Raw genomic sequence first — 65,652 nt, 5'->3', positions numbered from 1 at the left:
GGGGTGGGGGCCACAAGAAACAGAACTCATGAGGGGCCGCAGTGGCTCGTGGGTCTGCTGCCTCCCTCATGACAGCAAAGAGAACATTTAAGTTTAAAGTAAATTTTCTGCAATTCTGCACATTTTGCTATGGGGCGGAGAGAAATTAGCATTTCTATAGCTAATTTCCTGCATTTCTACACATTTTGCCATAGGGTGGAGGCAAACGTTTGCAGTTTTTAATATGATAACCGATGATCAATGGACCCCACCCTGGTTGGTAATTCAACAATGTTTACAAGGTTAGATAGCTGGCCGCTAGACTAACTTACCCATCTAAAAACATTTAGCTGACATGGGCTAATTGACTGACTGCTGAGACAACCACATTTCGAAATTCTATTATTCTAACTCTCAAAAGGGAGGCCACAAGTTGCCCATTTCTGCCCTATATTAACATAAGGTGTGTTGCAGACAGCATTGAGGTGACTTGACATTCCACATCAGCCTCCTACAAAGAAGCAAAACGTGTTTCATAAAATAAAGTGGGATAGTGATGCGAGGCATGATTTGAAAGACAGTAGAAGGGAGGGGAGATTTGATGGCATGTAAGGTCGGTAAAGTTGTGTGGTACAAGTTGTGATAAAATGTGGTTCCGGAGGATACAAAATGGGAGCTACAACATACATGACTGACCAGTGCCATAACTAACATGATAATATAAAAAGGTAGCCTATACAATATACATAAACAAGCTAAAATAAACAAGGATATGGAACATGCTGCACTGCAGGAAATATACTAGGCCTGAGCAGACGTCAGGTCAAACTATGGGCTTGCAAACAATCTATATATAGGTTCTACATTACTATTAAACATTATACGCCACTTACTTTTAGTAAGGCCACGCTCACCAACCCAATGGCCCCAATAAAGGAATTGTCTGCCACCACAAACACTGAGGTACAAACAAGCTGCTTATATACCAGAGGAATGGTGATTAGCAGAGTGAGTTCAGGTGTGGTGAATTGGAAGAAGAGGGGGCATGTCCAGATGGTAATTTAATGGTTGGAGAGATGGTGTGATCCTTCAGAACAGTTATTATTATGAATCATATAATAACTGCTCATTTACAGAGTATCTTATCGCTTTCTCACTTTTGGCAAGGTCTCCGTATCATGAGCAATCTATGTAATATCTAAATAGACTAACACATTTATGTCAATTATAGCCTATGTTATGTTTTATATCAGTTTTGGAGCAAAATAGTAGAATCACAAGAGAGAAGATGCAGTGGTGAATACATGGACACAGCTGACCTCTAGTGTCCATTTATGGTAACTACAGAACAAATTACTAAAGCTGACTGACTGACAATTATGAATACCTTCAATAGATTAGATTCATAAACAGGGAATTAAGACCCAAGTTAATGGCGAGTAAATGGAACTGAATTCCATTTTGATGCATTTTTCTCTTTACTCATATTCTGACCTTGAACTAATGCTGCATTCGTAACCAAGTTGGAATTGGGAATTTACCAGAAACGACTGGGAAAAATCCACTTGAATGCCAACCGGTAATTAATTACTAGTGGGAAACTCATCTATCATTCTGAGTTCCCACTTCTCCCACATGCTGACCTCTGACGTCACCTGCTAAGTCTGGCAGCACAACCGATTGGCAAACGTACTGCAAATTGAGAAATCATAGACTAAACTTAATAAAAATAAGAAACTATACTATGAAACAAAGATAAATGATATAAAGAATGATATAAAAAATCTTTGGAGCACCTTAAATGACATTTTGGGCAAATTTCAGCTCCATTATTTATTGAATCAGATGGTTCTTTCATCACAAAACCCACTGATATTGCCAACTACTTCAATTAGTTATTTTTTCATTGGCAAGATTAGCAAACTTAGGCATGACATGCCAGCAACAAACGCCGACACTACACATCCAAGTATAATTGACCAAATTATTAAAGACAAGCATTGTAACTTTGAATTCCGTAAAGTGAGTGTGGAAGGGGTGAAAAAAGTATTGTTGTCTATCAACAATGACAAGCTACTGGGGTCTGACAACTTGGATGGAAATTTACTGAGGATAATAGCGTACGATATTGCCACTCCTATTTGCCATATCTTCAGGCCTGGAGGGAAGTAAAAGTAATTCAGCTACCTAAGAATAGTAACGCACCCTTTATTGTCTCAAATAGCTGACCAATCAGCCTGTTACCAACCCTTAGTAAACCTTTGGAAAAAATGGTGTTTGACCAGATACAATGCTATTTTACAGTAAACAAATTGACAACAGACTTTCAACACGCTTATAGGGAAGGACATTCAACAAGCTCAGCACTTCCACAAATTACTGATGATTGGCTGTGAGAAATTGATGATAAAAAGATTGTGGGGGCTGTTTTGTTAGACTTCAGTGCAGCTTTTGACATTATCGATCATAGTCTGCTGCTGGAAAAACGGATGTGTTATAGCTTTAGAAAGAGTTACCTGTCTAACAGAAAACAGAGGGTGTTCTTTAATGGAAGCCTCTCCAACATAATCCAGGTAGAATCAGGCATTCCCCAGGGCAGCTGTCTAGGCCCCTTACTTTTTAAAATCTTTACTAAGGACTTTGAGTTAAGCCAGTGTGTCTATGTATGCGGATGACTCAACACTATGCACGTCAGCTACTACAGTGACTGAAATGACTGAAACACTCAACAAAGAGCTGCAGTTAGTTTCAGAATGGATGGCAAGGAATAAGATAGGCCTAAATATTTCAAAAACTAAAAGCATTGTATTTGGGACAAATCATTCACTAAACCCTAAACCTCAACTAAATATTGTAATGAATAATATGGAAATTGAGCAAGTTGAGGTGACTAAACTGCTTGGAGTAACCCTGGATTGTAAACTGTCATGGTCAAAACATGTAGATACAACAGTAGCTAAGATGGGGAGAAGTCTGTCAATAATAAAGCGCTGCTCTGCCTTCTTAACAACACTATCAACAAGGCATGTCCTACAGGCCCTAATTTTGTCTCACCTGGACTACTGTTCAGTCATGTGGTCAGGTGCCACAAAGAGGGACTTAGGAAAATTACAATTGGCTCAGAACAGGGCAGCACGGCTGGCCCTTAAATGTACACAGAGAGCTAACATTAATAATATGCATGTAAATGGCTCAAAGTGGAGGAGAGATTTACTTCTTCACTACTTGTTTTTCTAAGAAGCGTTGACAAGCTGAATGCACCGAGCTGTCTGTTTAAACTACTAGCACACAGCTCGGGCAGCCATGCATACCCCACAAGACATGCCACCAGAGGTCTCTTCACAATCCCCAAGTCCAGAACAGATTATGGGAGGCGCACAGTACTACATATAGCCATCACTACATGGAACTCTATTCCACATCAGGTAACTGATGCAAGCAGTAGAATCAGATTTAAAAAACAGATAAAAATACACCTTATGGAACAGCGGGGACTGTGAAGAGACACACACACACAGGTACAGACACACACAAACGCTAGTACATGCACTCTACACACACATACACTACCGGTCAAAAGTTTTAGAACACCTACTCATTCAAGGTTTTTTCTTTGTTTTTACTATTTTCTACATTGTAACTACATCAAAACTATGATATAACACATATGGAATCATCTAGTAACCAAAAAAGTGTTAAACAAATCAAAATATATTTTATATTTGAGATTCTTCAAATAGCCACCCTTTGCCTTGATGACAGCTTTGCACACTCTTGGCATTCTCTCAACCAGCTTCAGGAGGAAGTCACCTGGATTGCATTTCAATTAACAGGTGTGCCTTCTTAAAAGTTAATTTGTGGAATTTATTTCCTTAATGCGTTTGAGCCAATCAGTTGTGTTGTGACAAGTTAGGGGGGTATACAGAAGATAGCCCTATTTGGTAAAATACCAAGTTCATATTATGGCAAGAACAGCTCAAATAAGCAAAGAGAAACGACAGTCCATCATTACTTTAAGACTTGAAGGTCAGTCACCAGAGGAGACTGTGTGAATCAGGCCTTCATGGTCGAATTGCTGCAAAGAAACCACTACTAAAGGACACCAATAAGAAGAAGAGACTTGCTTGGGCCAAGAAACACGAGCAATGGACATTAGACCGGTGGAAATCTGTCCTTTGGTTTGGAGTCCAAATTTGAGATTTTTGGTTCCAACCGCTGTGTCTTTGTGAGACGCGATGTGGGTGAACGGATGATCTCCACATGTGTATTTCCCACCGTAAAGCATGGAGGAGGAGGTGTTATGGTGTGGGGGTGCTTTGCTGGTGACAATGTATGTGATTTATTTAGAATTCAAGGCACACTTAACCAGCATGGCTACCACAGCATTCTGCAGCGATACACCATCCCATCTGGTTTGGGCTTAGTGGGACTATCATTTGTTTTTAAACAGGACAATGACCCAACACACCTCCAGGCTGTGTAAGGGCTATTTTACCAAGAAGGAGAGTGATGGAATGCTGCATCAGATGACCTGGCCTCCACAATCCCCCGACCTCATCCAAATTGAGGTGGTGTGGGATGAGACAGACCACAGAGTGAAGGAAAAGCAGCCAACAAGTGCTCAGCATATGTGGGAACTTCTTCAAGACTGTTGGAAAAGCATTCCAGGTGAAGCTGGTTGAGAGAATGCCAAGAGTGTGCAAAATTGTCATCAAGGGTGGCTATTTGAAGAATCTCAAATATATTTGGATTTGTTTAAAACTTTTTTGGTTACTACATGATTCCATATGTGTTATTTCATAGTTTTGATGTCTTCACTATTATTCTACAATGTAAAAATAGTAAAAATAAAGAAAAACCCTTGAATGAGTAGGTGTTCTAAAACTTTTGACCGGTAGTGTACATTGTAATATTGTTGTATGGTGGTATTATACATTTTGTATTGTAGATACAGTGGGGAAAAAAAGTATTTAGTCAGCCACCAATTGTGCAAGTTCTCCCACTTAAAAAGATGAGAGAGGCCTGTAATTTTCATCATAGGTACACGTCAACTATGACAGACAAAATGAGGAAACAAATTCCAGAAAATCACATTGTAGGATTTTTAATGAATTTATTTGCAAATTATGGTGGAAAATAAGTATTTGGTCAATAACAAAAGTTTCTCAATACTTTGTTATATACCCTTTGTAGGCAATGACACAGGTCAAACGTTTTCTGTAAGTCTTCACAAGGTTTTCACACACTGTTGATGGTATTTTGGCCCATTCCTCCATGCAGATCTCCTCTAGAGCAGTGATGTTTTGGGGCTGTCGCTGGGCAACACGGACTTTCAACTCCCTCCAAAGATTTTCTATGGGGTTGAGATCTGGAGACTGGCTAGGCCACTCCAGGACCTTGAAATGCTTCTTACGAAGCCACTCCTTCGTTGCCCGGGGCGGTGTGTTTGGGATCATTGTCATGCTGAAAGACCCAGCCACATTTCATCTTCAATGCCCTTGCTGATGGAAGGAGGTTTTCACTCAAAATCTCACGATACATGGCCCCATTCATTCTTTCCTTTACACGGATCAGTCGTCCTGGTCCCTTTGCAGAAAAACAGCCCCAAAGCATGATGTTTCCACCCCCATGCTTCACAGTAGGTATGGTGTTCTTTGGATGCAACTCAGCATTCTTTGTCCTCCAAACACGACGAGTTGAGTTTTTACCAAAAAGTTATATTTTGGTTTCATCTGACCATATGACATTCTCCCAATCCTCTTCTGGATCATCCAAATGCACTCTAGCAAACTTCAGACGGGCCTGGACATGTACTGGCTTAAGCAGGGGGACACGTCTGGCACTGCAGGATTTGAGTCCCTGGCGGCGTAGTGTGTTACTGATGGTAGGCTTTGTTACTTTGGTCCCAGCTCTCTGCAGGTCATTCACTAGGTCCCCCCGTGTGGTTCTGGGATTTTTGCTCACCGTTCTTGTGATCATTTTGACCCCACGGGGTGAGATCTTGCGTGGAGCCCCAGATCGAGGGAGATTATCAGTGGTCTTGTATGTCTTCCATTTCCTAATAATTGCTCCCACAGTTGATTTCTTCAAACCAAGCTGCTTACCTATTGCAGATTCAGTCTTCCCAGCCTGGTGCAGGTCTACAATTTTGTTTCTGGTGTCCTTTGACAGCTCTTTGGTCTTGGCCATAGTGGAGTTTGGAGTGTGACTGTTTGAGGTTGTGGACAGGTGTCTTTTATACTGATAACAAGTTCAAACATGTGCCATTAATACAGGTAACGAGTGGAGGACAGAGGAGCCTCTTAAAGAAGAAGTTACAGGTCTGTGAGAGCCAGAAATCTTGCTTGTTTGTAGGTGACCAAATACTTATTTTCCACCATAATTTGCAAATAAATTCATTAAAAATCCTACAATGTGATTTTCTGGAGAAAAAAATCTCAATTTGTCTGTCATAGTTGACGTGTACCTATGATGAAAATTACAGGCCTCTCTCATCTTTTTAAGTGGGAGAACTTGCACAATTGGTGGCTGACTAAATACTTTTTTCCCCCACTGTATGTAGTGGTGTAATAATGTTATATGATGTACTGTTTTATATTTTGTTTTATGTGTAATGTAAGTGCCTTAATGTGTTTGGACCCCAGAAAGAGTAGCTGCTGCCTTGGCAGCAGCTAATTGGGATCCCTAATAAATACAAATACAAATACCTACTAAGGAAATTACCTCGATAACAGCATTTCCGGCAGTTAAATGCAACAACAAAAACCTTATTTATAAAAAGCAATCTATTAGTATGTTTTTGGAACACTATAATTTGTTTACAGGCATGATAGCTGTACTTCTAGTTTATGGTTTATGCAGCTTGTTTGTCATTAGCCAAGCTGCGTTTATCAACGAGTTCAAAGCACGTGAACGCATCCAACTGGTATTTATGACTTCACAACTGGTACATTTCCACCTCCCACTTGGTTACGAACGCAGCATTAAGCATGGGGAAACGCATGAGCCAGCCAAGTATTTATTTGGGGTGGAGATCACAGAAATAGAGGTGTGTCTACAGATACACGTATTCTGACTTTGACTTAATTCCCTCATAACTCCATCACCTTTGCGCGCGAAGAAACCATGAATAAGGTTGAGCAAACCTTTCGTTTCCAAGTGAAAAACATATACTTTCTCTTTTCCGATAGAAATAACACCATTCTCCATGCACAGTAATTTAGAAATTGCTAAGAGCTATTGATAATAGCTAGGTAAATTAGTAATCTGTTTGGAGAAGGGGATTGTAAATCATAATTGCAATTGTTTTAGATTATTTTTCCTTCTGATCACTGGAGATAAATGTGATACCAGTCATGGAAGCAAACTATAAAGCATACAGAAAAATAATAATGACAGATTAACTCATTATCCATATCACAGTTTACTCACGTATTTATGGCGCTGCCTACTATTGATGAATCATTCTTCATATCACATGAGCAAAAAACATTTCGCCTTATCTGGGACGCTAAACTAGGTAGCCTAGCGATTAAGAGCGTTGGGCTAGTAACCGAAAGGTCGCTGATTTGTATCACCGAGCCGACTAGGTGAAATATCTGTAGATGTGCCCATGAGCAAGGCACTTAACCCTAATTGCTCCTTTAAGAGCGTCTGCTAAATTACTAAAGGTATAAAGCGTGCGTATCTATATAATTAATATGAATTTGGTGGGCGGAGATGATTAAATATTAAAGCACTAAACCTCTCACTAAAAGCTTCACTTATACAACATTTTTACTTAAACCAAAAATGGTTCTCAAGTAGATTACTAAGAAAAGCCCTGTTAAAGACTAAGAAAAGCCCTGTTAAAAAAAGCCCATTTTGCCTTTATGCAGATTGCCACATTTTCGGATAATTGAAAATGAAACCTTGTTCAAAATATCTCTCGTTCTCAAACAGGCAATACAAAGCTGTTTACAATTTCAATTTCATCCTCAAGAAAAGACAGAACAAATATTACAACAAATATTATGGTTGAACTCAAATCTACTGGTTGATAAAATACCTGTATTTATGGGAAATATGTTTGAGAAGGTACTGTATTATGCTTTTAAATGATATTGTAAATTGGAAGGGTAGAGCTATGTCTTACATGGAGCTATCGGAAATGTATGGCAAGGTCTGCTCAATCCAAGATCACAACCAATTGATTACAGCACTACCCCAAAAATGGAAGAGGCAAGTGGCAGTGGGAGGAGGCAGGGAACTGGTCTGTCTGCCCAATATAAAGGATGAAAACTGGCAGAGGAATAAAAATGACATAAATAGGAAAGTATACCAGTTTCATTTGAGGACCAGGATGTTGACAGCTGCGCCATACAGATTGCAAAATAGCTGGGAAGAGATTTTGATGTACCGATTCCATGGCATAGGGTGTATGAGCTGATATATAAAACGCAAGATTCAACACTTCCTGCTTTTCAGATGAAATTATTGTACAGAATTCTTGCCACCAACAAAATGTTGAACATTTGGATATACAACCATCGCGGCTGCAGATTTTGTTTTGCGAGGATACAGAATCAATAGACCATTTGTTCTGGTATTGTCCTCAGGTAGCCTGCTTCTGATCTCAGGTTCAGGAATGGCTGAAAAAGCATACAATTAATCTAAAATTAACCCTAGAAATAGCATTGTTGGGAGATTTGGAGAGACCTGTTCAGTCAGTCACTCGATAATATATTAATACTCTTAGCAAAAGTATTTATCTTCCAACTCGCAATCCGTTGATTTGATTAGATAGATTCAAAATGTATGTTAAACATCACAGCATAGTTGAAAGATACACTGCTCAAAAAAATAAAGGGAACACTTAAACAACACAACGTAACTCCAAGTCAATCACACTTCTGTGAAATCAAACTGTCCACTTAGGAAGCAACACTGATTGACAATACATTTCACATGCTGTTGCGCAAATGGAATAGACAACAGGTGGAAATTATAGGCAATTAGCAAGACACCCCCAATAAAGGACTGGTTTTGCAGGTGGTGACCACAGACCACTTCTCAGTTCCTATGCTTCCTGGCTGATGTTTTGGTCACTTTTGAATGCTGGCGGTGCTTTCACTCTATTGGTAGCATGAGACGGAGTCTACAACCCACACAAGTGGCTCAGGTAGTGCAGCTCATCCAGGATGGCACATCAATGCGAGCTGTGGCAAGAAGGTTTGCTGTGTCTGTCAGCGTAGTGTCCAGAGCATGGAGGCGCTACCAGGAGACAGGCCAGTACATCAGGAGACGTGGAGGAGGCCGTAGGAGGGCAACAACCCAGCAGCAGGACTGCTACCTCCGCCTTTGTGCAAGTAGGAGCAGGAGGAGCACTGCCAGAGCCCTGCAAAATGACCTCCAGCAGGCCACAAATGTGCATGTGTCTGCTCAAACGGTCAGAAACAGACTCCATGAGGGTGGTATGAGGGCCCGACGTCCACAGGTGGGGGTTGTGCTTACAGCCCAACACCGTGCAGGACGTTTGGCATTTGCCAGAGAACACCAAGATTGGCAAATTCGCCACTGGCACCCTGTGCTCTTCACAGATGAAAACAGGTTCACACTGAGCACATGTGACAGACGTGACAGAGTCTGGAGACGCTGTGGAGAACGTTCTGCTGCCTGCAACATCCTCCAGCATGACCGGTTTGGCGGTGGGTCAGTCATGGTGTGGTGTGGCATTTCTTTGGGGGGCCGCACAGCCCTCCATGTGCTCGCCAGAGGTAGCCTGACTGCCATTAGGTACCGAGATGAGATCCTCAGACCCCTTGTGAGACCATATGCTGGTGCGGTTGGCCCTGGGTTCCTCCTAATGCAAGACAATGCTAGACCTCATGTGGCTGGAGTGTGTCAGCAGTTCCTGCAAGAGGAAGGCATTGACGCTATGGACTGGCCCGCCCCTTCCCCAGACCTGAATCCAATTGAGCACATCTGGGACATCATGTCTCGCTCGATCCACCAACGCCACGTTGCACCACAGACTGTCCAGGAGTTGGTGGATGCTTTAGTCCAGGTCTGGGAGGAGATCCCTCAGGAGACCATCCGCCACCTCATCAGGAGCATGCCCAGGCGTTGTAGGGAGGTCATACAGGCACGTGGAGGCCACACACACTACTGAGCCTCATTTTGACTTGTTTTAAGGACATTACATCAAAGTTGGATCAGCCTGTAGTGTGGTTTTCCACTTTAATTTTGAGGGTGACTCCAAATCCAGACCTCCATGGGTTGATACATTTGATTTCCATTGATAATTTTTGTGTGATTTTGTTGTCAGCACATTCAACTATGTAAAGTAAAAAGTATTTAATAAGATTATTTCATTCATTCAGATCTAGGATGATAGGCTACAATGACTTTGCTCATGCACGCCACATGACATAACATGACTATACATTTCTTGAATTTTCTTTCGCAGGTGTCACACTCTGGCCTTAGTTATCTTTGTTTTCATTAATATTTTAGTTAGGTCAGGGTGTGACATGGTGAAGTATGTGTTTTGGTTTGTCTAGGGGTTTGTAGGTTTAATGGGGTAATGTCTTGTCTAGGTGTTTGTATGTTGATGGCTGCCTAGATTGGTTCTCAATTGGAGACAGCTGTGGTTTATTGTCTCTAATTGGGAGCCATATTTAAGGCAGCCATGGGCATCATGTGTTTGTGGGTAATTGTCTAAGTTGAACGTTTGTTGCTTGTCTGTGCACTTACGTTATTTAGCTTCACGGTCGTTTGTTGTTTTGTAAGTTTGGATAGTGTTCGGTTTCGTGTTTTTCTCTCTTCCATAATAAAGAGATGTATTTTGCACACGCTGCGCCTTGGTCCAATATCTCACAAGAAGACGATCGTGACAGCAGGTGCCTTTTCATTATCTGAATAGACACTTGTGGTTTCTAGCTAACGTTACACCAATCAAAGCAATGGAGCGTGTAGTGAAGCAAAACTTTAGTGGTCAAAAACATTCATCTTGGGGCGACGGGGGGAGCGGGTTTGCAAAATGCTATCATATGACGCAATTATACAATTTATTAAATATATATATATATTTTAATACAGACTAGATAAAAAATCTGTGAAAATGTACAAATTATCCAATGGATAATGATCATTTTCTGGTAAGAAAAAAGGAGGTGCAAAAACCTTTTAATTTGCTCCTATTTTAATTTGCTCCTATTTTAATTTGCTCCATGGCTCAAGTGGAACAAAGGCTGTCATCTCAGTAGCGAAGAGGAATAACATTGCAACTGTTTCTGATTAATAAACAATGCCATGCTGGTGGGTGGTAACATTAAAATAAAACCCAGCGAAACGTAGGCTGAAAATAATCTGTATATCATATCATAAGAAATGACACTGCATTCACAAGGATTTGCACAAAGTGGGCAGTTCTGATTTTTTCACTTCAAGCCCAAATATATCATACTTTAATAATAATAATAATATGCCATTTAGCAGACGCTTTTATCCAAAGCGACTTACAGTCATGTGTGCAGACTAGATAAACTTTGACTAAAACAATGATTTATTGAATTAAATCGTTGTGCAACATCATGGGTAAGCTCTGGCCATCATCATCTTTCAGCTCGAAAAAGTGGATTTCTACTGGTGTGGGCGATTACAGGGATTGCTTTAGATAAATGAACAGAAAAACGATTTGGAGAAAAACTCCCTGATCAAATTAGTAGGCCACCCAGTGGGTGTGCTTTCTGGAATTTTATAAAATGTATACATTGTGCGCAAGGGAGCCACAACCGCAAACCTCGTTACGCACGTGCATAGGGTAAGTCTGAATAGCAAATACTGAGAAGTGCTTGAATCAAAACGTGTAAAAAAGGCATACATTTCCTAAGTCTGAATTGTTCCATTAGTGCACATGTACATGAGTTATGAAAACTCTTCAAAAGAGGGCACACAATCATCACTTTTGAACGAGCACCCACAGCCATAACCATAAGTCCATGGGCATCTTCTTGGCTGCTATCTACATGTAATATCATTGTGAGATGTTTCATCATATAAATGCTCACACAGTCCATACAATTGCAATACCTCATGTACTTTTTTCAAATTTTATTCATGTTTACTTACTTTTATTGAAATAAAAAAAAGACTGAACAAAACTAGATTCCAAAGTTGACAGCTACATAATTTTCATTGGCTGAACTTCACAACTTCAAATTGTACAATCACGGGGACCAGAAATCTGAAAAACCCATTCAAGTATACGCTTAATAAGTTACTATTCTTCAAAAATAATACCAAATAAATAAATACAAAATAAATACTAATAAAACAATCATGGAAAATAAATAGTCATACAAAAATGAGAAAAATCATTTAATGAGCCTCCGATATAGTACAAATCCACCATGCGATCTTGAGAGAGTGACAGTTGGAACATTCCTTTTTCAACCTGATACAAACAAATCCAGTCTACTGAACCTGCTGTTTTCGACCTTTGACCCATAGAGGAGCTAGAGGAGAGTGTTCGGGAGGTTTCTGTGTCCTCGACCAGCAAGGTGCCCCTGTGTGGTGGCTTAGTTAGGGTCTAGTCTAGTCTGGTTGCTTCTCTAAGGATGGGCGACCTTGAACGTCCCATCAGCCCATTGGGCAGAACCAGGCAGAATCCCAGAAATACTTTGAGCCAGGAAGGGCAGAGGATCTGTCAGACAGAACAGAAACGTAGCCCCAGCGCCCCCTCCCCCACCCCCTTCTCTTCCCCTTTGTAGCCCCCACGTTGATGAGCTGGGGGTTCTGGGAGACAGGACCGCTAGCTAACTGGCTGGCTGCTTGCTGCTGCATTGCACACATGTTTGGGGGGTTGTTGTTGTCGTGGGGGTTGGCGCCTGGTTCCTAGGAGCTGGCAGCCGCAGCGCTGTTGAATTTGTCTAGGACGGTGGCGTTGACTCTCTGGAACAGCCACTGCTGCGTCTCGGACCCAGGGTCGCACTTGTTCATGAAAATCCTCTTATCACCGGGATTGCAGTCCATGCAACCGCTGCTCACCAGGTGGTACAACGATTTATCCTGTATGTGTTGGCCCAGGGAGAGAGAGAGAGAGAGCGTGCGAGAAAGACACAGAGCGAGAAAGAAAAAGCAAGAGAGACAGCGAGAAAGAAGAGACACAGAGAGAGAGCGCATGAGGTAGAGAGAGAGAGAGAGAGAGCAGGAGGCAGAGAGAGAAGAGAGGGAGGAAAAGAAGGATTGAGATAAATTAATCAAATTAAGTAGAGAGACAGGCTGCTGTTTAATCCTGCTCTCTCATCTCCCACTCCCTTCAGACAGATTACAGACGAGGAGCTGAGCAACTGACTGCAACAAGGTTTTTCCTCCCTCCGTTCTAATCTGAGTTTACTTCATTTCATGGAGAGATGGGCCTGAATTTGAGAGTTAAACTAGGCTGAGAAATATGAGTTAAACACACAATAGTTTTTAAACCCAGAGTTCCAACGCACCATTACATTACTTTTCTGAATGTATATTCTTTGGGTTCATCCTCCCTCGCATGACAGAAAGGGGAAAGTAACAAATTCAGCTGTAAAAGAAAGAGGAATTGAAGGAAGTACGAATCATTGAAAACTGACAACACAAAATAAAAATACGTCCCTGGCTTCCCATGAAAGATTATCTATGGTGATTGCAAACTATTAAATAGAGCCAGTGATGGATTCAAACTGAAGAAAGGATTCCGTGGGGAGGGATAAAGTTGTGGAGGAGTGGAGAAAGATGAGGAGGGGGAAGAACGCCTCAGAGGTACTTGGCAGTCATTTTGTTCGTCTCATGTGTCCGCCTTCCTGATTTACAATGTTCACACAGCTTCAAGGCCACCGTGCACTGTGCAAGCCCACCTCAGCCCTTTAATAAGTGGCTATTGCATCTGTGTAGCCTGAGTTCCAGACCTGACTGTGTTGTCTTGCCACAGTAATGGAGGTGGCAAACAGCACAAACAGATCTGGGACTCAGGCTAGCATATGTGCAACTCTGAACCTAATTGAGTCATTCTAGGCAGAACCTTAGAGAGATGGGACTGTAATGACATACTGATTTTGTACTGAGTAAACATGAATCTCTCCTCCCTAAACGATGTGGAGGAAATGGGAGTGGTGTGACGATAAAATAAGTCCCCTATCACTTTCCTCTACCCGGAACGCAGCAGTAAAAACCAACAGTGTACATCTTTTCTATCTGATGACTTTAATATTGTGTTGTGACTGAATACATCAGGCCTACTTTCCTTGACTACAGTGTTTATGTGGGTACGTATGGACATTTCCCTGGTCTGTAGGACTGATATCAAAGCAATTTAGTTAGATTGCCTTGCTGTGGCAGTGAAATGACCAAACAACTTGTGTGTATTAGCTACTGTCCTGTGGCTGTGGTAGTAATTTGAATGATGAGGTGTTTGATGTGGTGTTATAACAATAATTATACGGTATGTAAGTTACCAGGCTTTCTGTTACCTTACCTTCCATCTGAGATGTAAGGTTTATCGATTATTTATGTTCCACAAGTAATACAAAGCCAATACAGAAGTAAAGTAAGTAAGTAAGTACCATACAGATACAATATAATCATTTTGTATTTAATTCTGTGTTAAGTTACCTTCCTATAGCTCCAGTGCTGGTTGCCCTTCATGCCGTGGCAGTCGTACAGTGTGACAGGGGAACTCTGGGAGATGGAGTCAAAGCAGAACTTCCTGGTATGGAGAGGATCCCCTGGCCTGATGTCCTCTCTCCAGCCAAATGTAAAGATCTGAGTACAAACATGTAGATAGTACAAACACACAGGCACAACATGGTATCCAAGTTCAATTATGAGATTAACAGTATGAATACCCTAAATGTCATTTTAGAGGGGAATGAACATGGGGACACGAATGCAGTGATGATCTATTCATATGTAACAGTAAACAGCAGGAAAATGTGTTGCATATGGAGCAATCGCCAGCTGCAGTATCCTAAACTTGTTTTGTATTAAAGGAAAACTCCACCCAAAAATGATATTTTGGTATTTAATTCATTAGTCCATTGTTGATATAGTCCCAAAATGTTTTGCATTTCAGCAATCACGTTTTCAAGATACATATATATCTTGAAAACTTGATTGCTGACAAGCAAACCTTTTAGGGACTATATCAACAATGGACTAATGAAACAAATACCAAAATATAGTTTTTGGGTGGAATGTTCCTTTTAGTGTAGTTCTGTGTATTTCATATGTTATGGTTCTTTTGAGAGACTAATTCAAGTCCCAAAATGGATGTAGCAATCGCAGATTGCCACTTTAATGGGACTCCCTGCCTAAATAAAGATTAAATAAATAAAACATACAGCTACAGTATGACTCATGGAAGGGTCATTCTTGACTATTAGTTACTGACTGACTGACTGAATGAATGATTAACAGGCCGGACTCATGGAGGGGTCATTCCTGACTATTACTGACTGACTGACTGGCTGAATGATTAACAGGCCGGTGATGTGCTGTACCAAGAGCCATACAGTATAATATAGTATAGACTACACCGTACTATACAGTATAATATAGTACAGACTACACCCTACTATACAGTATAATATAGTATAGACTACACCGTACTATACAGTATAATATAGTATAGACTACCCCCTACTATACAGTATAATATAGTATAGACTACACCCTACTATACAGTATAATATAGTATAGACTACACCGTACTATACAGTATAATATAGTATAGACTACCCCCTACTATACAGTATAATATAGTATAGACTACACCCTACTATACAGTATAATATAGTATAGACTACACCCTACTATACAGTACAATATAGTATAGACTACACCCTACTATACAGTACAATATAGTATAGACTACACCGTACTATACAGTATAATATAGTATAGACTACCCCCTACTATACAGTATAATATAGTATAGACTACACCCTACTATACAGTATAATATAGTATAGACTACACCCTACTATACAGTATAATATAGTATAGACTACACCCTACTATACAGTACAATATAGTATAGACTACACCGTACTATACCGTATAATATAGTATAGACTACACCCTACTATACAGTATAATATAGTATAGACTACACCGTACTATACAGTATAATATAGTATAGACTACACCCTACTATACAGTATAATATAGTATAGACTACACCCTACTATACAGTATAATATAGTATAGACTACACCCTACTATACAGTACAATATAGTATAGACTACACCCTACTATACAGTATAATATAGTACAGACTACACCCTACTATACAGTATAATATAGTATAGACTACACCCTACTATATAGTACAATATAGTATAGACTACACCCTACTATACAGTATAATATAGTATAGACTACACCCTACTATACAGTATAATATAGTATAGACTACACCCTACTATACAGTACAATATAGTATAGACTACACCCTACTATACAGTATAATATAGTACAGACTACACCCTACTATACAGTATAATATAGTATAGACTACACCCTACTATATAGTACAATATAGTATAGACTACACCCTACTATACAGTATAATATAGTATAGACTACACCCTACTATACAGTACAATATAGTAGACTACACCCTACTGTACAGTATAATATAGTATAGACTACACCCTACTATACAGTATAATATAGTATAGACTACACCCTACTATACAGTACAATATAGTAGACTACACCCTACTATACAGTATAATATAGTATAGACTACACCCTACTATACAGTATAATATAGTACAGACTACACCCTACTATACAGTACAATATAGTATAGACTACACCCTACTATACAGTACAATATAGTATAGACTACACCCTACTATACAGTATAATATAGTACAGACTACACCCTACTATACAGTATAATATAGTACAGACTACACCCTACTATATAGTACAATATAGTATAGACTACACCCTACTATACAGTACAATATAGTATAGACTACACCCTACTATACAGTATAATATAGTACAGACTACACCCTACTATACAGTATAATATAGTACAGACTACACCCTACTATATAGTACAATATAGTATAGACTACACCCTACTATACAGTATAATATAGTATAGACTACACCCTACTATACAGTACAATATAGTATAGACTACACCCTACTATACAGTACAATATAGTATAGACTATAGCTCAGCTGGTAGAGCACGGCGCTTGTAACGCCAAGGTAGTGGGTTCGATCCCCGGGACCACCCATACACAAAAATGTATGCACGCATGACTGTAAGTCGCTTTGGATAAAAGCGTCTGCTAAATGGCATATTATTATTATTATTACACCGTACTATACAGTATAATATAGTATAGACTACCCCCTACTATACAGTACAATATAGTATAGACTACACCCTACTATACAGTATAATATAGTATAGACTACACCCTACTATACAGTACAATATAGTATAGACTACACCCTACTATACAGTATAATATAGTACAGACTACACCCTACTATACAGTATAATATAGTATAGGTCCTGTGTAGCTCAGTTGGTAGAGCATGGCGCTTGCAACGCCAGGGTTGTGGGTTCAATTCCCATGGGGGGCCAGTATGAAAATGTATGCACTAACTGTAAGTCGCTCTGGATAAGAGCGTCTGCTAAATGACTAAAATGTAAATGTATAGACTACATCCTACTATACAGTATATGGCTCTGGTTGTACCTACCTGTTCGTGTGCCCAGGTGCGTTCAGCCCCCTCCTTCAGACAGGCGTCCAGTCGCAGCTCTGTCCCTGTGGGGCCGTGCTTGGAGTCTATGCACAGACCTGATGCAGCGTTACGAATCTACAAGGACACAAAGAGAGAGAGAGAGCTCAGTTAAAACCAAACACACACACACACTTCGAAGCCTCCCAAAAACAGCAAAAGGGAGGTTCGGTGAAGACTTGCACGCACACACACACGCACCATGCATTATAGATCTATAGATATAGAGACCACAGGATGAGATATCAACATCAGCTTCTCTCTGAGGCTCGACGCTCTGATCACAGGACTCCAGAGTATAGTGAGTGGAATCCATGGCAACCTTCCAAACAGACAGTACACAGTAACTTAGTACAAGCAGCCAACTTTTTATACACAGTATGTGGTTTTAAGTAACAGCATATGATCTGACATGGTATCAAAGCTCTCACAGTTTGCTGACAAGATCTACTCTCACCAGTGACTGTAAGAGATAAGCTAATTCGTTCCTGGAGCATCTTTCTCCCTCAAAGCCTGAGTTAATAGGCGCCCCTACTGTGAAAACTTTTAAAGTTTCAGAGTTACTTTGCTCTCACACACATTTGATTGACTGTCTCATTTGCCTAATTCTCTTTATAGCATTCCGGTGAGCTTGGCTGGTTTCACAGTATGGCTCAATAATGCATGAGTCCAGCAGCACTGCATCTAAAGTAGCCTGGTCTCTGTCTGTCTCTGTGGCCCTCACTAACACATTCAGAGGAGAGAGAGAGGCGAGGGCAGAGGAGAGGAGAGAGGCGAGGGCAGAGGAGAGGAGAGAGAGAGAGGCGAGGGCAGAGGAGAGGAGAGAGGAGGAGGAGGAAGACAGAGGGCAGAGGAGGAGAGAGGGGGGAGAGTGAGTTAGAGTGTGTGAGAGATATAGAGATGGATAGAGCGGGAGAGAGAGAAAGATAGTGAGGGAGCGCGAGAGAGAGAAAGAGAGAGAGAGAGAGATTGAGAGAGAGAGAGAGAGAGAGAGAGAGAGAGAGAGAGAGAGAGAGAGAGAGAGAGAGAGAGAGAGAGAGAGAGAGAGAGAAATGGTTGGAGAGAGCAGGTCCTACAGGGTCAGAGTGAGACACTTTATTTGACAGGAGGGAGACCAGGGATGGAATACTCAGAGGGAGGTGTTTTGCATAGGGTTGATTCTCTTTTAAAAGTTGTTACCTCTGCTCGCCACTAGATGGGGCCAAAGTCATTAGCTAGGACTGTAGCAAATAATGGTGATTGTTTGACTGTTAGTGTGGAGAATGTCTGACAACAACGCTATGGTTGGCTCTGAAAATGTTGATTATAAAAATGTATACCAACTCAATGTCAGCTCTCCTCAATGTTGTGCATGTTTTTCTAATAAAAGAGTACAGATTACGGCTTTTTCTTTTATGGAGTTATGCACTTGAGATAAAAACTCTTGAGCTATGAAAAATGGAGCAACAAAAACTAAACTAAAGGAATGAGAGAAAAATTCTCTATAAAATGGCGGCACATTTCTTGCCTCAGTGCTTGGTGTCCCTTTGGCTGGTCCTGCATCTAAACTAGAGAGGCTCTCCCCTTTTCCCATCATGAATGAGTGACATTTCAGGACAAGTGATTTCAACAACAGGAACATCCATTAGGTACAGGTCAGATGTCACCAATTTTCCACAGGCAGCCCCATCTCTGGAAGGTCACATTGTCACCCACACATAGTTCTACTCTGAGATAAGATGACTTATAATCTCTAGGATGCAGCCAACGGGAAAATACAGGGAAAACACAGTTTTCCTGACATAGACCTAATTCAATCGGACTCTATTCCAAAAGGATAATATATACCAATAATACAAATCTTTGTTGCGAAGTTCTACAGTAATTTACATGGCAAACAATATTAAGAGTTTAGTCCTTTAAATGCTGCAAACAAACTTTGCACTTTTGTGCCCATCAGGCACCCGTGGAGCTGCATTACCGTGTAATAAAGTAAAAGGCTTTGGCAGAAGTGGAGTCGGAAATGCAAAATAATACCCACCTGCATTGCAATTCAGAAACTTCAAATAATCAAACTCCCTCAGCCTGCCGCCCGCATCGACAAAGTGCATTTAACCACACGGTCATTAGGAGTAAACTGCTGATCGCTCTGAAAGACCAATAATGGAGCCAGAATTGTACTGTATAATGGGCCTTCACTCTCCACTTTTCCCAAGCCTCATCTGTCTGAAATGGGCCCAGGAGCAAAGTGCTTATGCCTGATGCCATGCCCATCAACATGCCAGTGCTGATGTGGAGACACAGTTAGAGACGAATCAAAAGGCCTGATGATTGCATCACTTAAAGTGATTTAGACCTATTGAAGGAGCCGTGATGTGGAGTTGTGGGGAGGGAGGGAGATTGGATGTTGGGGAGGGGGGCATAGCGACAGCCCCCTATTTACCCAGTCTGCACAGCTCCGAGGCTGAGGTGTCGAGAAGGCTGACCCCCTGATTGTCATCTTCCATAGATGTAGAGGAAGTTTAATCTGAGCTCTCTCGCCTTCTCTCTGTCTGTCTCACAATCTCACTCTCTCTTTGTCCCTCTGATCTTATCCCCTTCTCTCTCTCTCTCTCTCTCTCTCTCACTCTCTCTCTCTCTCTCTCTCTCTCTCTCTCTCTCTCTCTCTCTCTCTCTCTCTCTCTCTCTCCTCTCTCTCTTTCTGTCGGTCTCCCCCCTCTCTCTTCTCTCACCCTCTCCTCCCTTGTCTTTCTGTTTTGCAATCTGGGCTTGAATACCCAATGAGAGATCTTTATAGTTCCATAGATCAGGCGGGGTGACAGCGGGGTGACAGGCGGGGTGACAGGCAGGGTGAGAGCCAGAGAAGAGACGGCACATGAAGCTGTCAGCCTGACGGTAAAATGACTATCATCCTCACACGGGGGAGGAAAGAGGAGATATTGACCTACCGTGCAAACATTTTCTCATCAAGATATACACCGCTTCATTTCTTATTTACTATCCATGTTCACCTCTGGCTTATACGGAAGGAGTGGTTAATCAGCAGGGACGGTAATAAGCTGGGACTTGTGTCGTGTGTGTGTGTGTGTGTGTGCGTGTGTGTGTGTGTGTGTGTGTGTGTGTGTGTGTGTGTGTGTGTGTGTGCTTGTACAATTTGTGCTAATGGCCTTGTAGACGTGAACAGCAGAGAGCAGGAAAGGTGGGTCACCGTGGAGACGGTCTTCCATTCTACCTATTATAATTAGTACCCTGACCTAGGAGCCAGGACGTCAGAAAAACACAGAAAATGAGATTTTCTAAAAGAAGGCAGAGCAAGGAATCCAATTATGTCGAACGCAAAATTAATTACATTTGTCATATTAACGTGCAAAGTGTTCGCCGTGAGCGTTCTGAAATGTTTCAGGGGCTTGAGAGGAGGATGTGGTTTCCTTCCGGCATATAGGATGAATTAATTAGTGAATGATATATTCCAGGTCCATCTAACCATCTATCAGTGATGATTAAAAACACTCCTGCCCCCAACCTCCTTATGGAAAAACACTGGTTGGGAAACAATCTCCATGAATACCTGATTCTTAGCCTGGAATCCCCACTGTTTAAATGGTCAACTGAGCATACGAGTGTGGATTCCAGGCTACCTGATTCCAGCTCCTGCATTTACGGGCATGATTGCCTGAGGCTAGATCTCATCCTCACAGAGCGCAGATAGATAGAGTGAGATAGTGTGTGTGTGTGTGTGTGTGTGTGTGTGTGTGTCAGAGAACAGATAAGAGTGTGATAGTAATAAAATACCAAGGCCATCTCCAGCCCCATCCCTTCACAGGTAACACAGAGAGGCCTTATATATATATCTCAGGATACGACGCAGAAAACTGCATGTCATGTTTATGGACAATGTATAGTAGTAGAGACAAACTACAACGCAGAGCTGCTACTTATGGTTTGTGGGGGGAGTGATGCATGTCCAGCTGTGTCCGTTTTGTGACATTGTCTACTCTAAAACATTTCATTACCAGGCTGCTGGCTGCCTGTTCGATATGAGAAACGCATTACGTTTCAGCGAGCACCAGACATTCATAAATCAATGAACATAGTATGAGTTCCAAATGGCACCCTATTCCCTATATAGCGCACTATTTTGGACCAGAACCCTCTGGCCAAAAGCAGTGCACTATAAAGGGAATAGGGTGCCATTTTGGACACAGTATGGTAGAATAATAGCCTTTTGTGACACACCTGTGGAGGCATTTAGGGACCGTCTCTTAGCTGATGTATTGGTGTCTGGAAATAGATTCATTCATTACAATACCAGCTAAAAATACACAAGAAACCAAATCAGCCTGTGGATACTGCTCAGCCTTAGCTGTTATTGGTGGCATGTACGACAGTGGGTTTATGTAGCGCCTAAGTATTGTGAGAAGTCCTGTTATTTGTATCAATGCCTCAGTAAGGGACCTCGAAAACATGACCTGACGTTTCATTTTGGATTCTAAGGTCATCACATATGCTTTTATATGCCTTTGTATGCCTTTCTGTTTGTGTATGTGTGTGTGTGCGGGCTCTTGTATGTGTGTGTGTGGTCGTTCTGCATGTATTCCTAACTTCCTACCTCTCCCCAGGCGGCAGGCAGCGGCTCCACAGTGGGGTAGTACTTGGCCAGGTCCCAGGCTACAGCATTCATGTACCACTTGAAGTCCTTACACTTGAGGTGTCTCCTCAGCTCCTTCTGGGCCGTCAGGTCCCCGGTGGACAGGTGGCGGTACTCCGGACGCCGCTGGTAGATGAACTCCGTGTACTCATCCATCCATGTCTCGGCCACCCTCTTCAGGTTCTGAGATAAGGGAGAGAGACAGGGAGGGAGAGATGGGGTAAGGAGATGGAATGTCTGTGTGTTTAGCTTATCACAGCACAGTTCACAGTGCGGCGAGTTAGTCAGACCTCATCTTAAATCAGATAGATGGCTGGACCTACATCCTCAGTTTGACTATCAGCCATGTGCCAATTAATGAATAGACAACCAGTCAAAATGTATGCATGTTAGCCATAACCAGTTGATGGAAGCAGTGTATTGACTGGTCACTCTGACTTACTCTAGCTAGGCTTGTTCCGGACGGCACTTTGTAGGGGACGTATTTCCTGTAGATATGTCCTACTCGGGAGCATGGTACGTCGTACATACTGCCCCCACACATCCATACCTGAAGGGAGATGGAACACAAAAAATACCTCAGTACATTACTTCAAAACCTTTCTATCAACCTGCTAACTATGTGTTCTAAGCAAGGCCGCAAAACCTTTCTAACTCAACCAACTGTGTGTTGTAAGTACATTTACATCTTATCCAGAGCGACTTACAGTTGCATACATTACTTTTTATTTTTTATACCCCCCATGAGAATCAAACCCACAACCCTGGCGTTGCAAACGCCATGCTCTACATCCCCTGCCGGCCATTCCCTCCCCTACCCTAGACAACACTGGGCCAATTGTGCACCGCCCCATGGGTCTCCCGGTCGCAGCCGGCTACAACAGAGCCTGGATTCGAACCAGGATCTCTAGTGGCACAGCTAGCACTGCGATGCAGTGCCTTAGACCACTGCGCCACTCGGGAGACTTGGGTTGCAAAGTAGGGTTGCAAAATTTTGGAACTTTCAATAAATTCTCTGGTTTTCCCGAAATCCCAGAATCAGGAGGGAATAAACAGGAAATCCTGAATCATCCAACCAGGTATTCTGGAAAACCAGAGAATGTATTGAAAGTTCCCGACATTTTGCAACCCTAGTTGTGAGCATTGAAGTAAAGAAAGTCAGCAAGGCCGCAAAGAAAAAAGAGAACCCACTCTTTGTTTTTCCTCTTTTCCCAGAAAGGAATCACAGGTATTTTTCGATTTCAAAGCCCTGAGTTCTTGTGGACTGAGTTATTTTCAGAGTGAGGGTATTGTTGTTGAAATGGCTGTGTAGCTGGGTTCGTGTTCTGCTTGTTGCAAGACCCTAATACAGACAACCTATTGTCACTCTGTCCACACTTGAAGTGGATTCCCACTTTGTCTGCTTGGCAGGGCCACATTATAAGCCTCTTTGAGCGGAGGGACTGAAAGGAATCCTATTTCCAGAGCACTCCACTAGATACCCCTCTTTTCCTGCATCAAAGGAACAGATAGAAAGAACAGGGGGAGAGAGAAGGAGGAAGGAAGAGGGCATGTGTCAGTAGTGGTACTCTGAACCCCTTCAGTCTTCTGACCTCTCCCTTACTGACTCCTTTGCTGCCTCCCTTACCGTCTCCCTTGCTCTCTCCCTTACTGCCTCCCTTACCGTCTCCCTTGCTCTCTCCCTTACTGCCTCCCTTACCGTCTCCCTTGCTCTCTCCCTTACCGTCTCCCTTGCTCTCTCCCTTGCTCTCTCCCTTACTGCCTCCCTTGCTCTCTCCCTTACTGCCTCCCTTGCTCTCTCCCTTGCTGTCTCCCTTACTGCCTCCCTTGCTCTCTCCCTTGCTATCTCCCTTACTGCCTCCCTTGCTCTCTCCCTTACTTCCTCCCTTACCTTCTCCCTTGCTCTCTCCCTTACTGCCTCCTTTGCTCTCTCCCTTGGTGTCTCCCTTACTGCCTCCCTTGCTGTCTCCCTTACTGCCTCCCTTGCTCTCTCCCTTACTGCCTCCCTTGCTCTCTCTCTTACTGCCTCCATTATAGCCTCTCTTGCTCTCTCCCTTACTGCCTCCCTTGCTCTCTCCCTTACTGTCTCCCTTACTCTGTCCCTTACTGTCTCCCTTGATCTCTCTTCCTCCCTATACTTCTCTTTATCTCTTAATGTCCCTCCATTCTTTCTCATTCCTCTCCCCTCTTTCCCTCCCTCTCTCCCTCTTAGAATTAGAGTGGTCATGCTGACTGTTTGGAAAGGATCCTGGGACATTTCACCTCTCCTCCGCTTCTCCTCCTCTCTCCCGCTGTGTGTGTGAGCGCTCCACCTCTCTCCCTGCTCTGCCATATCAAACGAGGCAGGGTGCTTTCCTGTGGAGCCTCAGGTTAATGGTCAAGCTGGCTTTACATGCTTCATTGACATGTGGAGAGATTCCTCCAGTCTTCAGAAAATGGTCTCATCAGAGGACAAGTGTAGATGTTCATTAACCTCTCATATCAGCAGAAATATGAGGGTTTTATGAATTATTCCCATGTGTTCATGAGTAACTAGTTTTAGCGTACAACTCATAGGAAGAGGTAAAATACCTTGAGATGCTTTGATGATAACTCTTCAATGTGAGACACAACCAGTGTCAATAGATTGTCAGTCTAACATCTACCATATATAGGCTAACTGTCAGACATCCATATTCAGTGGCAGTAGGGGAAAGTGGGGTAAGTGGAGCCAAAGGGGTAAGTTGAGCCACCCTTGTTTCTAAGAAGCCATACACAAAATTAATCATTTGACCAAATATTTATGGAGAGGTCATCATTTCATGGAGTCTGTGAAGGAAGAAACCACATGGAAAAAGTGGTAAGCAGGTTAGGTCCAAAAAGTCAAATGAATTTATTGTGTTAGAGGTTTCATGATGCGTGTATCTAAACCAAAGTAGATCATTTGAAGTGTTCTATACATTAGTTGGGGTCTCTATAAGCTTCAATATGAGGTCCTAAACCTAGCCTGAAAGTGCATCCTTGTAGCTGTGTGGGCTAATATAGTCAAAATATTTGCCTTGGGGTAAGTTGAGCCAATGGTTGAGCCAATGGCAAGTTGAGCAAATTGAAGTATTTTCTTCCCAAGCGTAATACAAGGAATTATTGGTGGGATATGAGGCAACAACAGGGCCTGGCTGATGTTAAAAGTGTTTAAAAAAATACAAAGTGTTTGTTAGGTGTTAAGCCTGTGTTAAAATATGCTTTAAATTATTAAAAGACCAAAAAGCAATTGTGATTATGTTGAACTGTGTTTGGGAAATAAAGATGGTTTTAAAAATGTACAGAAATTTGTAGGCGGCATTGCTATATTTTCAAAACTGTAATGTTTACATTAATTCTGATTATTTCCAGGGATATACAACATCCTGAAATATATGTAGATGTCTTTGTTAGAAATAATACTATATTTCACAGACAGAATGATGCTGAATGTATAAAATGGCTCTCCTTACCCCCCTCTCCCCTAAGTAACTGGACCAGACCACTCTGAACCAGAGCTTTGAACATTTAGACAGATGGGGGCGCAACCGTGTAATAATTACACTTCTGCTTGATTTGTGTGCTTATTGTACACTTCTGAATTCTCAATGCAAAATAACACCAATGACTCAAATAACACAGAGATTAACACAAATGTCTGAACCCCACTCCCACCTCTGTAAGAAGACTTATTGCAATCTTGCTTGGGAACTATTTTTATCGTTGCCATGGTTTCCAGTCAAGGAAGAAAGGGCTGCATTCCAATTACAAAGTGCACTCACTGACAGAACGAGAGCGATAGAGAGAGAGAGAGAGAGAGAGAGAGAGAGAGAGAGAGAGAGAGAGAGAGAGAGAGAGAGAGAGAGAGAGAGAGAGAAAAAGCGAGAGAGAGAGAGAGTATATTGAGACCCGGTATGATGGCAGGTATATCAGGAACAATAAACACAATGCTCCCTCACATCCATATACTGTGTTCTCCTCCGGATATCAAAATGGAATCACCTCTGAGCCGCAAACAAGCCAATTAATGAGTTCGGGAAGGAGGCTAAAGCCTGAACTACTCCTTGTAACACTCTAACACACACACACACACACACACATGTGCGCACACGGTTGCGGACACACGGACACACACACACACACACACACACACACACACACACACACACACACACACACACACACACATACACACACAAACACACAAACATTATTTTGGGATGCTGGGTTCTGAGGAATGTATTGTACTGGAGCAGGTGGGGGAAATAAAACACTGGAGAACAGAGCGAGAGCAATTCTCCTGGGTGAAAGTCGTTCCAGTTTAATAAAGTTGTCTGGGAGCTGATTGACCTGTCTGGAGACTGAGGCAGGGGTACGGTGGGACAGGATGGAAAAGAATGGACGAAAGAACCACATTGTTATGGGTCCATGACTGTCTAGACTCTAATATCATTGCAAGGTTGGTAGACTTCATTGTGTTTTAAATCATCTGTCTCTTTTAAGGGATTGTTGTGCTCAGATGAATGACGCAACTTTATATGTATTTTAAATTAGTCCAATCAAATTCATTAAAGGTAAGGTGGGACAGTCACTGGATGAAAAACGTGGAAGAGCCACATTGCTATGTGACCATGATTGTATCATATAACCTATTAGTAAATATTATTTATATTGTATCATATCCTGTCATATTGAATCAGAGATTAGTGGCATTTATATGTGGTGTTACACACAGTGCCGATAAGGGCTAAATGGAAGCACCTCAGCATAGATAGAAGTGGATAGTATAGACCAGGGGTCGGCAACAGACAACAGGCGGCCTGCGGGCCAAAACCAGCCTGCGAGTGATAAAAAAAAAAAAAGTATTATTATATATTTTGGAGGAGGGGTTTTCGTTTTTGGTTTTAAAAAAAATAGAAATTGAGCTAGAAATTAGTTTCATTTAGGAAATCTGTTCACCAAGTATTCCCATGAATAAACAAAATAGATAAAATGTATTTGGAAAGTATTCAGACCCCTTTACTTTTTCCACATTTTGTTACGTTACAGCCTTATTCTAAAATGGATTAAATTGTTGTTTTTTCTCGTCAATCTACACATAATGACAAAGCAAAAACAGGTTTTTAGAATTTTTTTGCAAATGTATTGAAAATAAAAAACAAAAATATGACATTTACATTAGTATGCAGACCCTTTACTCAGTACTTTGTTGAAGCACCTTTGGCAGCGATTACAGCCTCGAGTCTTCTTGGGTATGACGCTACAAGTTTGGCACACCTGTATTTGGGGAGTTTCTTCCATTCTTCTCTGCAGATCCTCTCAAGCTCTGTCAGGTTGGATGGGGAGCGTCGCTGCACAGCTATTTTCAGGTCTCTCCAGAGATTTTAGATCAGGTTTAAGTCTGGGTTCTGGCTGGGCCACTCAAGGACATTCGGATACTTGTCACGAAGCCACTCCTGCGTTATCTTGGCTGTGTGTTTAGGGTCTTTGTCTTGTTGGAAGGTGAACCTTCGCCCCAGTCTGAGGTCCTGAGCACTCTGGAGCAGGTTTTCATCAAGGATCTCTCTGTACTTTGCTCCGTTCATCTTTCCCTCGATCCTGACTAGTCTCCCAGTCCCTGCCACTGAAAAAGATCCCCACTGCATGATGCTGCCACCACCATGCTTCACCGTAGAAATTCCAGGTTTCCTCAAGATGTGAAGCTTGGCATTCAGGCCAAAGAGTTCAATCTTGGTTTCATCAGACCAGAGAATCTTGTTTCTCATGGTCTGAGTCCTTTAGGTGCCTTTTGGCAAACTCCAAGCGGGCTGTCATGTGCCTTTTACTGAGAAGTGGCTTCCATCTGGCCACTCTACCATAAAGGCACAATTGGTGGGTGCTGCAGAGATGGTTGTCCTTCTGGAAGGTTCTCCCATCTCCACAGAGGAACTCTGGAGCTCTGTCAGAGTCACCATCGGGTTCTTGCTCACCTCCCTGACCAAGGCCCTTCTCCCCCGATTGCTCAGTTTGGCTGGGCGGCCAGCTCTAGGAAGAGTCTTGGTGGTTCCAAATGTCTTCCATTTAAGAATGATGGAGGCCACTGTGTTCTTGGGGACCTTCAATGCTGCAGACATTTTTTGGTACCCTTCCCCAGACCTGTGCCTTGACACAATTCCGTCTCGGAGCTCTACGGACAATTCCTTCGACCTCATGGCTTGGTTTTGCTCTGACATGCACTGTCAACTGTGGGACAAATCATGTCCAATCAATTGAATTTACCACATGTGGACTTCAATCCAGTTGTAGAAACATCTCAAGGATGATCAATGGAAACAGGATGCACCTGAGCTCAATTTCGAGTCTCATAGCAAAGGGTCTGAATACTTATGTCAATGTCATATTTCAGTCTTGTATTTGTAATACATTTGCAAGAATTTCAAAAAAAACGTTTTCGCTTTGTCATCATGGGGTATTGTGTGTAGACTGATTCATTATTATTTAAAAAAAATCAATTTTAGAATAAGGCTCTAATGTAACAAAATGTGGAAAAAGTCAAGGAGTCTGAATACTTTCCGAATGCACTGTATGTGATTGTGTCTACATCTAATCAAGTTATGAAATGATTGTTATTTTCAAATAAATCTATGTTGGGGCTTTTAGTTGTGGTCAATTTGCAGTGGAGAGCCCCTTGGAGAGCCCCTTGGATGAGTGAGGAAACTAATCAATTAAAGAGAAATTGCAGAAGTGGAGAAAGTCAAAGTTGCAGGTCCATTATGATATTCTGAGAGAGCAACTTGGAATATATAACAACGCAATTAGAAATACCAGACGGGCTCATTTTTCGAACTTGATCACTAATAATCAGAATAATTTGAGTGTGCTCTGCTCGACACCATTGACGGCGTGATAAATCCTACCCCCGCAAACCTACAGTATGTGAACTTTCCTCTACATCTAAATGTGATGAGTTTGCGGCATATTTCATAGATAAGATAGCAAACATTAGGCTGGGTATCAGTCAAGCAAGACCTGATGAGAAGCTTGATGATATGTACCCTAGCCTACCACACAAAGGCACTATGGATTTTTGTCCCCTGGTTGACACAGACATGCTCTGGAAAGTGATATCACAACTTAAGCCTTCTACCTGCCTTCTCGATCCTATCCCCACCACCTTCTTCAAAACAGTTTTTAATTGCATATCTGAAGAAGTGCAAGCATTTGTTAATCACTCCCTGTTTACAGGCACTTTCCCCACTGCACTAAAAACTGCTATGGTGAAACCCCTTCTGAAGAAAAGTAATCTAGATTCTTCAGCTCTTAGCAATTTTTGGCCAATCTCCAACCTTCCATTCTTAAGCAAAATGTTGGAGAAATTGGTTTTCAAAAGGCAAAATACATTTTTTAAGTGCCAACTGTATTTTTTAAAAATTCCAATCTGGTTTTCGTGCCCACCACAGCACAGAGACAGCCTTAGTTAAAGTGGTAAATGATCTTAGAGCCAACACAGATGCCAAACAGCTCTCTGTCCTTGTACTCTTGGATTTAAGTGCTGCATTCGACACGGTTGACCATGATGTCCTTCTGAAAAGACTGGAGATGTGGGTTGGCCTCTCCGCTCCAGTTCTAAATTGGTTTAGGACCTATTTAACCGGTCAAGAGTTTTTTTGTCACCCTTGGTGAACAAAACTCAGAGAAAATACATATCACATGTGGCGTTCCACGAGGTTCGATATTGGGTCCGGTACTGTTCATTTTATACAGTATATGTTACCCCTTGGCAGGGTTATCAGAAAGCCCAGCATTGATTTTAACTGCTACGCAGACGATACACAACTTTACATTTCTGTGTCACCAGAAGATTTGAGCTTCATAGATAAATTATTAGACTGTATTAGTGATTGAAATACTTGGATGGCTCACAACTTCCTCCAGCTAAATCAAGACAAGACCGAGGTTCTTATTGTTGGAGCCAAAGCACAGAGAGAGAAACTGGACGCACATTTTAATTCACGGGCAATAAAGATAAAACACCAGGTAAAAAACCTAGGTGTTATTTTAGATTCTGAACTCAATTTCGAATGACACATTAGGAATGTGACCAAAATAGCTTTTTAACACCCGAGGAACATTGCCAAGGTGCGGCCATTTCTCTCTCAGGCTGATACAGAGAGACTCATCCATGCTTTTATTACAAGCAGGCTTGACTACTGTAATGCTCTCCTGTCTGGTCTACCCAAGAAAGCCATTGGTCAACTGCAAAACATACAGAATGCTGCAGCACAGGTACTGACCAACACCAGACAGAGAGCACACATTACACCGGTTTTAAGGTCTCTGCACTGGCTGCATGTGAGTTTTAACATTCATTTTAATATTCGTCTATTGGTTTTTAAATCAATCCACGATTGTGCACCCCAATACATGTCAGACATGCTTTTAAGTTATGTACCCAGTAGGTCCCTCAGGTCCTCTGGCACTGGCCTTTTAACTATCCCAAAGCCTAGGACCAAGAGGCATGGAGAGGCAGTCTTTAGTTATTATGCCCCCAGCCTCTGGAATAGCCTGCCAGAGAACCTGAGGAGGGCCAAAACTGTGGACATATTTAAGATTTTAAAACACACCTTTTTAGCTTTGCTTGTCCTTAGGGTGCTTTTTAGTCATTACATTTTTATTGTTATTCTTTAGTTTTTTATCCTCTTTGTGTAGTAAATATTTCAGTTATTTTAATTGTTTTAATTATTTTTTTCCTGTCTGAAATGTGCTGTTTAAATAAAGCTTGATTTGATTTGATTAGGCCACACGACCAGCCGCTCCGACTGAAATCGGCCCGCGGCTGAATCTAGTTGCCTACCCCTGGTGTAGACTGAAAGACGAACTTAGCCCTCATGAGTAAGACTAGCAACCTTGGTCTCACAACATATTTCAGTTTCTCTACAGTGCTGTATGAACCTCTTGAAATGCTTGAATGATAAGACTTGTTCCAGTCTTGAGAACATTGGTAAGAGAAATGATTGGGAAACGCTATTATCGAAACATTTTTTGCTCACCTTGAACGATATCTCGTACTGCTCTCCGCCCCATATCTCCAAGCCAGTGTCGTAGCCACCCAGCTCCCAGAACCACTGGCGGTTGACGGCAAAGAGACCTCCGGCCATCACTGGAGACCTGTAGGAGAGACAGAGAGAGAATCCATGTCTTTAGCTTGTTGGTAAAGTTATTTTCTAAATCTTCTGATCAGCACAAAACTATGTGGTCTATGGTTCTTTTTGTGTTATAAAGTGAACATCTACTGGTAGCAGCTACAGCTGTAGGTCTCAAGAGAGATGGACAGATAGAGAAACTGTACAAGAGAAACAGTGAGAGACAAAGAAAGAATAAAAGTGTTAGTTACCATGTTCAGATTTTATTATGCTAAAATAGAGCATAACATCCATATTCCCTTGACCTGGGGAATATATAAAATATGTATTCAATGCATACATTGAACGGTGACATTTGGTGTAATTCCAAGCATCCTAAATCCAGAGAAAGTCATCTACACTAGCAGTCTTTGTGGTATCAGACAGATAAATGTGTGTGAGTAATTTTTTAACAAAAATATAAAGTAACATACCTAATCCCTTGAGCTGGGAAAAATATGAAATATGTATGGTACATATATTGAAAGGTGGCATTTGAGCATCATAATCCAGCAACAATTATATTGCAGTCTTAGTGGAAGCATACAGACAGAAATGTGGCCCTCACATGACCCGCATCTCTCTGTTGCCCCTGGATATGTAAATACACACCTTCTAAAACGCCATCATACATATATAGTAAAAACATGCATTCAGACACGCAGGCAGTCTCAAAGCCATATTGAGTCTTTACCCATAAATCCACTGGCTTGCAATAATAAAGGATGTTCCGTTCAGGCTTATCTCGGTCAAAGCGTTCATCTAATCACGACAAAGAAATACCAGTATCTCATGTTATGCCGACACTGACACTCGCGCAATCGATAAACTTCACAAAGAGCTCAAGCAGTCAAAAATCCCCATGATTGACACCTGACATGGCTATTTGCCTGACATTTCACATTTCCCACTGCAGAATCTACAGAAAGATCAAAGCAGACGAGGGATTGGTGCAAAGTAAGCAGCATCTACTCCAAGGAGAAGCAACTTCCTTCCTATCAACAACAAACTGCTGCTACTAATAGTATTCTAATCCTTTCTCCCTGCTTATGCCTATGTTCCCTCCTTCCTCATTGTACTGCCCCAAACCTGTACTCATTGTTATTTCACACTCCCTTTCAGCAGGGCTTAAGCTCTGGGAGTGGATTTTGTTGGACCCTGACTCTGGCATGTTTGAATGTTTTTCCTTGTAGTTCTTCCTCGACGCACGGTGGAGAATCAGAGTAATCCTCCGGGTAATGGGAAGAGCTCTTTTCCTGCGTTTGAGTCGTTCCTCAGTAGCGACGAGGACGACGCGCCAATCTTCTAATAAAGCGTGGGGGGATGAAATACTGTAATGTAAGGAGAGGAGGCCAAAAAAGGAAAACACCACGGCACTTTGAATTACTGCGAGAGGGAGAAAGAGCGGCGGTGTCTTGATGCGAGGCTTGGATGGATGCAGAACGGCAGTGTGGAGGATAGGTCTAGAGTTTGAGCTGGGGAGCCGTTGAACTAGGGGTGTTTTGTAACCAAAATGCTCAGAATAAACAGCACCATGATGCAAAGCCACAACACAACAGCAAGCTTGACTCATTAAATCTCTTCACACCTCCTGATTCACAGAGAAAGCATCGCATTATTTGGGCATCTTAGTCAACAAGAAAGAGCTTAAAGCCAAGAAAGTTTTGAGCAGTAAAATCCAAAATAGCAAAGGAGTTGTGGGAGGGATTTGGTGTCTTAAGGTTAGGCCTCCACAGATGGACAGTCTTTTCAATCCGAAAAACAGTTTGGTCTGACACACTGATGAGTCAATTGAACCAAATGTTCCTTGTTCCAATTTTTTTTTGTATGTCTCTATGACAACCATCATCTGCCCGTGCAAAAAAACAAGACAGAAGACAACAAGTGAGGAATTAACTTGTGTGTGGTGGTGAAGGCAGAGCCAGACGGAGGGAGCTCAGGGCCAAAATCTATTTGCTCTGCGGGTAATACCCTCCAGCCTGCTTCCCTCCAACTGAATATAGCGCTGAAATATATCAGTCCACTCAATTAAAGGAGATAATGGAGGAGCAAGCTGAAATCATTACAGATTTTATCTTCTTAGCAGCCTTGCCAACAACAACTGAAAAACACTAGAGAATATAGCTTATTTGGGAAGTTAAAGTAGTTTATTTGTCGTCGACACTTCAACTTCTGGTTAAGGTGGTTGGAATGAGGGAATAGACAACATGCAGTACTAACTCACATAATATTCTTAGCTTAAAAAACCCACAACACTAGAATATTATTTGTGAAGTTAAAGGTGTCGTGGACACTACACTTTCTGGTTGTGGTGGTTGAAATTAAATAATCGACAAGGAAAATAGACATTTGGGTGCTGAATCCAAATTGAGTGGGATGGTTTGTGTGGTGATATAGAAGGTAATGAGAGCTGGTTCTTTAGCTGTGGATTTCTTTGTGGTTAGTGGAGGCTTTACACTGTTTGATCAGGCTGGATTGCTGCTGAAAGGCTCAGAGAGAGAGAGAGAGAGAGAGAGAGAGAAAGAGAGAGAGAGAGAGAGAGAGAGAGAGAGAGAGAGAGAGAGAGAGAGAGAGAGAGAGAGAGAGAGAGAGAGAGAGAGAGAGAATTAATATCCTTCATCTAAGCCTCCAGGAGGTTTACCTAACAAGAAGGAAGGAACCAACCTGCTATGAAGGGATGATCTGATTGAAGGAGGGCAACATTCAGACGTCATACAATTTATTCAAGGTTACCCTGATAGCCAAATTCAATATTGTAGGATTAATTAATTATACGCAAAGTCAGTGTACAAACAGATAAAACTGAGGGGGGCTGAGCTGAATATGTAGCATGCACGTTCCTTCTCCCGGCCGTAACACAATCCCAATCAAAAAGTAGTCCGTGGTCAAAAGTAGGTCACTATAGGGAATAGGGTGCCATTTGGGATGCAGACCACGTAGTCAAGAAACAAGGCCTGTCAGTCAAGATGATTTTAGTCAATCAAACCTGCCAGGGACAGAGGGCTAGCTCTAAGGAGATGTGATTACTTCAGTGTGGGTTCCTCCAGGAAGGATTGTGTCTGAGTTGAAAGGAGCAGCCAAATTGGATATGATATTGTAAGACTGCAGTGTGGTGGCTGTTATCGATCCCTTAATTAGACAGGGATCTCAGAGGGAACGTGTAGATCAATGAGGCTGAGCTGAGACAGAGGAGGCTGTATGTGTGTGTTCCTGTGTGTGTGTGTGTGTCTGTGGTTGGCCAGCCAGGTGAGTAAAGCAGAGGTCACACCGCCGCAGGTTGAGGTTCTGAGTCAGTGGGGCGTGTGTGACCGGGTCAAGCTACTTCCTGTGGCTGACTGAGCCTCTCTGGCCTCCGGCCTGTGAGAACATAGGAGACTGGGAGGCCCAGCCCTGTGAATGACCTGATACCCACACCTAATCACTGTAATCAAACAGTAAGACACACACAAGCACACAAATACATAGGCCTATGTACACATACAGTACAAACACACACACAGGCACACACACACAAATGCACACTCACACTCACACACACTACAAGCCTCGGCTCACACAGCTCATTAACCTTAGGGTAATACATACCGTTCCTAGTGTTATCATACTGACACACCACTCTGACACAACACTACTCTACCCTCCAGCCAGTTGAGTCAGTACTGCACACTACACAGCAGATCACTGGTGTTCTACATTGATGTGTACATTATAGACCTTTGGGGAATAGCTTACAAACATGGCCTTAGCTGCTCTATTCATCTGAATATGTAACACATTTGTTTGTGTGACAAGGCAAACGAAATAGAGCCATGAGTGCCATTGAATTGAGAAATCTCTCTCTCTCTCTCTCTCTCTCTCTCTCTCTCTCGTGTGTATGTGTGTCTTTATATGTGTGTGGTTTCCTATGTATGGCCAATTCCTTGTGGAATTAGACTAGATCTCAACCCTGACAGACAGACAAGCTCTGGGCGTCTGAACATAGCCTCATAATTACCAGACTGATTACCGCTGATATCTGTGTAGCGAACATGCATGTAAGCTCGCAAGATCAGGCAGTTTGCTAGTCTGAACACTGACTGACTAAAAGCGAATTAAGAAGTAATTCCACTCAAAATACTAATTATCTGATGTGATTAGTTAAATGCTGTTGGAATTAGTACAACAGGCGAATAAAGCCATGTTGTTGAAACCTTTGGCCTCTCTCTCTCTCTCTCTCTCGGGAAATAAGTTTGAGGTTTTTCTTCTTCAAATATAACATAATGTCTGTCCTGGGTTAAGCAGTGTAATGTGTGAACACTCTTGTCCAGGGAGAATCGGTTGTTTATGATTGGGTGACATCACACAGACAGATGTAGAAGAATAAACACACCCACACACAGTTCACACACAGTACACACACACACACTGTACACACACAAATAGTTAGCAGGACTTTGACACCTCTCATGTATGGTTGTAATCCCCAGGTGCATCTTAACAGCACAGTAAAACAACAGAGGATTGTGTGTGTGTGTGTGTGTGTGTGTGTGTGTGTGTGTGTGTGTGTGTGTGAGGAGACAGTTTGGAAGGGCTCCCAGTCTCCCTCAGTCCAAACGATAGGGGAGCTCAGCTCCAACCTCTCTTTACTTAGGCTTGTCCAAATACAATTAATCATTCCCCTTCTCTTCTGTAGCGCAGACAGCCATAACTGTAGCTTTCAGTGGCTTAGCTTTAAAAAACCCAGGCATCGATTCGGAGGGCCTCTGTCTGTCGGCAAACACTTTGCACATCTCTGACGAGCTCAGCAACACCTCAATATGTTGACACCTATCTGTTTCTGAGCCACGCTCCCCAATTACTGCCACCTACCTGCCTGCCTGGAGATGCCAATCATTTTTAATTTACACAAGGGATGAGCTCTTAGATCCAATTATGGAAGGACCTCCACACAAATACTACATTTATGCAGCTTATAAACAATGTTCCCTCTAAACTGCGCGCGTGCGTGCTGTAGCCCAGAGACTGCCGCGCAGCTGCCATGCAGAAATATCAGCCCACAGAGAGAAGCGCGAGAGAACTTCACTCAACCTTCTACAGCAGTGGTCACCAACCGGTCGATCGCAATCGACTGGTCGATCTCCAAGGCATTCCTAGTCAATCGGCAAACATTTCTGTAAAAAACCCAACGATAAAGCCTTACGGCTAGAGTACACTAGCACGTGGTTAATTGCCGCGGGCCGCTTAGGCCGCCCAGAGTGGCTCGTTTGTGGGCGTGCTGGCAGCATATGGCAGCATATAGCAGCACGTTCGATTGTACGTCAATAATTTAGCATAGCAAGTTTGTATGAAGGTCTGGCTATTAAATGGGTAAATAGTTTAATCTATTCTCCATTTCATGAATTTATTCACAATTAAATAGTAATATGCTCTAAAACGCTCTGGTGATAAACAAACTTTGCTGCCCTGTTTACAATCATACACATGCCTGGGAGAACCTATTCAAGTAAGTAAATACATTTCGAAAATGTGGAGAAAAAAACCAATGTATTATTAGCTAACTAGCTACAGTGCAGGCTAACGTAGCTAGCGTAGCTAACTAGCTATACATACTGTATAGATAGCTAGCTAAGTGAATTAAATATCACCAGCTACCTAACATCATATTAGCTAGCTATCTTGATGTATTTATCACTGTAAAAAAACAGCCATGGAGGAGGGTAAAAGGATAGCAGCCACAACTGTCAAAGTGAGAGAGCAGGCTATTCTGGACAAGGCAGGTACTTTTGTGTAGTTCCAGTCCCTAGAAGTGAGGACGGAGATAATATTAACATAACAATCTGTTTGATTTGAGTATAATGAAGTCTGTTTCTTGTGAGGTTTTCTGTCCTCAGATACAGAGAGCTGTGAAAGCCTGTCTGCAGATGAAGAGGTCCCAATGAAGAGCAGTGGTTCTCAGTCCTGGTCCTGGGGACTCAAAGGGGTGCACATTTTTGTTTTTGCCTTAGCATTGCACAGCTGATTGAAATGATCAACTCATCATCAAGCTTCAAGCGGTATTTATGTATTCATTTGTGATGCTATCCTTGATACAATCCTGCTATTGCACATTCATCTATCTATCCAATGTTATCATGATTTGTTATAAGGGATATTATACTTTAGTAATCCACAATGACCTGGGGATGTAAAAGTCTAATAATGACATTATCTTCCATATTCCTACAGATACCTTGTAACTGGAGATTCCTTCAAAATGATTGCTTACTGTTACCGTGTAGGACACTGCAAGGTTGGGTGACCAGGGCCATCTGGGACTACCTCCTGGGGGAATTCAGGTGTGTGAACGCTACCTGTGTCCTGCATAACTTAATGAGGATGGACACGAGGACCAGGAGGGGATCTGCAGCTCGCCACCATGTGCCAGAGGAGAGGTCTGCTGCTCTGCAGAATGTTTCAAGGATGGGGGCCAACAACGCAGCACGGGAGGCAATCCGTGTGCGGGAGATCTTTACCTCCTACTTCTTCGAAGAGGGTGCTGTTCCCTGGCATCACCATAGACTACACTATACACAACCAAATGCTCTTTTAAGAGGCATCCACATTGCAATAATAGTATTCTTCCATTTACTTAGCTATGTCAACTGCAGTTTTAAAATGTCTCTCCTTTTGATTTCTACTTCTCAGGTGAGGGTGCTGTTCAGGTAAGGGTGATGTCTGTACAAAAACAAAACAGGCTCATTTAAGAGTCACCCAAATTGAAAACACTTAGAACAATTAGACACCCTATAACCCACACCTACACACTTGTGTATCAATCTGATTGATGGATTGTGTTGTGCAGTATGCAGGCTCAGGTGTATAACTGTGGCTCCTTCCACCTTCAAAGAATAGGCAAGAGGACCAACCATGGAGAATAGTAAGACACTTCATTATTTATATTTATATAACTACACTATATTGTTTGTCCTCATGTGTCTGTGCATGTTTTCAGTATAAAGTACTCTGCAGCCACTTAGTGTGGACACCAGGTGAGATCACACACACAGAGTCCTGTTGAACACTGTCTCTTTAACTACCTGATTTTCTCAATAACAGTCTCTCTCCTTCACATCAACCCTCTCCTCCCTTCTCCCTAAATCCTCTAGGTTATCAAATCAAATCAAATGTTATTGGTCACATACACATTTTTAGTAGATGTTATTGCGGGTGTAGCGAAATGCTTGTGTTCCTAGCTCCAAAAGTGCAGTAGTATCTAACAATTCACAACAATACACACAAATCTAAAAGTAAAAGAATGGAGCAATGTCGGAGTGACATTGACTAAAATACAGTAGAATAGAATACAGTATATACATATGAGATGAGTAAAGCAGTATGTAAACATTATTAAAGTGACTAGTGTTCCATTATTAAAGTGGCCAGTGATTCCATGTCTATGTATATAGGGCAGCAGCCTCTAAGGTGCAGGGTTGAGTAACCGGGTGGTAGCCGGCTAGTTATGGCTTTTTAACAGTCTGATGGCCTTGAGATAGAAGCTGTTTTTCAGTCTCTCGGTCCCAGCTTTGATGCACCTGTACTGACCTCGCCTTCTGGATGATAGCGGGGTGAACAGGCCGTGGCTCGGAAAAACTATATATTCCAGCTATGTCGGTGAACCACACACGCATCTTTACTGGCTGACACATAGAGTGCACAGCATGATCAGAGGTGAGAGGTCACTTGGTCGGGTCAACAGGAAGTATAATTAAAGTGAATTATTATTTATTGAAATACAGATAGAGATGTAGATGTCCCAGAGTTAATGATCCAAGGTCAGTTTTGCATTTCACCTCATGATTCTGATGACTGACAGTGTTATAATAAATAAAACACAAGGCTTAATCATGCTCTCTCTCTCTCCATCTGTCTCTCGTCTGCAGGTATGTTTTGATGTGAGAGAGGATGCTGTCAGGGCGTGCTGTAGGTGCAATAATGGAATCAAACGCAGGACTCAGAACGATATTCCAAAGGCTTGTATTACTGCCCAAACTAAGGCAAAAGGACAACTTTGCCCGAAGGCAAAAATACGCACGAAGGCGAAAAGTAACAGCGCACAAACAGGTGCGACAAATAGTAACTGCGCACAAACAGGTGCGAAAATACTCCAGCGTAGTGGAGAGAAGCTCAACCGAGCAATACACACAACTGACGGAAAATAATTACACACAACACTAGACAAACACAACGAGAAACTTATAGGACACTAATTACGCCAAAACAGAAACAGGTGTGGAAACAAACAGACAAAAGCAAACGAACATGAAACATAGAGCGGTGGCAGCTAGAATTCCGGAGACGACGAACGCCGAAACCTGCCCGAACAAGGGAGAGAGGCAGCCTCGGCCGAAACCGTGACAGTACCCCCCCCCTTGACGCGCGGCTCCAGACGTGCGCCGACTCCGGCCTCGGGGACGACCAGGAGGACGCGGAGCAGGGCGCGTCGGATGCCCCCGATGGAATTCCGTCAGGAGCGACGGGTCCAAAACGTCTCTCCTCGGCACCCAGCACCGCTCCTCCGGACCGTACCCCTCCCACTCCACTAGATACTGGAGACCCCCCATCCGACGTCTCGAATCCAAGATGGATCTCACGGAGTACGCCGGTGCCCCCTCGATGTCCAACGGGGGCGGAGGAGTCTCCAAGATCTCATCTTCTTGGAGTGGGCCCGCTACCACCGGCCTGAGAAGGGACACATGGAACGAGGGGTTAATACACTTATACTCCACAGGTAGCTGTAATCTATAACATACCTCGTTCAACCTTCTCAGGACTTTAAATGGCCCTACAAACCGCCGACCCAGTTTCTGACAGGGCAGGCGGAGGGGCAGGTTTCTGGTAGAGAGCCAGACTCGATCACCAGGTGCGTACACCGGTGCCTCACTGCGGTGGAGATCAGCGCTCGCCTTCTGACGTCGGAGGGCCCGCTGCAGGTGGACGTGTGCAGCGTTCCAAGTCTCCTCCGAGCGCCGCGCCCACTCATCCACCGCAGGAGCCTCGATCTGGCTCTGCTGCCAGGGTGCCAGAACCGGCTGGTAACCTAACACACATTGAAATGGAGTTAGGTTTGTGGAGGAATGGCGTAGGGAATTCTGGGCCATCTCGGCCCAGGGAACGTACCTTGACCACTCCTCCGGCCGGTCCCGGCAGTATGTTCTGAGAAACCTACCCACATCCTGGTTTACGCGCTCCACCTGCCCATTACTCTCCGGGTGGTAACCCGAGGTGAGGCTTACCGAGACCCCCAACCGCTCCATAAACGCTCTCCAGACTCTGGAGGTGAATTGGGGACCCCGATCAGCCACAATGTCCTCGGGTACCCCGTAGTGCCGGAACACATGGGTAAACAGTGCCTCGGCAGTTTGTAGGGCAGTAGGAAGACCCGGCATGGGGAGCAAACGACAGGCCTTAGAGAACCGGTCCACAACGACCAGGATGGTAGTATTCCCTTGGGAGAGGGGAAGGTCTGTTATAAAGTCCACTGAGAGGTGGGACCATGGTCGTTGTGGAACGGGCAGGGGTAGCAACTTACCCCTAGGTAGATGTCTAGGCGCCTTACACTGGGCGCACACCGAGCAGGAGGAAACATAAACCCTCACATCCCTTGCCAACGTGGGCCACCAGTACTTGGCAGTAAGACAGTGCACTGTCCGGCCGATACCCGGATGTCCAGAGGAGGGTGACGTGTGAGCCCAATAGATCAATCGATCCCGAACCTCGAGCGGAACGTACTTCCGACCCTCCGGGCACTGTGGTGGACTAGGGTCGGTGCGTAACGCCCGCTCGAGTTCAGAATCGACCTCCCACACTACCGGTGCCACCAGACACGACTCAGGCAGTATGGGAGTGGGCTCCACGGACCTCTCCTCCGTGTCATACCGCCGAGACAGCGCATCTGCCTTGCCATTCTGTGACCCAGGGATGTACGTGATCTTAAAAGTAAACCTGGTCAAGAACATACTCCATCTTGCCTGGCGAGGGTTCAGCCTCCTCGCCGCCCGGATGTACTCCAGGTTACGGTGGTCCGTCAAAATGAGGAAAGGGTGTTGAGCCCCCTCAAGCCAGTGCCTCCACACCTTTAGAGCCTGTACCACGGCTAACAGCTCCCTGTCCCCTACGTCATAGTTCCGCTCCGCCGGACTGAGCTTCTTGGAATAAAAAGCACAGGGGCGGAGTTTAGGTGGCGCGCCAGACCGTTGTGACAGCACGGCTCCTAAACCGGCCTCCGACGCGTCCACCTCTACCTGGAACGGCAAAGAGGGATCCGGATGCGCCAGCACCGGGGCCGAGGTAAACAGGTCCTTCAGCCTCCCAAACGCCCTGTCCGCCTCGGCCGACCACTGCAGACGCACCGGACCCCCCTTCAACAGAGACGTGATGGGAGCTGCCACCTGTCCAAAACCCCGGATAAACCTCCTGTAGTAATTTGCAAACCCCAAAAACTGCTGCACCTCCTTCACAGTAGTTGGTGTTTGCCAATTACGCACGGCCGACACCCGGTCTACCTCCATCTTCACCCCTGACGCAGACAACTGATAACCCAAAAAGGAGACCGACTCCTGGAAAAACAGACACTTCTCTGCCTTCACATACAGGTCGTGCTCCACCAGCCTCCGCAACACTCTACGCACCAGGGCCACATGCTCGACACGGGTAGGCGAGTACACGAGAATGTCATCAATGTACACCACCACTCCCTGCCCCTGCATGTCCCTGAAGATCTCATCCACGAATGATTGGAAAACTGACGGAGCGTTCATCAACCCGTATGGCATGACCAGATACTCGTAATGGCCCGAGGTGGTACTAAAGGCTGTTTTCCATTCATCACCCTCCCTGATGCGCACCAAGTTGTACGCGCTCCTGATATCTAATTTCGTGAAGAAACGCGCCCCATGCAACGACTCAGTCATGGTCGCAATCAGCGGGAGTGGATAACTATACTTCACCGTAATCTGATTGAGACCACGGTAATCGATGCACGGGCGCAAACCACCATCCTTTTTCTTCACAAAAAAGAAACTCGAGGACGCAGGGGAAGTGGAAGGCCGTATGTATCCTTGTCTCAGAGATTCGTCTATGTAAATCTCCATAGCTTTCTTCTCCTCCTGAGACAGAGGATACACATGGCTCCGTGGGAGCGCAGCTCCTGCCTGGAGGTCTATCGCACAATCCCCCTGCCTATGGGGTGGCAACCGCGTCGCCCTCGCCTTACTAAACGCAATAGCCAAATCCCCATACTCAGGTGGAACGTGCAATGCGGGCACCTGGTTTGGACTCTCCACCGAGGTAGCCCCTCTACGGAAACGCCCAAACATCTACCCACACACTGAGCAGACCACTCCATCAGAGCCCTCTCCTGCCACGAAATAGCTGGGTTATGGGTACTCAACCAGGGCATGCCCAGCACCACCGGATACGCAGGAGAGTCAATCAGGAACAGCTGAATCATCTCCTGATGATCCCCCCTGCGCACACATCCTAAGTGGCGCCGTGACTTCCTGATCAAGCCCGTACCCAACGGACGACTATCTAGGGCATGAACGGGGAAAGGAACATCAACAGGAATAAGGGGAATCCCTAACGCTAAACAAAACTTTTTATCAATAAAATTCCCAGCCGCGCCTGAATCTACCAGCGCCTTATGCTGGGAATGAGGTGCTACCTGTGGAAAACTGACAGGTATACAAAAATGGGCAACAGTGAGCTCTGGGTGAGTGGGGCGCCTACTCACCTGGAGGGAATCCCCAGTGCGGGACCTGTCGTCATCTCCCCCAGGAGGCCATCCCCAGCACCTAGCCGCGGTGTGTCCTCCCCGACCACAGTTGGTGCAGTGGATGGACCCCCTAGCCTGCCGACTCCTCCTCTCTCTAGCGCCAGCGCCCCCGAGCTCCATAGGACACGGCTCGGAGGCGCTGGAGGGTGAAATGGACGGACCCTCCGCAGGACGTCCCGCGGGTAGCCAGCAGGTTATCCAGCCTGATGGACATGTCGACCAGCTGGTCGAAAGAGAGGCTGGTGTCCCTACAAGCTAGCTCCCGACGGACGTCCTCTCATAGGCTACATCTGTATAGATCGATGAGGGCCCGATCATTCCACCCTGCATCTGCCGCTAGAGTACGGAATTCGAGAGCGAATTCCTGGGCACTCCTCCTCCCCCTGCCGGAGGAAGACCAGACGCTCCCCGCCGCTTTCCCCTCCGGGGATGGTCAAATACCGCCCTGAAGCGGCGGGAGAACTCGTCGTAGGTAATCGTCGTGGCGTCGATCTTCCTCCACTCCGCGTTGGCCCACTCCAACGCTTTTCCCGGCCAGGCAGGAGATCAGGCGGACACGCTCTCATGCCCCGAAGGTGCCGGGTGCACTGTGGCCAGGTATAGCTCCACCTGGAGTAGGAATCCCTGACACCCAGCCGCGGTTCCGTCGTAGGCCCTCGGGAGAGATAGTCGGACTCCTCGAGGTTCCGGCGCTGGAATGGGCGGGCTGGCCGATGGTGCTGGCAGGGAGGGAGGCGGTGGAGGCGTACCCCAGCCTCGGATGGTGGAAATCACCTCCTGCAGGGCGGTCCCCATCTGCTGGATCTGATCTCGTTGGTCCCGAACCTGGGCCTCCAGTCTCGTCTGGGCTGCTTCGGCCCCTGCTGATTCCATTGGTGGTGTGTAATTATGTCAGGGCGTGCTGTAGGTGCAATAGTGGAATCAAACGCAGGACTCAGAACGATATTCCAAAGGCTTGTATTACTGCCCAAACTAAGGCAAAGGACAACTTTGCCCGAAGGCAAAAATACGCACGAAGGCGAAAAGTAACAGCGCACAAACAGGTGCGACAAATAGTAACTGCGCACAAACAGGTGCGAAAATACTCCAGCGTAGTGGAGAGAAGCTCAACCGAGCAATACACACAACTGACGGAAAATAATTACACACAACACTAGACAAACACAACGAGAAACTTATAGGACACTAATTACGCCAAAACAGAAACAGGTGTGGAAACAAACAGACAAAAGCAAACGAACATGAAACATAGAGCGGTGGCAGCTAGAATTCCGGAGACGACGAACGCCGAAACCTGCCCGAACAAGGGAGAGAGGCAGCCTCGGCCGAAACCGTGACAGATGCCAACCCCGAGTCCCGTCATCGCCATCTCACCCGCTCTAACGGTAACCTTTGGGCCAACTGGGGGCCCAAGGCTGTTAGGAGAAACCGCTAGAGACACTATTATGTAATTGTGATGAACTGAGAGAATATTAGGGTAGCACTGTAATTCATTAATCATATGCTGCCTTCCCTGCTCCTCTGTTCTTACCTCTTTCCCTTTCTGTCTTTTACACCAGATGTGCATTGAAGTACAAATTGAACTTGTATTTATAATATCATATTACAATTATAATATTTATAACGCATGTTTTATGTATTTATGAACTTCTTTCAATAAAGCGTTTCACATTGTCTACTGGTTGAAATGAAGTCTCTCATTTGATGAAATACTACACCTATCCTGTGTCCTTAGATCAACGCAGATGAAGGGAGTTAGATATTGAGATGAACCGGTTTTAGGGTATTTACATGATGCATAGGAAGTGTAGCGTACTGTTTTTTAAATTCTGTTTCTGTATATATGAATGACAAATCAGCCTTTAACAGGACTGGTAAACACTGTTGAAGTGTATCATTGTAATACATACATGCATACACAGCATCATTCAAAGATTGGAGTTTGATACTCCTGGTGTTGGATATGACTGAAAAATAATGTCTCACAGACATTCATACCTGAACCGCACATTTATTTGCCCAGCGCCGTCCAGGGTAGGGGAGGGAATGGCCGGCAGGGATGTAGTTCAGTTGGTAGAGCATGGCGTTTGCAAAACCAGGGTTGTGGGTTCGATTCCCACGGGGGCCAGTATGAAAAAAATAATTACAAAATAATGTATGCACTCACTAACTGTAAGTCGCTCTGGATAAGAGCGTCTGCTAAATGACTAAAATGTAAATGTAAATGTAATGTACAGGCTACAATGTGGGGATCTCATGCTTGGTAATAACTACATGTATATAGGACTTGCACACTAAAGTTATATTATATTCTACTCAATCCATAGGTTTCATTAATGCCATTCAGACTGTTTTGAAGTCGATACAACAGGCTATGATAGCTGAGGTTCATAGCTAGGCTCTGAACTAATATTTATACCAAACATTTTACAGATCATACACAGATCGGCTACATAGCTAGCTACACATCCATAGGCATACAGGTATTTTTATCCTCCACTACACAATAAGCAAGAAAATAGTTAGCTAGCTACGTTACTTCAGCTGCATTGCATGGAAAATATCAGCAAGGCAAGCTGTCACGACTTCCGCTGAGGCTGCCTCCCCTCCTTGTTCGGGCAGGCTTCGGCGTTCGTCGTCACCGGCTTACTAGCCACTGCCACTCCATATATCATCATTCCATTTGTCTTGTCTTGTCAATTACACACACCTGGTTCATATCCCCTCATTAGTCCGTGTATAAGTGTTCCCTCTGCCCCCTTGTCCTTGTGGGTGACTTGAGTGTAGCTCGGTGGAGCTACTCGTACCTTGTATTGCCGGGGTAGATTATTCCCCTGTGCCTGTATTTTGTTGGAGCTACTCGTACCTTGTATTGCCGGGGTAGATTATTTCCCTGTGCCTGTATTTTGTTGTCGCTCTCCAGCGCAACTGTGTACGACGGAATAAACTCTGTATTCGGTGATTTACCCTCCTGCGCCTGACTCCTTCTAATCACACTCATCACACAAGCTTAAAAAATTGTACATTCAATTTGCAGTAAATGCTTTAGCTAGCTAGATTCTTTACATCCACTGTTTCACAAGACGACAGCCTAATTTTAAAAAATGGCCTGAACAACAATGCATTGGCAGGGCAATTCAAGCAAAGCCAATATGCGGTGATAATGTATTGGGCCTATAGCTTACTGCACAATCCTCATTGCTACAGTACTGTTTTTAATTGGTTAATGTTGCATAGGCTTAAGTTTTGTAAAAAAAAAAATCTGAGTGGTAGCTCTCGGCTTGCATTTTGACTCAGAAAGTGATCTTGACTCAGAAAAGGATGGTGACCACTGCTCTAGAGTTTTCCCTGTTAACACTATCAACGTTTCCCTTTACTGTGGCAATTCTGATCGAATCAACGCAATATTAACCACTTTCAATGCAACATACCGAAACAAAACGAACTATGCAAGAGGTTTTGTTGTAGGCAGAACGCATCGAAGTAGGATTCTATTGCATTGTCACGCACTGCTCAGCCCCTACTGTACACAGACCGGTCCGGCATAAACAATCAGAGCTGCAGTAGGCCTATATGCAAATAGACCATTGCCATATATGGATCTGTGCCATTTACTTTGAACTGGACTGTGTTTACAGCATGAGCGGTCGTGAGTAGATGGGCTTGTTTTGAGATCAAAGCGAGAGCTGCATGTAGCCACGTGTGCACATTTAGTTCATATCCTTTGCTAGTTAGTGAGTTATTAGCCCAGTTATAGATCATTTGTAGTCAGCAATAGCGGAGTGATTGCTTCCTACAAGAACACAAAACGTCTACATTTATAGGCATCTTTGAAAAGTCAGGTAAAGAGCTATTTTTTTGTCTTAAAGGGGCAGTGTTGTATTTTGAGACAGGCTTGAATAAGCTAAGTAGCCAATAGGCCGAGGGTAGCATAATTTGTCTGATTCTATGTAATAATGGTATGGGAATAATAATGCATTTTATTTTGTAAAGTGGTTTCTCGCATCAAACAACACAACAACATTTTCAGTCACCTCCTTGTCTGAAGGACAAGTGGATAAACAGGTTAATGTCAAGCCCTGCATGTTTTCTTTCAAATGTCTCATGGAATGTAGGCCTACATTGAACACCACACATTGGCTGCTACTGTAGGTTGAATGATAGAACAGCTATTTCCATGTTAAAATGTTATGGGATGCATTTTCTCCATTGTTTGTGATGGTAGGCCACTCTGGTAGTCCCACGTTATGATCAAATAGCCACAGTAGCCTACATGGCCACTGTTAAAACTGTAACTTAAAGCGGGTACAGCATCAGTGTTCACAGTAAACGCGGGCTGGAAGTTGCACAGAATTTTCACAACGTTCAAGTTTGCACACAGCAGACCTGAAATTTGCTTAGTGCCGAAAAATATTAGAGGGAATATTGCTTATAAACACACACACACACACGAACAAACGCATGCATGTGCACACACACGTGCACGAACATATGCATACAAAACACACCCACACACTGTTTAGGGAAACCTCAGCCAAACCACTGTCATTATTCTACCTCCCATATCATTTCCATCAATAAAAATCCCACAATTTCTTCTGAGCCTAGAAGAAAATAGAAAAAGCATCAACAGAGATTTCACAAAAAAGCCCCTCCACTGGCCATCACAGTCAAAGCTCTCCACTGGCCAGCACAGTCAAAGCTCTCCACTGGCCAGCACAGTCAAAGCTCTCCACTTGCCAGCCCAATCAAAGTTCTCCACTGGCCAGCACAGTCAAAGCTTTCCACTGGCCAGCACAGTCAAAGCTCTCCACTGGGGAAAATTGAATAATGGATGCCTCAACCTCCTTATGGCCAATTGTGGATGGCTATATTAAAGGGATACTTCAGGACTTTGGCAATGAAGCCCTTTATCTACTTCCCCAGAGTCAGATGAACTCGTGAATATTTGTATGTCTCTGCGTGCATCCCTTTAAGCAGTTAAATTCATGGGAACGGAAGGGGGAGGATTAGTGATGTGTATAGAGGGGGAGTTGTGTGTGTGTGTGTGTGTGTGTGTGTGTGTGTGTGTAGGGGGAGTCATTTGCAATGCAAGTCCATGCAGCCAAGGTCAGAGACTGCCAGCGGGCAAGGGGGAGTCAGCTGAGAATATAGGCCCAATGTATGTGTGTGCTATCCAGCGATACAGCTCCCTGCTGTCTCTGCATAGGTGACCCCCCCTCTGGATCCCCAGTTGTCATTTATTTATTTCTCTTTACATAATCCTTGAGGCCGTCATGTGCAGATTGTGCGTGTGTCTGTGTGTGTCTGTGTTCAAGGTGCAGTAGTAGGAGACGGCAAGGGCACACAGTCACTGTGTCTCTGTATGGCGATTAGATTATGATTACAATGGACGAACTGTACATATCCATTATTCAATGTCCTCCGCCTCCATAGACTGCATATTATATAGAACAATGTGACCCCATTATATGGAGTCAGCTATAATGATACAATTGAATGTACGGACGGCAGCAGTGTCTTTAATATATGGATGAGAGATTATGGTAATTGTACTAATTGACCCTTCGCTAAGCCCCACCCCCAGGGGTGAAAGTAGATTTAATGTCTTACCGGTACAGGACAACCAAGTGCGCGCACACATTTTTTTTTAATGCTACAAAAAATACAGGGTAGCCTACTCTGCTGACACTGACAAACAGATCAATAAAAACGATGTTGTCTGATCCATATAATTGGCCTACGAAAAGGGGAGACACAAATACAATATGACGTCCATCTAACCTGGAGGAGGAAATTATTGTCCAAAAACAAACAAAAGTGTCACTGACCCAATGACAGACAGTGAATATGCACACTCAATGGGGATATGGTCGATGTTCTCCACTGGTGCCAATAAGAAAGGCTACTGTTCGCTTAATTAAGTTAAGAATTGTGATAACTAAAAGACAGATTGGAGTCTCTTTACAGCAATAGCCATTTACTTTCCAAACAGTTTTTCCGTGATTGTATTTTTAAATATTGAGATATGCCTGGCTGGGTCTCTCTACTTTTTACTGACAGTCGCAACTCAACAATCATCCATTTGGTATTTGCAGCGCGCGCTGCCCAAATTGCAAGCCCTTCCGACTGCAGGCTATGTGATTTAAAACGATCCACAGCTTTTTTTAAAGAAGCTAATGATCCTCTGTGGCCAAATCATGCTTTCTGTTCTAGTAGCCTATTTTGAATGATTATATTTCTTTCTGTATAGACAGGAGTAAGCTAATTAGGCTATATAATTTTGGCAATTTAATTCAATTTACTTTAAGGCTTCCCTTAGCTTTATGGACACGCCTCCTATGCCTTCTAATGTGGCAGAAACACAACCAGTCATGATGTTTTCATCTGATTGTCAAACAATCACTTAACCAAGGCGCTCCTGTAGGCTACTCATGCACATTCGTCCACTCAGAAAATAATCCCAGCATCCAAACCCCAACAGTGCACCTGCAATTTGGTGAATGGAAAGAGGCATCTGCTACAGAACAGCTACGTGTTTTGTAATGACATTCTGCAATCATCATTAGGCTTTCACTTGTAGCCTGAATTGATGAATCCACTGTTGTCCACGCCGCTCATCTCCGCCTTGTCCGCGAGCGTCTCGGCCACTCATCTCCGCCTTGACAAAATGTAAGTGTTCTCCTCAAACTACAACGCAATTTGGAGCGTATACCACCCGGTTTCCAGTCAGTTCGCCAATTTGTCATGCGGCTGACATGCAGTAATGTTAAATAATGGTGTAATAGGGACATTTTCCTGGGAAGTCCAATTCCCCCTTCTAACCACTGGCGAAATCCCCTCACAATGATCTCAAACTGTGTTTTTAATACACAATGAAATTAAACACAGACTACCTACCCCTTGCTAATCAGGAAACTCTAGGGTATGTTGTGGTGGACTGTCAATTGCTTCATGTGAACCTGGTCAAATCATGTTTGTTGTGTAGCTAGCCACTGATTGTCTCTGAATTCACTGTGAGCATGCAGTCAAAGCTACAACAACTTTGGAGCAAACTAGTGCTCTGAAATCGTATCCTGATGTGGACAGCTGATGAGAGTTAACATGGCTAACATACATTTAGAGAAAACACGTTATATTAAGTGGCTAGCTAGCTAGCGTTAGCAATGTTTGGTGGTCAATAAGACTGAGACTGAGAACCACCTGAGCTAGTAAACAATGTAACAAAAGTATAATTTTGCATTAGAAAAATATTCCAACATGCTCTGCATTTCAGGAATCCCAGTAGCAAGTACTCCTGCTCAATTATTAAGCCATTTCACTTTTTATTTTTTTATAAAACTCTGTTTTTCCCACTGCCCTCACTGGCTTTCATGTGTTTCAAACATGAGGTGTCGGACTCAACCACAGAAGCTATCCATTAGAGCACTGCGATTGGTTGGCCAGAATTCTGGGGAGGGGCTTAGCGAAGGGTAAATTGAGTCGATCCAGTATGTACAGTATGTAAAGCAGATCGTGATAATAGTGTTGTTGCTCTGTTAGGCCATTAGGTGGCGATATGACATCAGATATAGACAGAGAGAGGGGTCAGAGTGTAGTTCATGTCATGATCTGAATGTAGAGTAGGGAAGTGTGTGTGTATGTGTCGGGGTGTGTGTGTGTGAGGGGGGATGTAATGTCATTTAGCAAGAGCGAGTAATGCCCGTCGAAATGCGTTGTGACAAAGTTAAATTATCAAGTTTAATTTAGTTCTGCTGTGCTAGGACAGATCGACACACACACACACACACACACACACACACACACACACACACACACACACACACACACACACACACACACACACACACAGACACACACACACAGACAGACAAACAGAGCATAAAAAAAGAAGCTAAATGTGCCTTCTCAATGGATCAGTCATTTCACAATGAGCTGTGATCCAGATTGAGGAACTGCTTTCATCTGATAACAAGCGCTAAGATCTATATAAGGCATTTTAGAGGAGCACACTTCACACATGCCAATGTGTAGGTGCTGAACGTGGCAGGCAGGCAGGCGGGTAGAAATGGTTGGAGGGAGGGAAGGCATGCAGGCAGGTGTGTAGGAAGGCAGGGAGGGAGTGAGGGAAGGAATCAGAAAGGCAGGGAGGGAGTGAGGGAGGGAGTCAGGAAGGCAGGGAGGGAGTGAGGGAGGGAGTCAGGATGGCAGGGAGGGAGTGAGGGAGGGAGTCAGGAAGGCAGGCAGGGAGGGAGTGAGGGAGGGAGTCAGGAAGGCAGGGAGGGAGTGAGTGAGGGAGGAAGTCAGGAAGGCAGACGGGGACAGGCAGGCAGGCAGGCCTGCAGCCGTATGTGGCGCCATTGCTAGAAAGGCAGGAGGGATTTATTGAAAGCCTGTGGAATCCTGTATCATGGCACCTCCACTCCTCCACACCTAGCAGTAGAGCCTCATTACCAGTCCATCACGTTTGTCTCTTCCCCTCTCTCTTCCTCTCTCTCTTCCTCTCTCTCTTCTGGAACGGAAAGGAGAGTGTGAACAATCAGAGTTGCCCCATTTTGTCTAACTCTCCCACTCTTTTGCCTTTTTAGTTTTTTTCAAACAGAGGTAAAGAGGGAAATCGTCCGAGCCGGACCAAGTTGTTTTCTTTCCTTCTTCCTCCCTTCACTCCTCTGACAGTATAAATCCACAGAATGTCCTGACTTGACGTGAAAGATGGTGGTCCTTGTAGTTTCACACAGAGAAAGGGCTGTTCACAAACAGATGGACTAACTAATGTATTAAGTATTTTACATCAAGTATTTTACCATTTGGTCAATAACAAAAGTTTCTCAATACTTTGTTATATACACTTTGTTGGCAATGACACAGGTCAAACGTTTTCTGTAAGTCTTCACAAGGTTTTCACACACTGTTGCTGGTATTTTGGCCCATTCCTCCATGCAGATCTCCTCTAGAGCAGTGATGTTTTGGGGGCTGTCGCTGGGCAACACGGACTTTCAACTCCCTCCAAAGATTTTCTATGGGGCTGAGATCTGGAGACTGGCTTGGCCACTCCAGGACCTTGAAATGCTTCTTACGAAGCCACTCCTTCGTTGCCCGGGCGGTGTGTTTGGGATCATTGTCATGCTGAAAGACCCAGCCACGTTTCATCTTCAATGCCCTTGCTGATGGAAGGAGGTTTTCACTCAAAATCTCACGATACATGGCCCCATTCATTCTTTCCTTTACACGGATCAGTCGTCCTGGTCCCTTTGCAGAGAAACAGCCCCAAAGCATGATGTTTCCACCCCCATGCTTCACAGTAGGTATGGTGTTCTTTGGATGCAACTCAGCATTCTTTGTCCTCCAAACACGACGAGTTGAGTTTTTACCAAAAAGTTCTATTTTGGTTTCATCTGACCATATGATATTCTCCCAATCCTCTTCTGGATCATCCAAATGCACTCTAGCAAACTTCAGACGGGCCTGGACATGTACTGGCTTAAGCAGGGGGACACGTCTGGCACTGCAGGATTTGAGTCCCTGGCGGCGTAGTGTGTTACTGATGGTAGGCTTTGTTACTTTGGTCCCAGCTCTCTGCAGGTCATTCACTAGGTCCCCCCGTGTGGTTCTGGGATTTTTGCTCACCGTTCTTGTGATCATTTTGACCCCACAGGGTGAGATCTTGTGTGGAGCCCCAGATCAAGGGGAGATTATCAGTGGTCTTGTATGTCTTCCATTTCCTAATAATTGCTCCCACAGTTGATTTCTTCAAACCAAGCTGCTTACCTATTGCAGATTCAGTCTTCCCAGCCTGGTGCAGGTCTACAATTTTGTTTCTGGTGTCCTTTGACAGCTCCTTGGTCTTGGCCATAGTGGAGTTTGGAGTGTGACTGTTTGAGGTTGTGGACAGGTGTCTTTTATACTGATAACAAGTTCAAACAGGTGCCATTAATACAGGTAACGAGTGAAGGACAGAGGAGCCTCTTAAAGAAGAAGTTACAGGTCTGTGAGAGCCAGAAATCTTGCTTGTTTGTAGGTGACCAAATACTTATTTTCCACCATAATTTGCAAATAAATGCATTAAAAATCCTACAATGTGATTTTCTGGATTTTTTTTTCTCAATTTGTCTGTCATAGTTGACGTGTACCTATGATGAAAATTACAGGCCTCTCTCATCTTTCTAAGTGGGAGAACTTGCACAATTGGTGGCTGACTAAATACTTTTCTTCCCCACTGTATGTGTGTTCTGTAGAATCATTCCAATGAAGTAGAAGCCTTGGCCTAAGCTAGTTCTTTATATTACATTGTTCCTCCCTGTTGGATATTCTTCTTAATCTCCCAGAGAGACAAGGTTGTGATGAGGAATGTGTCCAGATATTCAGCTTGGTATCACAACACCCATGAAGAAATACTGGTCTCGATATTGATTTTACTCAAAGTGTTTTCCCTTGACTTCGATTTCTCTTCCTTGTCTCCTCTTCGTGTTTTTAACTTCTCTTTTCTCGAACAGATGGACAAAAACAGGTTTTAAAAAAAAGTCTCAATAGCAAGGGGATTTAAAAAGGAGCAAGTCTTTCACACAGATTGTCCTCTACGTGAGATGAATGTGATGACACAGTAGGTGATATAGATATAACTCCTTGATGTCTTTGTTTAGAACATGGAAGAGTATTTTTCAGAAAACGTACGTGGCTCACTAACAGTACAGCACTAAAAGTATGTGTTCAGCGTTGTTCGACCAAGCAATAAGTGAAAATGGAATGGTCTTAGTATTGTGTCTGCTGATACAAATGAAAATGCCTTCAATACAGTACGTGCTCGACTTTCAAAGTGCGATTATGATTGCAAAAACTCATTCCACCAGAACTTTTCATTTTTGAGTCAACCCCACACAGTGATTTTTTCTCAAATAAGCCACTCGAGTCTAAATATATTGGTGCAGTGGTAATATCATATAAACTGTAATAATTTCAGTGTACCCGCCCGCCCCATGTTCACATTACCAAACAGCATTGTGAGTATTATCTTGGTTGAACAGAATCCCTCTCCCATAGCCAAACATGCCAGATGGAGGCAGTTTGGGAAAATGTAACATTTCATGAGCATCATCCTTCTGCATTAATTCCCTTAATGAATCCCCATTTAGCACCGCTTTGACTGGGAGACCTGTGGTAATAGGACACACACACACACACACACACATTGAAAGTTTAGGATGAGGGAGCTGAGATGAGTAAGCCGTGTGGGTTAAAGTTCTGGTTTATCAGTGCAACAGGATGGGGCCTGGGAGGCCTGGCTGGGAGTCTGGCTGTGTGAGTTGTACTGGCTGGCTCCAGAGAGGATCCATGGATTCATGCCTGGTAGGGGGGTGCAGGCTGGGCCTCGGGGCCTATAGGGGAGCATACAAGGCTGGGCAGCCTACTGTGAGCTGCCCTGGGCCAAGTCCTTAGAGTCTGGAAGAGTAGGAGGCTGCAGCAGCCTGGGGGGATAGTCTGGGAACAGGGAGAGGGTTCATAGGAAGGTAGGAGGGCTGTCTGTCTGTCTTTCTGTCTGTCTGGGTTTAGGATAAGAAGAGGACCATTGAGTGTGGAGAGCTTAGCCTCAGGCTATAGGCAGAGAGGTGGGAGATGTGGATAAAGGGAACCAGGAATGAGAGCTGGTGTTATAGAATTTAAATGAGGTAGAGGTTCAGATCCAGGGGTGCACGGCATTGAGCTGTCAGTATTTTGGGCAAGTTGCGGTAGAGGTGGGGGGAGGATATTTTGTTGTCCTGGGAAAGGTCTAGATATGAGGAAGGAGGGAGCCAGTAGTCAAGGAAAACAGAAAACTGACTGCTGATTGATTTCTGAGTAGGTGGCCAAGAATGTGGATAAGCACACATGTGCACACACCCCCCACCCACCTCACCCCTACATTTACCATCTCAGCATTTACACAGTTTAACCCCTGATGATGCCGTTGCCCTTGAGGAGGACAAGTGATGACTTGCTTCATTAATAAAACATACTGTATTGTATCTCTGTATAAACGGAGGACATGTAAAATGCCAACCTCTCCCTGGGAAAAAAGTGTCTGCTGACTGGGTAAAGCTACGTCTGCGTACAAAATGGCACCCTATCACCTATTTAGTGTACTCCTTTTGACCAGGGCCCTTAGGGGAAAGGGTGCCATTTGGGACACAGCCTAGAAGTAACACCCACTGGATCATCCTGCTCTGCCTCTACGTCAGTGGGGCTTTCATCTATTCTAGGGGCCTTCTACCTACGTACCTCTGTAAATCTGTGAGCTGCCGCCAGTGGGAGCCTGACGCATTAAAGAGATCAAAAAAAGGTGTTGGTTCAGATGTGTATCTTTAACAGCAAGTCCTTACGTAGGATAGGATAGGATAGGATGAACTCTTATCTCCCCGAGGAAAAAAATTGTCTTAAGACACACAGTGTAGACCTAGATCACTAAGATATTTTAGGGCGTCAAGAGTGACTAACTGGACAGCTTGCCAGACATTTCTGGGGGTCTAAAGAGAGGTTAGTGGTTTCCTTTAAGCATTCATTGTACACACAGTAATAGCAGCAAGTAAAAAGTCCCTAGCAGGGGAACGAGAGAGTGAGCCAGAGGAGTCAGTCACAGTGAAGAGTAGAGGATGTTACAGATCAGTGACTGCTGTGCCACTCCCTATCCCCTATCCTCTATCACCTTCTCACACATTTCACCCCCAGCTGGCGACGCAGCCAAGGCATTAAGCCCAGGATTAATTTAGAGGGCTAGCAGAGGAAATTAGCTTTCTAGCTTTCTCACCTCACCTCCTCGCTGCCTTGCTGCACCACTGTGATCTGTTCTAGTAACTGACTGGGGGAAATGATTCAGCCGTGCGGCTTGTAGCAGGCTGGTGTCGTGTGTCATAAATTAAGCTGCGTTCACACAGGCAGCCCAATTCTGATATTTTTTTTCCACTAATTGGTGTTTTGACCAATCACATCAGATCTTTTCAAATCAGATCTTTCTCAGAGCTGATCTGATTGGTCAAAATACCATAATTATCTAAATTGGGCTGCCTGTCTATGACATATATAAGGTGGTTGAAAGGTGTGTGTGTGTGTGTGTATGATTGCGTGTACTCACTCATAGGGATCACTTGTGTCGGGGCCCTGGAGCTCTGGAGGGATGGGGATGCGTTTGTAGTACATCTCCCAGTCGAAGGCTCCCCTCATGGCGTCCCCAGCCTGGGCTTCATAACCAAAGTGGTTGTGGTCGATCACGTCAATCATAGGGCACACGATGGTCTTGGGGTTCTGGGCAATCTGGTCTTTATGGGGGATGGAACAACAGAGAGAAAGAGTGTGGGCATGCATCAATCACCATACCCTGCTGTTCTCTTTCTTTCTTTCTTCATTTTCTTTTCTCTCTCTTGTTTTTCTCTCTCCATTTCTCTGACATACACATAGGGAGTGGAACCAGGGCAATTGCTTTTGTTCCCTTGGACCTCCCTCCCTCCTTCCCCTTATGTGGAGGTCTCTGGGCAGCTCTGCTCCTCCTACTGCGAGTCACTGGACGATTAGAAACAATTACAGCGTTTCAAAGTAGGTTGGCTCCGTAGAGGCCTGAGAGCCAACCTCGACATGTCAGTCTGCCGTGTGTGTGTGACTGAGCCGAGCAGCGCTAAGCCGTCCCAGATCTGTCACACCCCGCCCACCCCGCCCACCTCTCTCCTCTGTGGGCCGTGTGTGCTGGACCAGGGAAAGCAGGGGAGCAGAGTCCCAACACCACAGCACTGAGACTAATGGGGAGTGACTGTACAGTATTGTACTGGACACACCTTACTACCAATACTGTAGCCTGGTCCCAGATCTGTTTGTGGTCCTATGCCATGGGGCTCAGTAATGGTAGCCAGCTCCCAGATCTGTTTATGGCCAACTTCTATAAGGTCATTGTCATGCAGCATGGCGAACAGTATGGTGGCGGGTTTCCCACATGGTTAAGAATGAATTGAATTGGCATATGGAAGGCTGTACAAGCAGTAGCTACCCAGCTATACAACCCCCTCGGCCCTGCCAATATAAATATACAGAAACTATTGATTTTAATCCGTTTTTGTTTGTGTGCAAGTCTCTGTAATATTCATCCCATGTGCTTACTGTGGCACAATCCTTTGTTTTATTCCCTCACAATTCCAGTGCTGCGGCTAAGTAGTCTAAATCTGAATCCCCATGACACCATCTTAATGGGCCTGCATGGATGCATCTGAAACAAAAGAGTAAACGAGAAAGAGAGAGAAAGAGAGAGAAAGAGAGAACGAGAGAGACCGAGAGAGAAAGAGAGAAAGAGAGAGAAAGAGAGAGAAAGCGAGAGAGAGAGAGAGAAAGAGAAAGAACGAGAGAGAACAAGAGAGAAAGAGAGAATGAGAGAGAAAGAGAACGAGAGAGAACGAGAGAGAAAGAGAGAGAAAGAGAGAGAAAGAGAGAGAAGAGAAAGAGAGAGAGAGAGAAAGAGAACGAGAGAGAACGAGAGAGAACGAGAGAGAACGAGAGAGAGAGAGAGAGAGAAAGAGAGAAAACGAGAGAGAAAGAGAAAGAGAGAACGAGAGCGAACGAGAGAAAAAGAGAGAGAACGAGAGAGAAAGAGAGAACGAGAGAGAAAGAGAGAGAACGAGAGAGAGAGAGAGACAGAACGAGACAGAACGAGAGAGAACGAGAGAGAAAGAGAGAGTACGAGAGAGAACGAGAGAGAAAGAGAGAGAGAGAGAGAAAGAGAGAGAGAGAACGAGAGAGAACTAGAGAGAAAGAGAGAAAAGAGAGAGAGAGAGAAGAGAGAGAGAGAACGAGAGAGAACTAGAGAGAAAGAGAGAGAAAGAGAGAGAACGAGAGAAAAAGCTCCCAATTGTAATTAAATAGAAATTAATAAAAAGGTGAATAACAAACGGGAAGGGAACTCTCCAGAGCTCATTAAACGAGAAGGGATTGCATTTCAAATGCAGCAGTCAGGTGAAAAAGAAAAAGAGGTAATCCCCCAAGTTGACATGCCCACACTTCCTTATCCCATAGAGCGGTTATTTCAAAGTTGTTCTGTTCGTTATGTGGGGTGTACATTATGTCCTTTGATCAAGGTAAGATCCAGGGTTTGTAGGAGATCCAAGGAGAGAGGAAGCATTAGATTCAGAGAGCAGTGATAAAACCTGGCCTGTTAATTAGAATGGTGTGGTGTTGGAGTCTTAGATCTACACTCACAGCAGGCGTGAGGAGAGAGAGGTAGAGGTGAGAGAAAGCTGGAGAGAGAAAGATAAAGACATTGAGAGAGAAGAGAAAGAAAGAAAGAAAGAAAGAAAGAAAGAAAGAAAGAAAGAAAGAAAGAAAGAAAGAAAGAAAGAAAGAAAGAAAGAAAGAAAGAAAGAGAACTAAAGAAAGACAGACAGCAAATCCCTGTATTCCACTGATCTGATATCAGAGCCCGGCAGGATGATGGCATGTGTCACCTTGCCTGGGGTTCACTGCAGTATCTCCTCCACTCTATTCATACATGCGAGCCCCACAGCGCAGCATGGCCTCCCTCATCCGCCTGCCTCCTCCGCCTCACGCCCCACATTACATCAGCCTCCCAAATGGCACCCTTTTCCCTTTATAGTGCACTACTTTTGACAAGGGCCCATAGGAAAGTAGTGCACTATAAAGGGAATAGAGTGCCATTTGGGACACATCCCTCATCAGCCTCGATCTGTTCTGCTCTCTTGACAGGCAGGCGGCTCCATTCCAACCAATTAAAGACCCCCATACTGCGAGGCCTCTCTCTCCGCTAGCCAGAAGACAATGGGGCCATGTTGTGGAATGGTGGCGGTGGTGTGGCTATTATCTACTATTATTAGTATTATCATAGGGACCTGGGAGTACATATCTATCATACCTTTAATGGGAATCACAGTCCCTGTGTGATTGAGTACAGTAATGGGTGTAATCACTTCACATCCATTTATTCTGACGGTGCTGGGAGATGGCTATTAACAGCGCACATGTTCACAGGCCACATGTGAGGCGACAGCCCAGGAGGTGGTTTTCCTCGATGCTTATGGTTCCACCCCTGGAGGGGCGCCGAGAGCGTGCATTGAACATGGATTCAAGCTAAGGCTGCGGCGCTCTTTCATCAAACAAACTACAGAAAAAGAGAGATATTTCCTTTGTGAAACTGACAGATATAGAGGTGTGAGACAAGCCAGTTTTCGTACAGAGATAAAAGAAAAGAAACTGCATCAAACAACCTTCCTCCCTTCACACTCTCTCACGTTCTCTTCCTCCACCTGTCCCCCTTTCCTTCACTCTCCTGGCCCAAACTTCTCCCTGGAGCCACTCTCTCTTACAGAGAGAAAAAAATGAGTAAAGATGCACCTTCCCTTCTCCGTCCCACTTTGTCCCCTGCTTCTCCACCCCTCCCCACTTTCCTTTCCCTGCTCACTCCTCTCCTGGCCCAAACCTCTCCCTGTATAAGCTTTTATGTTATCTCTACCTGCAGCTACGCTCTGTGACTCCGCTCCAGTCGACTCACCGAGCAGGGGGGACTACACCTTGTTTTGCTGGTCCACACACACACACACACACACACACACACACACACACACACACACACACACACACACACACACACACACACACACACACACACACACACACACACCGACAGACACACACACACTCACCAAGCAGGGGGGCAGCCAGTTGACGTTGGCCTCACAGTGAGAGTCCAGGAAGGTGAGGACTTCTCCCTTGGCCACCGAGGCCCCCCAGCAGACGGGTACGGATCAGACCCTCCCTCTTCTTGGTCCGAACGATGCGCACCTTGGGAACCGGGCCATGTACTCCTCCAGGCGGCCCTTCAGGTGCTCTGGGAAGGAGAGAAAGAGGAAGAGAGAGAAAAAGGTTAGAAATGAAATGCATCCCTGTACAGTACATTGTTCAAAGATCATCTATTCACCTTTCTGCCGCAGAGAAAGAGAGAAGGAGTGTTATAAAGGATATCCATCCCTATCCATTATTTAGTACATGGTTTATGATCACCTTTGTCACACAGCACAGAGAGAGAGAGAGAGAGAGAGAGAGAGAGAGAGAGAGAGAGAGAGAGAGAGAGAGAGAGAGAGAGAGAGAGAGAGAGAGAGAGAGAGAATTTATAAGAGGATAATGGCATTCCACAAATGTATCTCTATAACTTATACCATGTAGCCATATGCCCACACCGTATACAGTATGTGTTAAGATCACCTTTGTGTCACAAAGAGAGAGAGGAGAGGAGAAAGGAGAGCGAGGAGAGATGAGTGGAGGCGGGGGTGGTGATGTTAGGCCCCGGCTGCTCATCAGCTCAAGCTATCTCCAGGCTACTGATGGGGCTGATTATTCTGGATGTGCCTGAGCAGGGAGGGTCACCCAATCAGCTTGTCGTGCCGGAGAGATACTTATGTCATCATTACCAGAGACGGGAGGGGATGACACTCTAGGTAGATTACACAGACCAAGGAGGTGTCAGATGGTACATTATGAAATACAGAGGAGGGAGAGAGGTAGAAAGCAGAGAGAGAGCAGAGAGAGAGAGAGAAACAATCAGTGTTGCTCTCTTCCTTGAAACAGGATGTAATTCAGGGTAGGGAGAGAGAGGAACGACAGAGAGAAAAGGGGATACAGAAAAGTAAAAGAAAAAGAAAGAAAGAGAGATGGAAAGAACAAAAGAGGAGAGAGGGGTAAGAGGAAAAAAAGAAAAGCGAGAGAGAGAGGGCAGAGCGATGATAAGAGAAAGAGAGAGAGAATTTCATCTCTAGTGATGTGTTAATCTAATCTTGCTATTGTTTCACCATTCTCCTGGTCCCATTCAAGGGCATTAACGGTTAACGTCCCTTAAGATTGCCCCAGTGTTAACACTTAATTGAATAGTTGAATTGGCCTTGGTGGCCTTGGCAGTGGTATAGAGGCCCACCTGATAAACCAAGGAAAATAACATGGTGGCAAGGCTAACCTATATAAGGACTTCATAACCTATACAAGACGCATTCATAAGCAGTAAATAAGCATTTCATACTGTAAAAGCATATTGTCGGTCAACCTTTGTCACATTGTGTTTGTAATAACAGATATACAGTTCGATATGATCCTTCTACATACATGCATGCATACAAATAAGAACTGTCACCTTTCCAATATCTATTTCCAGAAATCCAATTTAGAACATGAGAGACGAAGCAGGGGAATGTGATGGAAAAAAGCATTCCAAATAGACATTAATCCCCCCCCCCTCTCTGTCTCTTTCTCTGTCTCACTCTCGGTCTCTCTCTCTCTCCATCTCTGTTCTCATATAAATAACTGGTAATGTGTTTGACCCCCTCCTAACAGAGGCTGAGATGACCCCAGTATGGTGGCAGTATAGTAGAATAGGAGAACCATCCTTATCTTCCCCCACTGTATCATTTGTTCATTTCCCTGTCTGCAGGAGTTTTGGCATGCCAACCGTGTCCCCCGTTACCAGCATCATTCAAATCCTTTAACGGTAGCCGTTAATACCTGCATGCTGGGGCTCTATCACGCGCCTGCAGCCTCAGCCTCTGTTTGTCCGTGATTAGCTACACCGCTTTGCTTTTTAAACGCTCCGCATCGCACCGTACCGCACCCTGTCCAGATTTACACTGAGTGTTGAGAGAAAAGGGGAAGGAAGAGGGTCTATTTCAGTCTGTAGACAGATGCTGGCTTAGTTAGGTAGCCTAGCGGTTAGCACGTTGGGCCAGTAACCGAAAAGTCGCTGGTACCCAGAGACAGACTGCAGAGGAGGAGACAGTCAGTCCCCACGCACAGGGATGCGGCCGTATGTTGGTTGTGGTTGTGTTGAAGTATGATAAGCAAACCTGGGAGAGATATACTGTACATGAGACTCAAAGAGGAAGCTTCACTCATGTGACATTCAAACAGACAAAATTACATTGGAATTTTCATATACTTTCCTATGGCAGACTTTTCTTTTTAGCATCTAGGGGCGGCAGGTAGCTTAGTGGTTAAGAGCGTTGTGCCAATAACCGAAAGGTCGCTGGTTCTAATCCCAGAGCCGACTAGGTGAAAAATCTGTCTGTGCACTTGAGCAAGGCACTTAACCCTAATTGCTCCTGTAAGTTGCTCTGGATAAGAGCGTCTGGTAAACATCAAAGTAGTGCATAAACAGATATTAGCCTAGCTACCACTTTTGAGATGAACACCAATAGTACTGTAGTACTGTCTCTACATCCCCCTCTGTAGGCCTGTATGACCAGTTTTCTCTGTGTAACCCATTAGTCTACAAAAATGTCTGACCCCTGCACAGTAACAAGTCATTTTCAATTCCAGAGCCTATTATTCACACTGCAAACATAACCATACATCTGAGCGTTGGCAAAGCCAATGAACCTCATTGTCCTATCAGCACACAGAGAGAATGTCCGGGTTGGCCAATAAGTCAGTCATTTTATGTCCTTGAGTGGGGCACACCTCCCCAAAGTCACTACTCACCACCTAAAGAAGTTGGATTCAGCACTTTTCTTTTCCCTTTTCCTCTCTATCTTTCCCATCCCTCTCTCCCTTCATCGCAACACTTCTATCTAAACTCCCAGGGTGTCTCCCCTTCAAACTAATGGCCCCAATAAAAGTGACAGTCGCTGTATGAATGTGACGCCTCCCGGCCCGACTCGGCGCTCTCTCTCTCTTTCTCTCTTACTTTCTCTCTCTCTCTCTCTGTCTCGCTGAGGAACAGGAGGACAGGAGGGGAAATTAAAAAGAAGGAGGGAGGGAGAATATTTCAATGTTTCACCGCTGCTAGGCTTGTTAGTGTAAGTGATATGCGCCACCTAGAAAACGCTAGGGAGCTCTGGAGGTGGTTGGACGGGTCTAAAGAGGTAAGAGGCGGGCCAATTCCCTGTACAATTTCCAACAGGAAAGTGAGAGATCTATCACGCCAGGTGTCCTTCGAGTGGTTGATTAATCAAGGTCGTAAATCAACGGACTGACACATGGCATGGTTGCTGCGGCGGCGACGGCGGCGGAGGTGACAAACAGTTATGGAAGGGGGGAAAGTTTTGTGATCCCAGCGGCGCTGCAGCGGGGCCCCTGACAGCTCGTGATAAAGGGCAGCAGCCATGACAGTGGGTTGGGTTCCTTCCTCCCTGCTACTTTGATGTTTCACAGGCAGGGGGATAGTCTTTTGAGGTACTCTCTCTCTCCCTCTCTCTCTCTCTGCCGTCTAAACTGCTTTCGGGCGATTTCTCTTTGGGACCCACTCTCTCGCTCTCTTCCTCTCTCTCTCCTATTCTCTCTCTTCTCTCTCCCTCTCCATCAAGGCGTAAGAAGACAGATTGCTGAGTAAGAGCGTTTAACCTATAGAGCGTCTACCTGACCTCATCTGTCGGTCGGTCCATCAGGAGTTTAGATGGCTTCAAAGCCCAAGCCTTTAAATTTTTTCCCACCGACCCCCATCACCAGCAATAACTACACAGAGAAAGAAACTCAAACTACGGATGTGTCTGAAATCACCCCCTATTCCCTCTATAGTTCTTGAAAAGTAGCCTAGGCAGGCTCCAGTTAAATAAATGATTAGAAATCTAAGAGTTTATAGGAAGTAGTAATTGCCGTAGCCCTCTTTCTCTTTGCTCCAGTGTTTTAATGAAGAGGCAATAAGCCCAAGTTTTTCCTGCACTATAATTGCATCAATTTCTATTTGAATCCTCTTTTATACTAACTCGATTGTTTCATCTGTAAAGTTCAAATAGCTTAGTGAAGAAAGACTATTAACCCAGTGTAAAGGGTGTTGGATAATTATGGCTTGGCTACTGGCGACGTTGGCAGCTCACACTCTCTGCAACACTGGATGGGTGTGTGTACAGTGTGTGTGCGTCCGTGTGAGTGTGTAGGCGCATCCATGCGTGTGTGCATTTGCCCCTGCTATAGTGTTTGTCTTAACGACCGACCATGTCAAAGACTACATGTCTAGATGTTCTGGCTTCTCTCTTCAGTTCCATGACAGGCCATTCATTAAAACCTCCAATAGCTGCAGGCGGTATAGACTCAGTCAGGGACACAGCTAGCTAGAGAAGTGAAAACACACAGGAGAAAAGAAAATGGCCAGAATTTCCATAATTTGCCTTTTAATCACAAAGGCGGAGCAGAAAAGTTCAAAACACCCCATGTGGGTTTTAAAGCTAATTATGAGTGGAAAGTTCAAACCTTAATAGATGGTGTAGTTCAAATGAACATCTGTACAGCTGGATCAAAGAGGGTATTGTGTGAGTGTGACCCTTGTTTCAGTCCCAAGGGAATCGGCTCGAATTGAGGGGGTATACGTCGGTACGCCTTTTTTATTGTGTTAGCTTAGAAATTTGAAAATTGGATCCCAATTATGTTAAGCGATCTATAACAACGCTTTACTCCGCAATGCTATATAGGCTAGAAACAAGCTGTGCGACTCCGATGCACATGTGGATATCCTTGGTTTGTCTCTGTAACATTCAGAGGCATTTTGGAAGTATAACGCGCCATTTCAATAGTGATCAGCTATATCAAAGATAAGAATTTCACACGAGACAGAATACGGAGCTCAGCATGACTTTATGCTGGGTCAGGCAACCACCATCTCAATTAGTTCACGTGACAGACTGGAATTTTTAGACACAGTTGTGACTCTGCTGATTATCAATTGAGCTAATCACTTTCTGAAAAATATGTTTAATTAATTTGATACTTGATGGTTCATGTAAATTACATATTTAAAACATATTTGATAGTGAAATAACATTTGTGAAAATAGTCTAGACTTTATTTTCCTTATCCATATTATATGAAATATATGAAGTTAAAATGAAATAGCCTACAAAAAAAAATGTCATGACTCATTTTACACTACATAGAATTGCAGGACATTTGCTTCAAAACAATTTTAACATATCTCAATGAACAATAATTAAATAGGCTCTAGTCAGTATTTTTACCTCCAACCTTGACCAACTCACATTTCCCACACATCTGTTGAACTTATTTTGTCTTTCACAATAGCTAATGTACTGTAAGTCAGTGGCATGCCCCCAGACTCCCCTAGTAATATGTATACTGATGGTGAAGAATCTATAAAGAACTAACACTAGTAATACGTATACTGATGGTGAAGAATCTATAAAGAACTAACATTAGAACACGAGAAGCATCATCAAAGACAGAATAAAATAATCACTAAGCAAGCCATTGGCTCTATGCTTTGTTCACAGTATTAGCGGTGTGTATTTGAAGTGCGCCGTGAGCCTAGGCCCAGCCTGTTGAATAAGTAGCCCTCCCCCTCTCCTCTTGTTGTCTT

The 65,652-nt window shown here is 44.0% G+C and overlaps 1 protein-coding gene across 1 annotated transcript; it reads right to left on the bottom strand.

Moving 5' to 3' along the window:
- Positions 1-12,057: 12,057 nt before the first annotated feature.
- On the bottom strand, positions 12,058-60,030 carry galntl6 (polypeptide N-acetylgalactosaminyltransferase like 6). Its single transcript, XM_045212037.1, has 8 exons — positions 60,008-60,030; positions 56,449-56,632; positions 31,424-31,541; positions 22,837-22,944; positions 22,356-22,577; positions 17,729-17,845; positions 14,605-14,754; positions 12,058-13,029 (listed from the first exon to the last, which is right to left on the bottom strand). Exons 2-8 carry the CDS (start codon positions 56,592-56,594, stop codon positions 12,856-12,858), a joined length of 1,035 nt encoding a protein of 344 aa, XP_045067972.1. The 5' UTR covers positions 56,595-56,632; positions 60,008-60,030; the 3' UTR covers positions 12,058-12,855.
- Positions 60,031-65,652: the final 5,622 nt, after the last annotated feature.

This window comes from Coregonus clupeaformis, chromosome 40 (genome assembly GCF_020615455.1).
Source record: "Coregonus clupeaformis isolate EN_2021a chromosome 40, ASM2061545v1, whole genome shotgun sequence".
NCBI classification, from domain to species: Eukaryota; Metazoa; Chordata; class Actinopteri; order Salmoniformes; family Salmonidae; genus Coregonus; species Coregonus clupeaformis.
Note: the sequence above shows the minus strand (reverse complement) of the source record. Positions and strands in the feature narration are given on the sequence as shown.

Coding starts and splice junctions, on each gene's coding strand:
- galntl6 (XM_045212037.1), bottom strand. CDS start 56,594: ATGATTGACGTGATCGACCACAACCACTTTGGTTATGAAGCCCAGGCT. Junction 22,945..31,423: donor AGTACGAGATATCGTTCAAG/GTGAGCAAAAAA, acceptor ATCTCCCTTCAG/GTATGGATGTGTGGGGGCAG. Junction 17,846..22,355: donor TGCCTGCCGCCTGGGGAGAG/GTAGGAAGTTAG, acceptor GTGTCCTTGTAG/ATTCGTAACGCTGCATCAGG.